The 72,089-nt window shown below is 44.8% G+C and overlaps 1 long non-coding RNA gene across 1 annotated transcript; it reads right to left on the bottom strand.

The window, feature by feature from the left end:
* Positions 1-43,490: 43,490 nt before the first annotated feature.
* On the bottom strand, positions 43,491-44,864 carry LOC147662128 (uncharacterized). Its single transcript, XR_015305971.1, has 3 exons — positions 44,735-44,864; positions 44,025-44,075; positions 43,491-43,791 (listed from the first exon to the last, which is right to left on the bottom strand). It is a non-coding gene; the product is annotated as an uncharacterized LOC147662128 (long non-coding RNA).
* Positions 44,865-72,089: the final 27,225 nt, after the last annotated feature.

Here is a 72,089-nt window from a genome sequence, read left to right as displayed (position 1 = left end):
AGGGCCCTCCAGGTAGGGAGGCAGTCCCTAGTGGTGGTATCCTCCTGGTGCCCAGCAGCAGCAGGCTCCCCTCTTCAGGTCAGGAACAGAGAACAACATTCATGGGGACACAGTCCCTTTTTATACAGTGAAATCCTTTGTCTGGGGCTGCAGGGTGAAGGTAAAACCAGATGCAACTGGTTTTGGAGCACTTTGTTGTGCTCAGCCACCCTTTCCATTTACTGGCCAGGCTAGGGACATTTTTTTTTTTTTTTAGTGTATCTTATATAGCGCACAGCTACCCCAACGGGGTGTCCCGGCACTTGCATTGGGAACCCGTCCTGGCTTTTCCCTGTGAGATAACCCGTACTGGGTATCCCCAAGGTGAAAGTCAGGCATCCCGCCGCGGGGGCCGTAGTGGAGATTAAGCAAGCTATTGCCCAGAGTTGCAGAGTGTGAACCCGTGATTCGAGTAGGCACCGAAGTGAGAATTATCGAGTCCATGGACACTTGGGCTCAGACCCTGCCGCGTTGGGAATTGAACCCTGGACCCGGGTCTGACCTCAGCTTCCGGGTATGCCTCCTCTAACCATTGAGCCACACTTCTTCTTAGACACACCACAGGGGGCGGAGCCGGCATTGTGTGGGGAAAGCCCAGCCCAGGTCCCAGGTGCACTCCTCCCCAGCCATCAACATGCAGATCTCCCATTCACCACTGGGGCAGACCCATCCTGACTCCTGGAGACAGGCTCACCAGCCAGCTCCAGCCAATCACAAGCCAGCACATTCACTGCACAGGCACACCAACTTCTAGAAGTGGCACTTCCACACTAGACACAATCATGCCGCACACATCATCGCGCAGCATTTAATCAAACGAGTCCGCACATCCCAAACTCGAGCTTGCACTCTGCACGCATCAGGAACTAACATGGACACATACATTCCCCATGCATTCCTATGGGAGGGTTGGCCAACCTCACTACACACACGCACTTTACCCTGGGACACATTGGGAAAGTGCGCCACAGCCAGAAATCACTAACGCCAAGTCACATTCATAAGCAAAAAGTTTAGGGGTGAACCTGCCAGAAGGGCCAAGTCAAACAACAACAACAAAAATATTTAAAAATATATAAATATGTTAAAAACTAAAATACAGATATATTTAATATTTAACAAAATTAAAAACATATTGTAATGTTAAATACATATGACAAAGACCTACAAATATTATATTAAATAAATTAAAACATAGTTTCCAAACAAATAAGTATTTCAAATTAGAAATTATCTAGAAACTAAAACATTAATTATTACATCAATGTAATTTTTTGATTTCCTACCCTATAACAGCTCATAATTCACAAACCACATCGAAATAAAAAAAATCACTTCCTTAAGCACCATAATTATTATTTTTTTTTTAAAACTATAATCCCCACAACCTACAACTAAAATTAAACTGTAAAAATGTAATTATACAATAAAAACTTGTTTTCAATTAAAAAACTAATAGTATTTAGCAACTAATTATAATGTTTTAGGAATTCATTTACTCCCCACACTTTACCCCTATAAAAGTAAAACCCACACATAAAATACACACATAAAATAAAATAAACAAATACCCTAATTATGTTTTAATTAATTATTTTTACTGATCAACTAATTATTAATTATTGAAACATAAATTACTTCCCACCCTTTACCTCTTTAAATCCCATAACCCGCATCTAAAATTAATTACACAATTTCCGTAATTCATTTTCAATCAATTTATTAATATAAATTAACAACTAATTATGAAAATTCATAAATTACTTCCCACCCTTTACTCCTATTGACCCCACAACCCACACCTAATACAAATGAAATAATTACCATAATTAATTACCAAATAATTAATTAACATCAATTAACAACTAATAACTAATTACAAATAATTTACTTCCCACCCATTACTCCTAAAAACCCCACAGCCCACACCTAAAACAAATTATACAATTACCATAAATAATTACCAATTAATTAATTAATTTTAATTAACAACGTAATAATAAGCAATTACAAACACATTATTTCTTTCAATGAACACTATAAAATCTAAAATAAATAAATATTAATTAATAAAAATAATCATTAATTTAATAGAATTAAATTACTTCTAACCCTATTCCCCTATAAACCCACAACCCGCTACGGAACTAAAAAATGCTAAATGTACATAAAATAAAACTACTAAAAATGTAACACATATATTAAATAACATAAGCAATACTTATACAAAAAAACATACATCACATACATTTAAAATAGAAACTAAAATACATAAATACATGCCTCACGCACTGCGCCGACAGCCTCGTACCTCTCAAAAAAAACCCTAGCGGGACCAGCAACAGGAAAACCCCATGGTTCACTGACGCCCTCAAAGTTTCCAAGAAATCCTGCGGAACCCTCGAAAAAACCTGGCGCCATGAACGAACCACAGAAAACATGATAGCCTTCAAGAGCACCTACCGTGAGCACCACCAGCTGATCCGCACCGCCAAAAGGACATCTTTCAAAGAACGAATAGACAACAACACCCACAACAGCAAGGAACTCTTGAACATCATCAAAGAGCTCTCCAACCCCAGCGCCAGCTCCAACGACATCACACCATCGCAAGAACTCTGCAACTCCCTCGCCACGTTCTTCTACTGAAAGATCGTGGACCTACACGACAGCTTCGGACCCCAGGCCCCACCTACTACCAACGAACCAACAGCCCCCTCCACCACCATCAGTTCCTAGACCCCCATCAGCTCGGAAGAGACCACATGCATCATGAACACCATCTACTACGGATCCCCCTCGGACCCCTGCCCCCACCACATCTTCAACAAAGCAGACACCATCATCGCACCCCATCTCCGGAAAATCATTAACAGCTCATTCGCATCTGCCATCTTTCCCGAAAGCTCGAAACAAGCAGAAATCAGCACCCTCCTGAAAAAACCCACGGCAGACCCCAATGACCTGAAGAACTTCCTCCCCATCGCTCTTCTTCCCTTCCCGGCCAGGGTCATCAAGAAGACCATCAACAAACAGCTGACCACTTTCCTCGAGGCAAACAAATCGCTCAACCCATCCCAGTCTGGATTCTGAGCCAACCACAGCATGGAAACCGCCCTCATAGCAGCCACTGAAGACATCAGGACCTTGATAGACAACGGAGAAACAGCCGCCCTCATCCTCCTGGACCTCTCGGCAGTCTTCGACACCGTGTGCCATCACACCCTTATCACACGCCTCCGCTCCACTGGAATCCTAGGAAAGACCCTGGACTGGGTCATCTCGTTCCTTTTCGACAGAACCCAGAGAGTCCGCCTCCCTCCCTTCCGCTCAGAAGCCACCAAGATCATCTGCGGAGTACCCCAAGGATTCTCACTCAGCCCTACCCTCTTCAATATCTACATGAGCACCCTCGCCGCCAATCGCACGCAAACACAACATCATCTCCTACGCCGACGACACCCAGCTCATACTCTCCCTCACCAAAGACCCTGCCACCGCCAGAACCAACCTACAGGAAAGAATGAAAGACGTCGCAGAATGGATGAGGCTCAGCCGCCTTAAGCTGAACTCACACAAAACGGAGGTCCTCATCCTCGGACAGTCCCCCTCCACCTGAGACGACTCCTGGTGGCCCACGGCGCTGGGCACCGCACCGACCCCCACGGACCACGCACGCAACTTGGGGTTCATCCTGGACTCCCACCTCACGATGACCAAGCAAGTCAATGCCGTCTCGTCATCATGCTTCAACACCCTTCGAATGCTACGTAAGATCTTCCGGTGGATCCCCACTGAAACCAGAAAGATGGTTACCCATACCCTCGTCACTAGCCGACTGGACTACGGAAACACCCTTTACGCAGGAACCACCACCAAGCTTAAGAAACAACTACAACGCATACAGAACGTCTCCGCACGCCTCATCTTCAACATTCCTCACCACAGCCACATATCTGCCCACCTGAAAAACCTGCACTGGCTACCTATCAACAAGAGGGTCACCTTCAGGCTCCTCACCCACGCACACAAAGCTTTTCACGACATGGGCCCCGAATACCTTAGCACTGCGTTTCCTCTGTAATTGAGGCGTATTAATTTTACCAGGCAATATAATCATGTTCTTAGTCCTGATGATGATCCTTACTAATCTGAGCAATGGATCGAAACATTGACTCTTTTAGGTAGACATACATGTAACCATTGTGTATCATTGTGTATGTTCTACTCTGGAGAGCACTACCTACACTGATTTAAAAAGTGTCGAGGTTGCTCACTTTCTTTGCCTGAAAATTCTCTCTTTGTATTTCCACATTTCCTCTCTGTCTACCACTGTGTTTCTTTCACTAGTACGGTACAGGACTGTGCCCTACTTCAAGTAACTGCTTTCTTTGTATTCAATTATATCGTGTGATTCCAGTTAAAATAAATTCCTGGTCCGGCTGGACAGGATAAATATATAGTAACCTATCGTGTTCTATATTTCATTGGTCTATATTCCCAAATTTGCTTAGGACCTTTGTTTTCTTCAAACGAGCGGCAGTGTCAGCTCCTCCCAGGAAAGGCGAGGTTGTTTACCGGCCCAAGTATGAGTGATGAGGCAAGCACAGTTTCTGGAAGAAAGCTTGTGTAAGAATAAGGGGTATCAACAAACAAATACAAGAGTTTGGGCAAGATTATTATTTTTGCAAAAGCAATTCTGCCAGACAGATGGCTATTTTGGACTTGAGCCAAGTTATCAATCTGCCATAGTTCAGGCGGTATACCTCTTATAGATCTCTACTGAGCCATATTCCCAAGTACTTTACTGCACCACCCGCCCAAGTTAGGGGGAAGTCCAGTGTGAGCGTTATAGTTGCTGGTGTCAGGGCAAGTAGTGTTGATTTGGCCCAGTTTACATGTATGCCCGACATGTCCCCAAACAGCAAGATCTTGCACCGGGTTAAGGTTCGATTCCGGGTCTCGTATATAGAGTGTGATGTAATCTACATAAATCGATGTTACCAGGCCTCTGTTCGAGAAACCCAGTCCCCTCGCTGTGTGATGTTGTCGCACCCAGGCCGCAAGAGGTTCCACCGCTATTGCTAACAGCAGGGGTGAAAGAGGACTTCCCTGCTCGGTGCCGCTGGAAAAAGGATTTGGGTCTGATATAAGGTCATTGATCTAGAGCCTGGCTGTGGGATGCGAGTATAGTAGTTGGATGAGATAAAAAAAACACTTAAGCCAATTCTAGATAGTATGGTGAAAAGGAACAGCTATTTCAAGGAGTCGAATGCCTTGGTGGCATCTAAAGAGGCCGCCAAGGTAGGTAGGTCTGGGTCAATTTGGTGTACTAATAAGAAAAAACGTGCGCAGATTGTGGGTGGTAGGACGCTGCGGTATAAACCCCAATTCATCCGGTCTGGCAATGGTAGGGAGGAGCGGTTGCCGTCTGTCCACAATCAGTTAAGTATGTTTGTGTCGATGTTTATAAGAGACAAAGGGCAGTAAGCTTCACACATAGTGGCTTGTTTGCTCGGTTTTAGAATTGTGATTATCAGTGTCTCGTGCAATGTAGGGGGGAGGGAGCCACAGTCAAGTGGTTTCTGGTAAACTGGAAATAAGCGGGGAGCCAGTTCTTCAGAATACGTTTATAAAAGGATGGCATCAATCCATCGAGACCAGGAGCCTTGTCACCTGGCAAACTTCTGATCACACAAATAATATTGTCTACTGAGAATGGTTCATCAAGGTATTCTCGATGAGTATCGCTCAGCCAGACTAGCTCTATGGAATCAAGATAGTTCTGCAGATCAGGGTTAGGGCCGGAGTGTGTGGCGGGGTGAAGAGTTGTATAGAACTGCTTCATTCTTCCCAGAGTGGCTGATTGACCCCGAATTGGATTAGAGTCCGCGTCTAGGAGTTCAGCTATATATGAGGAAGCATATTGAGGTTTGAACATGCTTGCCAAGGCATTGACTGGGCGGTCGCCCTCCGCATATCTACGGGCATGTGCATTTTTGCCCCGGAAGCGTGTCTCACGGATCGCTTCTTCTACATATTCGGATAATTTTTCTCTAATGGTAGCTAAATGTGCTGGAATTTCCATGTGGTAGTATAATAGTTCTTTCTGGTGTATCTCCCTTTTGAGTTTTTCCAAAATGGACCTCATAGATTTTAAGACCCTGCATTATTTAGCTATGCATGTCCCTCTTATGAGAGCCTTAAAACATTCCCACAGTGTGGTGGATGAGTCTACCCATTTTTCGTTGGTGACAAAATACATCAGGAGTTCCTCACACACTTCTTCCCGGAAAGCCGCATCTGATAAGGCGTAAAGCGGTAGGTGCCAGCTGAAGGCACGCAGTAGTGACAGCCGAACGGCTCAGACTTACAGCACTGGGGTGTGATCAGACAGGGAGCAGGGTAAGTGTTTAATGGCAGTGGTCCAGGCGCAAGCATTCTTGGACATAATCCAGTAATGTAGTCTAGACCATGCACCGCGAAAGGCAGTAATGCAGGTGGCTTTTCGAGTCTGGGGATGCCAAGAGCATCAGACATCCATAAGATTGTGTTCCTACATTATAGAAGTGAGTTTTGGCTTTGGGTGCAGTTCAAGGTTGCTTCCCACTTTGTCTAACCAAGGGCGTGGTGTGCAAGGTGCCTTTCATTAAGACATATCGTCCTTCAGGGTCCATATTTTAGCAGGACGTGTTCCAGCCAATGTTGTGCTTGATCAGGATTGCTGTACCCCTGACGTAATTTGAGTAAACAGCCGAGTGTACCTCCCCCCAATACACGTTGTGGAGTATGGGGTCGGTATTGTTATAAAGATGTGTTTCTTTCAGGAAACATATATCAACCTTGTGTCTCATCAGGTAGGCGTGGACTGGCCTGGCTTTCCTATGATCATTGAGGCTGCGTATGTTCCATGTGATGCATGTAACCATCCTCATTGAGTGTACGTAGTGTACGTAGTGATGAGGCAGGTGTGTCTCGGACTCCCCGCTAAGCGCGAGTCTGCATTCAAGCATACGGTATACGTACATGAGATGCAATGCGTGATGCGGGTAACTGTTAGGCTACCAGCTGCATGTGACAGAACACATGGGACTGACGGTCTAATGATGAGATCAAACTGAACGTTTAATTTGTGGAACCCCGTATCCAACCCCCCTCCCACACCAACCCCCCAATCAGGTTTGGATACCTCCTCTCCCCCCAACCTAAGATCCCCAGAAACAGGTTGCTGGTGACCTGCCCTGCTCATAAGGCATGGTGGCCGGGTGGAGCTATAGGCATAGGGGGTATATGCAGGATTAACAAGTCTGCTACTAGCACAAGTGCACAAAAAAACAGAAAAAAGAAACAAGCGACTTGCAGAGTTTATTGTAGGATTAGTACGGGCGGGATAGCATGGCGCACCACAGGCCCGGGTGGGCAGGTCGCCATCAGTCATTGTCACTAAGTCCTGTTTTCTAAGGCGTTTATTCTAGTTTCGTGAGAGTCAGCTTATCGTTTCACTGAGTCCAACCTGGATGTGAACCCGTCAAGTTTAGCGCCAATAGATTTTAGGTGTGTGCATACTTCTAGCATGAGGGATCGTAAATAAGTATGAGCGGAAAATCCGTTCCGCTCGCGGATTTTGCGAATTTTCGGTAAATTCGCGATCCGCGAACTCCCGCGAATTTACCGAGAATTCGCAAATCCGCGAGCGGCGGATTATTCCGGGGGCAAAAGTTGAAGCCTGGCCTGTTGTAACTATTTTACGATGGCGCAGGCAAGCTGCCAGCGCCATCCTAAAATAGTTACTAAGTTAGCTTCAACAGGAAGCTCTAATAGATAAAATAAAGCAGGTGCTCGATTTTATCTATTAGAGCTTCCTGTTGAAGCTAATTTAGTAAGTATTTTAGGATGGCGCTGGCAGCTTGCCGGCGCCATCCTAAAATATTTACAACATGCCCTTCCTGTGACTCATTCATCAGCCCAAAAACAATCGTGAGCGTCGTCGAGGCAGGTGTGCCTTCTTCACAAATCTACTGTGGAAAATCAGCTGTGATGCTGGATAGAGGCTTTTGCATCCGTGACTTTCACGAGCGCAATACCCGTGCTGTTTCTGTGACCAGGAGCTTATTTCTCTTCATCTGCTGAACTGATCTTTCTCTGACCTTTTATACACACAAGAAGCATGTGTGAACTCGCATGGTAGCCCTGCCCGTTTGGCCCCGCCCACACACTCGCGGTTTGCACCGTCTTCCCGCCATTCACCCACTATGATGGACAGCTCACTCAAGGGACCCCTGCGCCCTTCGGGGCGATTGCATAGTAACACACACATGGTCGCTCGAACTAGTTGATGCTCAAATTCAGTGACTCATTCATTAGCCCAAAAACAATCGTGAGCGTCGTCGACGCTGGACAGGTGTGCCTTCTTCCCAACTCTACCGTGGAAAATCAGCTGTGATGCTGGATAGGGGCTTTTTCATCCTTGACTTTTCACGAGCGCAATACCCGTGCTGTTTTCTGTGACCAGGAGCTTATTTCTCTTCATCTGCTGAACTGATCTTTCTCTGACCTTTTATACACACAAGAAGCATGTGCACTCGCATGGGAGCCCCGCTGTCGGCGCAGTGCGCATGGGAAATCCGCGGATTTTGCGGATCCACGTCCGCAAATCCGCAAAATCCGCGGATCGTGGATCCGCAAAATCCGCCCATGCTTAATCGTAAATCTTCCTTCCGTGGATCGCTGCTAGGTTGAGAGTCAAGGTCGAGCTCAGAGTTAGAGTCCATAGTTCGAGTATGGCGCTTGTTCTCAAACGTGATCTTGGGTTGCCATGGGTCGTTCTTCCCCATGTTGTGTGCCAACCGATTTGCCCACAGCGATGGCTCTTATCCCCAGTGCTGAGGGGTGCCTCTTCTACGTAGCATGAACGAACATGGGCTTCCCCAGCAGAGGTACAGGTGAGGCAGGTGACAATGTCAGAGTCCAAGAAGCATGTGGTGTGGCGGCTCACAAGCTTCAGTCTCAGCGTGGTATGGAAAGCAATACGAGAACCAAGAGTCACACCAGCGGGGCAACAATGGTGGTAGGCCACAGTGTCAAGTTCCTGGCAGACTATGATTCAGTTGCAAAACTGGCTTCAGTTTCAAGGGTAACTCAAGCAAGGCCTCAAGAGAGACAGACGCCAGCACTAGGACCCTGGTAGGGTGCACCACGGTGACATACAGGCCCCTGCCTGAGCGTGGGTAAAGGGGGCTAAGAACACTGCTGCATCGTGCACTCACCCCATGAACCAGCACTCGCCTCTGGCCCTACCAATACCCCGGAGCACCCCCAGATTCCTGGGGCCCACAGCACAGCGTACAGCGAACCTCACCCACAGCCTACAGGGAGGGGTGTCAGCCCACAGCCCCGAAGTGCCTAAAAGTAAGCCGTCCAGAGCCTGCAGGTCCCTATGAGTACTTACTGCAAGCCAGGTGGGTCCTCTGCCAGGTAACCAGGGCGATGCCAGATGGTGTCCCCGCCGCACCACCGCAGCTCCGTGTTGGCACACCAGGAGGGGAATCTGCTCCATGCAGCCCAGCCGCCACGCCACACTCCCGCGCTGGAGCAGTCTCAGTAAAGGAAGCCCAGCGTCCGTCCATGGGGCCGCGTCTGGGCAGGTCCAGATACCCTTTTGCACCACGTTTGGATTCACAGAGCTGCAGCAAAGGCGCAGGGCAGCTCCTCCGGTCTCAGCCACACAGCCTCTGCCGATCAGACTGCAGGGCGACCTGGATGACTCACCTCCCAGAGATGGCAGGGTTAGTCTCGTTAGTGCAGCACGGGAGCTCCGCGACCAAATCAGCAGCCACTCCATAAGCAAGTCCAGGCCGCCACCACAGCCCCGCACAGCTCTCCCGCCACCAGGCCCAGGTGCAGCACTCCCTCCTCTCAGGCCTCTTCTTAGGGCATTCAGTGTCCTCCGCAGTGGAAAGATGGCAGGTCACTGGCCGCGATCCGGGGACCTCCGACGGCGCAGTTCGTTGAACCAGAAGGGCCTGATTGAGTGGCAGGGCCGCAGAGCGCCCGCCCTCGCGGCGGGCTCATACGTCAACAGTTGCAGTCTGCGCCTCGGGCGGCCCGGGGCCTCCAAAGTGGGCTCGTTCAGTGCAACATCATGCGTGGAGTGCACCTCTGAGTGTGTGGTGACGATTTTCCCTAACACCAGGATACCGCAGGATAGAACGCCTGGCCGGCAGAGACCGCTTAACAAGCAGCCTTCTTGCTGCACAGCCAAACCACGCCCCAGTCGCCCAAGCTATTTTCCTTAACATTGTTTGGAAAAGTTTAACTATGTTAACCCTCTTTGTCTCATTGCCACCTCCCAGAAATTACCATGCCCCTCCTAGATGGCAAAGCATTGCCTAAAAGCTCCTTACCTGCTGTAAAGTTGGATTCCCTCTTCTGGAGGTAGGCAAGCTGCTGAAAGCGCGAGCCAAAATGCCTGGCTCAGTTCAGGTGCTTCTGCACCCTTAAGCCAAAAATGAACTGAGCTTTAATGTTGCATCTGCCTGCCAACCAAACTCTAATCTCATGTGCAAAGAATAAAGATAAATTAGTGACCTGAAATACAAGAGAGTAAGAAAGATATAGCCATGTAGAGGCTGAATTGCACAATGTGAAAGTACAAATTCTGGGATCAATCCCAGTTTCCCCACTTGACCAAACTGTGTGATCCTAGACATATATTTTATCTCATCAAGCCTCCTTTATCTTCATTCAAACATATGATAGTATATTCAAATCATAAGTTCAGGATGTGTGCTGTAGAATCACATCTTGTGTTAGATTTAATACACTATAATGTTCCTTCGTTGATGAAAATAAGATAGGCCATATACATAATGTACACATGAAAAGTGATTTGCTTTCTAGTTCACAAATGGCACTGTAGTCTCGGTGGGAGCACAAACTCCTTTCAATGCTGGGATATAAGCTTATCACCAAGGTGAAATACTTCCATATGATAAAACATACTCTTTTATTTTAATATTAATCTTTTCAAGGCTCAATTTATACGCAGGCATTTAAGGCCAAGCCAGACTTCTTGGTTCGGCTCTGACTGGGTTCTCCTTGTTAATTTGTAGGTTCGCCCACCTCTACCCCTCCCAGAGCCCCCCACATTAACCCCAGAGAAAACGCTCCCTAAAAAGCAAAATACAATCATGTTGAAACACTGTGGAAAAAGCAGATCTGCACTGGAGAGAGTCTGGCCTAACACTTGCTACAAGCGAACACTTGCACATATGCTTCATGGGCAGAGTGTGGTAATGCAGGGTTTGTGGGGCTTGCAACTATATATCTGCCATGCTGGACACTGCAGACAACACTCACTCGTTCAAGAACATGCACAGTGACATAGAAGCACATGTTCAAGCAGACAGGGCATTCTATACATGTGTTTTTTTTAAACGCTTTCATTCTCTGACATCCGCATTATTAAACCTTGATTCCTGCCTACCCTGCTACAGCGTCACTATCACCACCTTTCTTCTCAGTCAAGCTCCAAAGAAGGGCTGCCGTACTCTGCTATATCAACAGAAAGCCTACGCTTAGATTTCCCACAAGTGATGAGATATGTCTGTTCTTGTGCCTCAGTCTACCGAGGCACAGGATGGCTGCCAACAATTTCTGTTTTGAAGTGTTGACAGACAGTGGCAGCCAATCAGCATGCCTTCCCGATCAAGCTGCATGCTCATTGGCTGTCAACACTTCCAACCAGGAAGTGTTGGCATCCATCTTGTGCTCGGTAGACCGAGGCCCAAGAAAGCAGAAAAACAAACGTGTAGAACACAAAAAGGGGGCAGGGTAGACACACCCTGACCCCCTAGGCCTGCCCAGGTGGTCCCACAAGGACCCCCAAGGCCCTCAAGTTTTATTTGTAAACCCGGTCTGTTTTTTTTCAAATTACCCCCCGGAGGGACTAAATCGTGGGGGCATAGTGATAAAGAAGTGTGGGGGGTCCCCAATCCCCCCCACACTTCCCCGGGGACCGCCGCCCCCAGAGGCAAAGCAACGCAGCCCCCTGGCACACACTGGAGGTTCCTGGTGGGCTAGTTGGCCCCCAGGGACCCCAGTATGCAAGGGGAATTAGTTCCCCCTCTGCAAACGCGCCAGGGGGCTGCGTTGCAGAGAGGTGTAAAAAGGGGCATAGCCTCAATTACACCTCTCTGCAATGCAGCCCCCTGGCGCATACTGGAGGTTCCAGGTGGGCTAGTTGGCCCTCAGGGACCCCCAGTATGCAAGGGAAATTAGTTCCCCCTCTGCAAACACGCCCGGGGGCTGTGTTGCAGAGAGGTGTAAAAAAGGGTGTGGCCTCATTACACCTCTCTGCAATGCAGCCCCCTGGTACATACTGGAGGTTCCAGGTGGGCTAGTTGGCCCCCAGGGACCCCCAGTATGCAAGGGGAATTAGTTCCCTCTCTGCAAACGTGCCAGGGAGCTGCATTGCAGAGAGGTGTGAAAACATTTTTTTTCTATTTATATTAAAAATATGTACTGTGGATGTCTGTGACTGTTAATGCCAATGCTTTTCCGATTTTGATATTTCTTCTGTTTTTTACATGGAGGGTGGCGGGAGGGGACTGCAGATTCCTTACTCCTCTAGGGTCTTTTTGTAGATTAGTTTATGGGGCGACAGGCACACTGCTGGTTGGGGGGGCTTTTTAGTCTGCTGCAGGGGTGCAGGGTGGGGGGTGGTGGTGGGGAAGTTTGTTTGTTTATTCTTTCTTTTCTCTTTCTATCTCTTAGGCAATGGGTTGTTTATACTGACCAGTTTCACTTGTTGTTGAGGCTTGTTGGGGTTGGGTAGGGCCGGGGTCACGATGATGGGGGGTAGGAAACTACGAGTTCTCAGTTGGAATGTTAACGGGTTGGGTGACCGTATTAAGAGAGGAGTTGTGATTCAATTGATTAAACGTCATATGCCAGATGTCGTCCTCCTGCAGGAGACGCATCTGGTTGGAAATACGTGTAAAGCGCTTAATCATAAAGGGTACAAGATGGTGGCTCATTCGGGGTTCTCTTCGGGATCTCGGGGGGCGGGTGTTCTTGTTCGTGCCTCCCTTCCGCTTGAGGTCGACACCACTGTGATCGATGAGAGGGGGCGGTACGCCGCTGTGGCGGGTCGATGCGAAGGTCGTGCCCTGACATTACTTTCAGTTTACGCTCCCCCGGGCCTACAGTCTAGCATTTTCCAGGACCTTGGTGGCGCCATTTTGAATTTGCCTGCTGGATTGCTGATAGTGGGGGGTGATTTCAACTCGGTTTGCTCCGGCTCCTTCGACCGCCATCCGCCTAGAGACCTCCGTGGCTCTCAATTGTGGCTGCCATCTTTCCTCGATACGTTGGGGCTGGTAGATAGTTGGCGGCTTTTGCATCCTACACAATGTCATTACTCCTTCCACTCTGGCGCCCATGGTAGTCTTTCTAGGATCGACTACGTTCTTACATTGGCTGCTCACGCGCCTGCTGTTTCTGAGGCTCGTTTTCTGGCACGGGGTGTTTCTGATCATTCCCCGCTGTGGGTCTCTTTTGACTTTGACATTGTCATGTCGGACCGACCGGCAGTTATTAACCCGTGGTATTTCCGTAATCCCAAGACTCGTAATCTCCTAGCTAAGGCCATCGATCTCTATTTTACCGAAAACGAGGGATCGGTTGCGTCGGCCGCAACTTTATGGGAGGCGTTTAAGACAGTTTTGAGGGGCGAGGCTTTTGCTCTTATTGCGGAAGCCCGTAGAGTTAGGGATGCTGATTTAGTACGCATTGAGGAGGAGATCATGGAGCTTGACTCCCAGTTGGAGGCTGAGCCCGATCCCGCTCTCCTACATGACCTCTCCCTCAAACAGTCGGAGTACCGTGACCTTGCTACAAACGCTGCCCTTGCCTTAGCTAAAGAACAGCAGGGTCGGATATACGACGTCGGCGACAAGGCCGGGAAGTTGCTGGCCTGGCTGGACAGGAGGGAGATGGCTAGCCGTGTTGTACCCGAGATATTGGGGGAGGACGGAGTTGTCGTCACTGATCCAAGTGCCATTGCCGAGTCCTTCGCTGACTATTTTCGAGGTGTCTACACCTCTGTCTCGGACCGGTCTGTGACTGATTCGACAGTGTTTCTTTCGGCTGTCGATCTCCCGTGCCTGTCGGACGAGGAGCGCGGCGACCTGGACCGGGACGTCTCTGTGGATGAGGTCGCACTTGTGATCCGCTCACTGCGGTCGGGCAAGGCACCTGGTCCCAATGGTATCCCAGCTGAATTATATAAGATTAGGCCGGATGTGGTTTCCCCACACCTGCGTAACATGTTCTTGGAAGCGCGGGAGAATGGCCTACTTCCCCTTGACCAGAGGTTGGCCACTATTGTGGTCATCCATAAGGAAGGGAAGCCGAGAGATTTGTGTCGGTCATTCCGCCCCATTTCTCTCCTGAATGTTGAGCCTAAGATTCTCGCCAAGATACTCGCTAATCGCCTGGTTGGTGTTATCGGCGACTTAGTGCATCCGGACCAGTCGGGCTTTATTCCACACCGCAACACTGCCCTTAACTTGCGTAGACTACACGGCGCCCTGGCCAAGGCCCACACCCTTGAGGAGCCGGCAGTCCTTGCGTCCTTGGACGCCACGATGGCTTTTGACTCTCTCGAATGGAGTTACCTTTGGGCGGTGTTGGCGAAGCTCGATTTTGGCCCGGTGTTTGTGGGATGGGTGAAGCTTTTGTACCCTGACCCACTGGCTAACGTTGCCGTCAATGCAGTATCTCGGCGACTTTTGCCCTTCACAGGGGCACCAGGCAGGGTTGCCCCTTGTCGCCTCTTTTGTTTGCGCTCGCTCTTGAGCCACTCGCGGCCTTGTTACGGACACACCCGGATCTACATGGTATCAGCTGGGCCCCTGGCTTCGAGGACAGAGTCTCCCTTTACGCGGATGATATTCTGCTCTACCTCACTTCCCCCTGCAAGTCACTTATTGTGGCATGTGATGTACTTAGACTTTTTGGCCAGTATTCTGGCCTCGTTATTAACTGGGCCAAGTCTTCCCTCTATGTACTGAAAGGGGACACACCGCGCCTCCCTAGAGGCTGCGGCATCCAGGTAGCCAGCCAGGGCTTTAAATATTTAGGGATTTATATCTCTGGTAATGCGAAGGTGCGCTATGAACACAATCTGCTTCCCCCTCTTCTCCGCCTCCGGCGAGACGTGGAGGGTTGGCGCAAACTTCCGCTTTCCTTACTTGGGCGCGCGGCATTATTTAAGATGATGTCTTTGCCCAGGTTCTTGTACGCCCTGCAGAACACCCAAGATCCGGTTCCCGCCCGATACTTCCGGGAGATCGAAGGCCTTCAACGTGCCCTGCTCTGGGATGGCCGACCCCGCATCGCTATCACGAAGCTTACGATTCCGTGGTACGACGGGGGTATAGCGCTACCAGACGTGCGTAGATACTACTGGGCCTCCCAGTTGGCGGCCATCAATCACGGTTTCTATGGTCCGGAAAATAACCCTGGATACGCGATGGATAAGTGGCTCTTGGGTGGCGGCAATTATTACAGGGCGCTTTATTCGAGGTCTCTGGACAGGCGGATGTCGGGCCCAACGAGAATGGCGGTCCATATTTGGAGGGCGATCACCAAGGCTCAGGGCTGGCAAGGCAGGCTGACTAGATTCACCCCATTGTACGATTCAGACATTTTGGGCAAGTTATGGCACACCAAAGGTTTTGATAAGTGGGACCTCAGAGGTATTTCCAGGGTAGATGATATGTTATCGAGAGGTGAGATCAAGACCTTCTCCCAGCTGCAGGCTGAATATCAGCTGGGTACCTCAGAGTCTTTCCGGTACGCCCAGTTGCGACACGCACTGCTTTCTGCTAAACCAGGTGAGGGGACGATTCCAGAAAGCTCCCCGTTGGAAGACAGGGTGCTGGACGGCCATCTCACTGTCTTATAAGAAACTTATCAATGTTCGCACTGACCTCCTCCTGGGTGTGCGGGACCAGTGGGTGCGTGACGGATTGGAAATCGACGATGAGGATTGGCAGAGTGCAGTTTCTTCCCCTAAGGAGGTCGCCATCTCTTCCCGTCTCAGGCTGGTGCAGCACAAAATCCTGCATAGGGTGTACGTGACTGGCCCCCGGCTTGTGCATATGGGCTTCTCGGTCGATGGGCTTTGTCGCCATGGCTGCGGTGCCCTTGCCACTTTTATGCACATTCTCTGGGAATGCCCCGCCATAGCCTCCTACTGGAGACGAGTGCACCTGATTATGGATGAACTGACTGGGGTGGTAGCGAATGCGGAAGCTAGGAGATGCCTCCTCAACATTTGGGGACCGACGGACCACAATGTGGCTCAGACGCAGTGGGTGACCCTTGGCAACATGGTGGCTAAACGCGATATCGCTCAGAAGTGGGGGGCTTCGGTAGCTCCCATGATGGTGCAATGGAAAGCCAACATGGATTGGTGTATGTTCAGGGAAAAGACGGTCTATGTTGCCAGGGGTAAGCCCAAGAAGTGGTTTAAGGTGTGGGGGGCCTGGAATGCCTATAGGGGAGACATTTGTGTACCCCCGGAACCTGTCTCATTAGAGGAACATCTGTCGCCATAGTCTGTGACACCAACTGTGACACGTTGAAAAACTTTATCCTGTTTTCTCTTCTCCCCCCCCTTATCCTGATCTATTCTCCTGTTTCCGTGCTTGTGTTCCCACTGCTCCCCCCCTACCCCACTGCCAACGCTTCACTCGTTTTTTCTACCCCATTGCCTCTCTCTCTGCGCCTTTCTGGCGCCTTTTTCTTCTTCTCTCTCTATGTTCCTTTATGAAACAAAAACAATAAAATCAACCTTCATTGTACTGTGACATTGATTCTTGCACTATCGCTCTCCTGTTTATATATGCTGCCTTGCCCCCGGGATGTCAGGCTGAATAGCTGTGTGCACTTTTTCAAATAAAGGTTTTAAAATTTAAAAAAAAATAAAAAAAAATATGCACTGTAATTTAAAAAATAAAATATCTAAAAATAAATAATTTAAAATAATGTAGTAAATCAGTATAAAAAATATTAATACATTTAAAAATTATCATTTACAAAACCATTGAAATTCACTGAAAAAACCATAGGTTTCAGCCACGTTATAGTTAGGAATTACCATTTAAAAAACCTTTGAAATTCACTGAAAAAACCATAGGTTTCACACCAGTTATAGTTAGCTGGTCATTTTACTCATACAAAACCTTTGAAATTCCCCCGTTATAGTTAGTTCAGCTAACTATAACTCGCGCCCCCGCAATCCACTGCTGATGATGTCACATATTACATCACTCATGACATGGTCAGTGACATCACTCATGACATCACTGATGACATATCAAATGACATCACAATTTGTTGCCGGAGATGTGGGCCTCCGTGCCACCAATGTACTTACCGGGGGAGGGTAAACACCCATTATTCCTCAACTTTCTTTCCGCATACCATCACTCTGCATACTTTCATTACGAAAGTACCATGACTCCGCAATGCCATTATAACCCATGGCATTACATTTTATATGCTTTTACCACACATACATTTACAACGAAATTCATTGTAAATGCATGAATGGTAAAAGCATGTTTTTTTAATGTTTGGATAAGGTAAGTATGGGTGTAGGGGTATATGTTTTAGGGTACTGAGGTATATGTTTTGGGTTGTTTGGGTATTTTAAGGGTTCAGCTATAGTTTTGCGTTATGGGGTACAGGGGTAGTTTTAGGGTTTAGGGTTTAGGGATAGGTTTGGGTTTTGGGGTACAGGGGTATTTTTAGGGTTCAGGGCTAGGTTTGGGTTTTGGGGTATAGGGGTATTTTTAGGGTTCAGGGGTAGGTTTTGGGTTTTGGGATACAGGGGTATTTTAAGGGTTCAGGGCTAGGTTTGGGTTTTGGGGTACAGGGGTATTTTGAGGGTTCTGGGCTAGGTTTGGGTTTTGGGGTACAAGGTTATTTTAGGGTTCAGGGGTAGGGTTGGGTTTTGGGGTACATTGGTATTTTTAGGGTTCAGGGCTAGGTTTTGCGGTACAGGTGTATTTTTAGGGTTCAGGGGTAGGTTTGGGTTTTGAGGTACAGGGGTATTTATAGGGTTCAGGGCTAGGTTTGGGTTTTTGGGGTACAGGGTATATTTATAGGGTTAAGATGGGTTAGTGTTTAAGGGTTTTCGGGTATTTTAAGGCGTACAGGTGGGTTATGATTATGGGGTGCAGGTGTATTTAAAGGGAGTAGAGTGGGATTAGCACACAATATGAGACATGGCATGAAGGGCGGAACGTACCACACGCCCCCAGCATTTGTCACGCCCCCAGCACACGCCCACAGCACAACCCAGACATGCCCACAAGGGACTACTTTGTTGGCACTGTTCTTTTACCTTTTAAATGTATATGGTGGGCGTCTATATAGCCTATGTCCTTCTGCTGCAACTGGCCTTTCCAACGCTGTATTGGGTGTTGTATTTGGTGCTGTGGTTCCTGAGATTACCCGCCTCAAAGGTTTGGGCTCTCTCTTTATTATATTAGTATGGATATATATACATCACTCTCACTCTTCCACAAGAAAGAAATTGATCCGCACACGTCGTGATGAGTTTTAAAGGTTTAATTAAACCGCTCCTTGTTCTTTCCTTTCCTAATGCATTTCAGCCCACCTCAGGCCTTTGTCAGAGGAGAAGGAGCACGGCTGATACATCGCGTTGCTGTGATTGCACTGACAGCGCCCTTGTTGCTCATTTAAAGTTAATAATTAACCCTCCATATATATATATATATATATCCAAGAATACTGGCCCTGCACCTCAGGCTCGTATCTGGCGAACAGAAACCGCGGCGAGTCCCAAGTTCAGGCAAAAGTTGTTTTATTTCACCACAGCACAACAGTCTGACGCGTTTCAGGCGGATGCCCTTGCTCACAGATAGTCTAGCTAATGTGTGCCATTTTTTTTAAATGCAATAGTGAACACCATGTGATCATAGGCATTGAAAACATACTACTTAACATGTCCATGGTTATCCAATTCGTAATGGAAGGGCACTGGGTAATATTGCTAACCCATCAAATAATCCATATACTGAATAAATTCAGATGGAGAGACAATTATCCCTACTGACAATTTCATAAGAAAAATATATCTGCATTAATGCAGGATATTAACGAGGTAGTCTGAATTGTATTTGTGCAAAAAATGCAGATGTAAACATATAACAAGCGTGCAATATATATATATTGCAAATGTAAACATATTGACTGTGCAAATATACGCATTTGATAATATTATATCGATTTGGTTAAAAATCAATAAATAATATAGAAAAATTATCAAAATTAAATAAAATATTAAAAATTGAGCAGTTAATATGTAAATGTAAACATCATAATTGTGCAAAACACTCAAAATGGTATAAATACTAAAACAGACTACAGCAATAAATATAAATATCTAATTACTATGAATAGAAGAAGACAGTAGGGACATCAATATTGATGGCCACCCTTCTTTGAATCATAAACGACTATATTGAAGTGTATGTTAAAAATTATATGTGTATTGTAAGAAAAAAAAACCAGGTGAATTCCATGGTGCAGTAGAGTATTAAAATCAATTTCTGCATCTATATGGAAAATATATACAGTTAAAAATGGCCAAGAAACAGTAAATCATCAAATGAGCGTGGGAGGCGGCCATAGTTAGACTAATGTTAATAGGAACCAGACTAGGATAGGATGTAGACAGATGGAAAAATAGCTACATGGTCTATAGGAAATGATATAAATCCTCTGTTGTATTAAGGCCGTTAGGCACTTTGCTGTCCAACTCGAGAGTCATTTTTGATTCGAGTTGCCTTAGCATCTTATCTCTATCGCCACCCCTGCGTGGTTTGGGGACAGCAGCCAATACATAGTAATTGAGACACTCAAGGTTGTTATTATGTATCATCTTGAAGTGTCTTGCGACAGGATAGGAGCTGTCGTTGTTGACTATGGCTCGGAGATGCTGCAAGATTCTGACATGCACCTGAAGCCTGGTACTCCCAACATACCTCAGGCTGCAGGTGCATGTCAGAACATAAACAGCATACTCCGTCTTGCAATTAAAGATGCCCTTAATTGGTAACAGAGTTGGACTGAACGGAGTGGCATATTTGGTAGTATTGATGCCAAACTTGCACGCCCTACAACTAGAACATCTAGTAAACCAAGGCTGGGGTTGTAACCAAGATTCTGTTTTCATGAGTTCAGGGAATGAATTAGAGACATGTGTGCGCATGGAGGGGCCCTTCCGAAAGGTGATGTTAGGTCCGCACGTTAGTTGGGGTGCTAGGACACCATCGGTCATAAGTATGGGCCAACTTTTTGCTAAAAGGGCTCTGATGCGTCGTTCCTGACAGTTGTATGTTGTCACAAACTTCAGACTTGGGTCATCTTTGAAATTAGTAGTTTCCGGAGTGGGGACCTCTGAGGGGCTCAACAGGGATTCCCTGGATCTTTCCTTCAACTTGTGAAAGGAAGTTAAAGCTAGAAAAGGTTCTAAACGATGATTAGCTGAAAGAATACCCTTCTATGTCTCAGATATAGACATATGTGAGATAAGCACTCTACAACAACCTAATAAACAAAAAATATACTTATTTTGATTAGTTTATTTAAATTATTTTTTCTTTTTTTTGACTTATACAAAGTTCATATATAAATAAATAGAACAATGATACAATAGTGCATTTGAAAATCAAAAATTCATAACATGTGGATAAATTCATACACCATCAAAAGATATATATAATTCATTCGATAGACGAAAACGTTGACTCAGGCAGTGCGGCAGATGTCTTACAACGCGCGTTTCGGCATACATGCCTTCATCAGGTAGCCATCCACTACTCTATAAAACACATAACATCAATGTAAGTGATACAGAACGAGTGCCTCTCTGACGTAACAATTTGATAAGTGCAGGTATTCACTAGAAGAAAAAACACTATTATATATATATATATATATATATATATATATATATATATATATATATATATATATATATATATATATATATATATATATATATATATACACACTTGCACAATAGGTAACCCGATGCATTACACTATAAAGTTAACATAGCCTTCAAGGGGATGATATATAGCTTCACACAGTAAATAGTTAGAAAAATATAGTGGGAAGGACAACATTTTTTTTACAAAAATATATACATTTATGTACACATATCTTAGAAAAATACAAAAATACATTCTTATCTACATATATTTACACCAAATTCTAAAATGTCCTGTATGGAGTGACTAGTTCAATCATTTTAATTGTTATAACCCATTGCTATGACTTTTATTGGACAGTTCGCTGCTATCATTTAGAAGTGTATATGGAATAAATATTCTCACCACAATAGAGATGACAGACTAAGATATACTGTGGTTTCAGCTCAGGTGGCATTTCATGATGAATGTGATAGAGCTCTGTGCAGATGCATGAAGATTTTATCTGTAAATGAGAAGACGCCTATTTTTAGAAGTGACCAGAAAAAGGTCTGGATGGATAATCAGCAGCTTTGGTCCGCTACTAATCTAACCTTTACCTATAGATGGTAGAAGCCTGTTTTTAGAAGTGACCAGAAAAAGGTCTGGATAAATAATCAGCCGCTATGGTCTGCTACTAATCTAACCCTTACCTGTAGCTGGTAAATGCCCCTTTTTAGAAGTGACCAGAAAAAAGTCTAGATAAATAATCAGTAGCTATGGTCCGCTACTAATCTGACCTTTATCTGTAGATGGTAAACCAGTACGGGAGGAAGCATCTATATATATTTTTTTCGGAAAAAAGCAAGAGATGTCTATTTGATACCTGGCATAACTTTGTGTTATACTGGTCCATATTTTTATAAACAACATTGGTCTGTGTAACCGTTTTCTCTCACTTTATTTGAAAGATATGAAACCACTTTCTGTCTCAACATAGATAGTAAACTACAGCCTTTATATAATCATTGATGGGGCTGGGGTCATGATTTTGCGCTGGATAAAATTAAAGTGGGTCATTTATTAATGAGATCGATATCGAAGTATCTGTTCTTATATTTGTTTTAAAGAGCAAGCAGCAGGCCCATATATGTGCAGTATAGGTGAAAATATAGGACACTCCTCCTATGTAAAATACAATAAACATACAGGGAAAGTATTGAAAGTACCGTAATGTTGGTTCACTATAATGGCGTGAAATACTAAAACCATGTAAAACCGCGTGTATTACTTACTGGTGGGAGTTCTAGATGGATGGTGAAGCAAGATTCCAAGGTTCGTACAGAGGAGAGAGAACGGGTGATTTAAAGTGGTCGAAATTCATAATCTAAAAATTGCAATTGAGCAAAAATTTGCTAATTATACTCGAAAGTTCAAAATTTGCAAACATTCGTGACAAGAATTTTCAATTCTATTAAGGACTAGGAGGCGAGGATTATGCTTAGTCTCATTTCTTTATTGAAATGCTCAGCAGCCAAGTAAAAAACCACATTACCCAGAAACACTTGGGTAATAACCATAGAGTCTTGTTAGTATAAATAGGTGTACAGACAATCCCACTTCCTCTTTCTTTGGTGAGGAGAGTCCAGGAAAACAGCAAACAATCCAAAAGTCAATGCAACAGCCAAGAACAGTCCATTGAAGGCAACGAAGGGAGACATCCCAAAACAGCCGAAGGCAGAAAACCAGGAGACTTCTTTAGAGAAGAAAACAGGCGCTCCTACGAGGAACTGGAGGCGCATCACTTGGGATCAGAACCTGAATAAGATACAAAGCCGTAATAGCCATCCCAAACATCATACATAACTCGAAGTAAGGGTGGGAAAAGAAGACAATGCAAAACATACTGTTGTAACAAAGTAATGCAAATCAATTGTCAGTAATACAATGTATAATCTATGGGTGGGATAATCCTCGCCTCCTAGTCCTTAATAGAATTGAAAATTCTTGTCACGAATGTTTGCAAATTTTGAATTCTATTGCAGGACAGGAGGCTCCGATTATGCTTGTTCAAAGCTCATCCAACACCACAGATGCAACCGTAGGCACAGGCTTAAAGTAAAAAGTCTTAAACACTGAATCTGTTGACCAATCAGCAGCTTTCATAAGGTCCCCCAATGTGACCCCCAGTGAAAAAGCCTTAGAGGCCATGGCACCACGAGCAGAATGAGCTCCAAAAACAGAAACATCAATCCCTGCCTCTCCCATAAGCCACCGTACCCAGCGAGCCAACGTAGCTGTAGTAACAGGGCGGAAAGGCTTCAGCAATGCAATTAACAGTTGACCCTGCATATCAGAACGAATAAGAGAAGTACTCACCTCATAAGCTTTTAGGCATTGGACCACACAAAGGTTGGGACGCGCCGGAAAAGAAGGGTAAGAGATAATCTCAGTATCAGTCTTGGTGCGCCGGGAAAGGCGAAATGTAACCCCTTCAGGAGTAAAACTCAGACCAGCAAGATCCAATGCGTGAATGTCAGAAATCCGTTTGCAAGAAAGCAAACATAACAACATGGTAAGCTTGGCCGAAAGTTGTTTGCGTGAAAGCAAGGAATTAACCGGCCAGGCCTCTAAAAACCGCAAAACAACCGAAACGTCCCATAAGGCCACATATTTGGGACGCGGAGGAACAGCCATACGAACGCCCTTAAGGACCTTGGACACTAAAGGATGTTCTCCTACAGGCTTACCGTCAATCGGAACATGACCTGCCGAAATAGCAGAGCGGAAATTATTGATAGTACGGTACGCCAGACCCGAAGCCGAATACAGTGAGGCCAGAAAATTGACAATTAAAGAAACATCTGCAGATGTTGGATCAGCTTGCCGTTGAGCACACCAGTCACTGCAACGGTTCCAGGAACCTCTGTAACGCTTGTGGGTATTTGGTGCCCAGGCGTTGCTGAGGAGTCTGGTAGCGTCCGAAGAAAGGCCTGACACAGCCCACCGTTCCCCGAAATTCGCCACGCCAGGAGAAGAAGAGAGCCTGACTGAACTAGGGGATGCGGATTCTGAAGCGGATCTAACAGGAGATTCCGCTTCTGAGGCAGAAGAAACGGCAATGCGCAAGTCATTTCCAATACAACAGGGAACCAAGGCTGAGCTCGCCACAGAGGAGTGATCAGAATCAGCTCCGCCTGAAAACGTTTCACATATGCCAGAACCCTGGGGATCATCATAAACGGGGGAAACGCATAACACAGGGAGGTCGGCCACGGTTGAAGGAATGCATCCGTCGCCAGAGCCTCCGGGTCCGGTCTCCAGCTGAAGAACCGGGGAAGTTGTGCATTGAGCCGGGACGCAAAGAGGTCGATCTGACAAGGGCCCCAGGTCCGTAGAAGTTGTCGAAATACCCGCGGATGGAGTCTCCAGTCGCTGAAATCCCTCAGGTACCTGGAATTCCAATCCGCCACCACATTGCGACAACCCGGAAGGTATTCCGCAATAACTGTGATCCCGTTGTGCAGACAGTAATGCCAAAACTCCTTGGTTATTTCCGCCAACAACCTCGAACGAGTCCCTCCAAGCTTGTTGATATAACGGACCGCTGATACATTGGCCATTCGGAGAAGTATACAGCAGCGGGACTGAAGATGAGACAGACATTTGATCGCGAAAGATCCCGCCAGCAACTCCAGACAATTGATGTGGAGACAGCGTTCCTGGGGGGACCAACGCCCCCCTGTTGTGACCGGACTGCAGCGAGCTCCCCAGCCCCATTGACTGGCATCCGACTCGATCACAATCTCCGGAGAGGATCCGAAGAGGGCCCTGCCGTTCCAGGCCTCCATGTGATTCAACCACCACGTCATCTCCGACTTCGCCTCCTCCGACAGAGGGATGCGATCGGAATAGCGAAGGCCTCTCTGAAGATGCTGGATCTTCAAACGTTGCAACGCACGGTAATGCAGTGGGGCCGGAAATATCGGCTGTAGAGAAGACGCTAAAAGCCCTACAACTCGAGCTAATGATCTCAACGACACCGTCGGACTCGAGACAACAGACTTCAATTCCCGTTTGATGTAACGAACTTTCTGACGAGGTAGCAGAAGTTGACAAGAAAGGGAATTGATTTGAAATCCCAAGAAATCTATTACTCGAGTAGGTTGAAGTACAGACTTGGGAACATTCACCAAAAACCCCAGAGACTGGAGCAGGTCTACAGTCCACGTCAGGTGAGACATCAGCTTTATCGGACAATCCGCTAACAGGAGGATGTCGTCCAAATAAATGATCAAGCGAACTCCTCGACTGCGGAGAGATTCCACGACCGGACGTAACAGTTTCGTGAAGCACCATGGTGCTGACGAAAGGCCGAATGGAAGAACCTGATATTGATACCACATCCCCAGCCTCTGGAATTGAAGAAAGCGGCAATGGGGCGAAAAAATCGGAACCGAGAGGTATGCATCCTTGAGGTCTAGACGGACCATCCAATCCCGTTCCCTCAGGAGATCCCTCAACAGATGGATCCCCTCCATCTTGAAGTGGCGGTAAACCACTCCCGCATTGAAGTCCTTCAGGTTGAGGACCAACCTCGCACCCCCTCCCTTCTTCTCCACAAGGAAGATTGAGCTGACAAAGCCCTGAGGGTGGCGCACCGTCGGCACAATCGCCCCTTTGGCTTCCAGAGACCTGAGTTCCTCTGTGATGAACTCTCGACTTTGGTTTGAGAAATGGAGAGGAAAAGGAAGACGGGACTGACGCACAGGATGATAAAATTCCAGTTTGAAACCCTGAACTGTCTCCAGCACCCATGCATCGCTGGTGATTGATCGCCAGTTCTCTAGGAAAAGGCGAATCCTGCCCCCCAGAACAACACTGCATGCAGGAAGAATGCTCACCTGAAGTGGCGGAGTCGTGGTAGCCGCCAGCGGATCCACCAGCACGTCCTTTTTTGAACTGGCCACGTCCTTTTCTTGAGGGGTAGAAGTTTGAACGAGGGGTATAACCCGAGTCCTGCTGACTTCCTCTCTGGGACTGGTACCCCTTCTGGGAGGACTGTTGCTGACCACGGCCGGAGGAACGTCCTCTACTTCTCCCGGCCCTGTTGAAAACCGGACGAAGGGTCCGGCGGAGAGACGCTTGAGCCTTATCCAGACCGCTGAATGTATTTACAAAGTTGGTCAGCTCCTTCAAAAATGGTTGCCCAAAAAGAAGTCCCTGAGCCGCAGGACCCGACTCAGAAGTAGCCAATTCTTGCAACTTAGGATCCAGCTTCAGCAAAATGGACCTGCGCCTCTCAGCAGAGAGCGCACAGTTGGCATTACCCAACTGGCAAATGGTGCGTTGAGCCCAATTAATCAGCTCATCCGGATCCACCATCTGGTTAGTACTTTTAGCCAGGAAACCAAGGTCCAACATTTTGGTAAGGGGACCCAGGAGATCTAACACCTTGTCCTGGCAAGCCCGCCAGGACCTATCCAGACCCTTTTTGGGGTCTTTCGCAAACTTGCGGAGGTACGTTGTCATAGTTGGATCAATCTCAGGAGTCTCCACCAGATGATCAGCCAAGTCTGGTCGCGGGCACTCAGATCGGAGACGGGCACGTACCTCCTTTTCAAAGGGTTGGCGTATGTGCTGCTGGACGTACTCCATCACAGCCTGGGAAGGAAGCCAAGCCGTGGACTGGGGGTGGATAATATCCTCCGGCTCAAAAGTCAGGACTGGCGGATGCGAAGACGCATCAACAAAATGCTCCTTGCATTTCTTTTTCTTGGGAGGGGGAGGAGCGGGGTCCGAGGAAGACGATGACTGCAGGTCATCGCTCTCACCTTCCTCAACAACAACGTCTGATTTGGCAGAGGATAAGGACAGCGACAATTTTTTGAAGACAGAAGAATGTGGGTTGGCAGGAGAAGACGACGACTTCTTAGCCGCAGGGACCCAACCCTGCTGTGCAGCATATTTAGTCAAGTGCCTTTTGAGAGGCGTGATAGCACGCACTAGTGCTCTATTCATTGAGTGTTGGACTCCCCGGTCCAAAGCTTCCACCAAATGTTGCTCCATGGAGTCCGGAGCCTCCTCATCAAACTCTTCCTCATCCTCATAAAAATATTCACTCATGATTCACAATAGATGTGAAAAGATATGCCCACAAATGAGGAATGCAAGTATAAACAAGCCAAAGGCTCAATTAAGGGGGGTGAAAAAACCCTCACAGCAAGCCAAAGCTGTAGAGACTACAGGTGAAAATATGTAGAGAGTGGAGGGAAGGCTTACTGTCACCAAAAAAACGCCACCCTAGGCAAAGCCTATGCACAATTTTACAACCAGCGTCCTATTTTAGACACCGGCGTCGACAGGGTCAATCCTGGAGGCTTGTGGGCGTGTACGCCGCAGGGGACGACCTTCTGAGAAGCTCCGGTGAGGAAACAACACGGAGCGCCGGAAATACCAAAACGCGCATGCGCGTTAAACCGGCCGCCTGAACAGGAAGGAGAGCAGCTCGCGCGAGCAGCGCGAGGCAGCCCTGACCCCTATAAACCACTCCACAATAATGAAAGAACCCAGGCACAAAGCGCCCGACTTCAGGTTGGAGATGCCTCGCACCCAACCGCGCCGCCACCGAAACGCAACGCGAACGGAATGGCGAAGGCAAGCGCAAGCAGCGCGATACACGCGGAAAACAAAGCGGCAGATATGCTAAACAGTCGCCGCTTAAGCAATACAAAGTGCAAGGCAAATAACAACAATAAGGTAAGAAGCACTTAACTGGCTGCGGAGCAGCAAAGAAAGAGGAAGTGGGATTGTCTGTACACCTATTTATACTAACAAGACTCTATGGTTATTACCCAAGTGTTTCTGGGTAATGTGGTTTTTTACTTGGCTGCTGAGCATTTCAATAAAGAAATGAGACTAAGCATAATCGGAGCCTCCTGTCCTGCAATAGAATTGAATGTTGCTACCTACTCCGCTGTTTTCAGTACAAAAGGTTGTTACCTGAATCGTGAACGATTTAATCTTGACTGATTTATAGTGGCCGCCAAATGTTACATATTGCGAATGGAGGCTGCCGTTGTTGTCTGCTTGGTTGGTGTTTCACTGTAAGAGACCAGGAGTCATCGATTAATACTCCAATCTACATATAGTATTATGGAGAAGATACGTTGAAAAGTCCGAATCGGAAAGCACCGCTTTATAGAGTTATTTACCTTGGATGTTCCAAAAACGAAGCAGACGACCTTCCGTGTGGGAAATGCTGGCTCTAAATGGGCTCTGCAGAAAACGATGTGAACCGAGCACCGTAACAACCTGCTCTTTATGAATTGGCAGGAAGTGCTTGAGGACCAATGAAAGGGTCAGTAATAAATTTAAAAAACTGAAGGAAAATGTTGTTCGCGTGTAGCTAGGAAGCGTAGCAACCGCCCTAGATAATCTAACCGCGTGATCGAGCGGGCTGAAAACCGCTTGTGAAACCACATATATACTGCTTGATGCAAAATCGGAACGGCTCCCGTCAGACGTGCCGAATTGACGGCACAAACACATAGCGCTGGAGGCTGATGTTACCAGATAACGGCTCCCGTCCAAAGTGCTAAAAAATTTGTACGAACACATGCCTCTGTGGATTTTAAGTACCTGGTAGTATATGGGTAATAAACGGAAAATAAAATGAACTGTTCTTTCCTTCAACTTATCAGTAGCCCTTTTCAGCACTCTGTCACTATATCCCCTGTCTTTGAATCTCTTGAGGGCTTGAGTAGTGCAAACTGCATATTCTTCCTCTGTACTACAAATCCTTTTTAGTTGGAGCAAATCCCCGTAGGGGATGTTGTCAATGACATGGCGAGGGTGTGCGCTGCTGGCGTGGAGAACTGAGTTTCCCGCCGTTTTTTTTCTGAATAGGGTGGTTGCAATTTTTCCATTTTTAACAAATACTCTGACATCCAAGAAATTTACAGTTTGTTTGCTCATTTTACATGTAAATTTCAGATTTTCTTGGTTAATATTGAGCTGTCCAATAAAATCGATAGCACTGGTTTCATCAACCCTCCAAATCATAAATACATCGTCGATAAACCATATCCACTGTACTATGGGCTAGATGTAGGTAATTCCCATTTACAGACTCATAAATACCGAATTTTACCGAATCGGTATTTAAGAGTCTGTAAATGGGAAGGGGGCAGATTTAGGTAATTCCGAATTTAGGAATACCAAATCTGTAAGATTCGGTATTTACCGATTTGGTAAATACCGAATCGGTATTGCCCATTGATTCCTATGGGCCTTGAAGCCCATAGGAATCAATGGGAAAAACCGATTTGGTATTTACCGAATCGGTAAATACCGAATCCTGCAAGGGTGCAGGGGATGTCACTTTGACACCCTCTAGCACCCCAAGTACATTCTTTTGTGACATGTGGCACACATACATGCCCTAAGGGCATGTCTCTCAAGTCAAGTCAAGTCAAAGAATTTATATAGCGCACTACATACCCAGAGGGTCTCAAGGCGCTTAGGGAGGGGAGGAGGATTACTTGTCAAATATCCACGTTTTAAGTTGCTTTCTGAATGCTAGGTGGTTTTGGGTGAGGCGAAGGTAAGTGGGGAGTGAGTTCCATGTTTTAGCTGCCAGGTATGAGAAGGATCTGCCTCCCATGGTGGTCTTGTTGATGCGAGGTACAGTGGCGAGGGCTTGGCTGGAGGAACGTAGTTGGCGGGAGGGTGTGTAGAAGGACAGTCGTGAGTTGAGGCATTCTGGTCCGATGTCGTAGAGTGATTTGTGTGCGTGGGTTAGCAGTCGGAAAGTGATCCTCTCATTGACGGGTAGCCAGTGGAGGTCTTTCAGGTGACCAGAGATGTGTTCGTTACGCGGGATGTCTAATATGATCCTGGCTGAGGCGTTTTGGATTCGTTGGAGTTTCTTCTGGAGTTTAGCGGTAGTACCTGCGTAGAGGGTGTTTCCGTAGTCCAGTCGGCTCGTGACCAGAGCATGGGTGACTGTTTTTCTGGTTTCGGTGGGGATCCAGCGAAATGTTTTTTTGAGCATGCGAAGAATGTTGAAGCAGGATGAGGATACAGCGCTGACTTGTCTGTTCATTGAAAGTAAAGAATCCAGGATAACGCCTAGGTTCCGTGCGTGGTCTGTCGGGATGGGTGCTTTTCCAAGGGCTTCCGGCCACCAGGAGTCGTCCCATGCAGAGGGGGATGTACCCAAGATGAGGACTTCTGTTTTATCTGAGTTCAGTTTCAGACGGCTGTGTTTCATCCATTCGGCAACTTCTTTCATTCCTTCGTGTAGGTTGGTTTTGGCGGTGCTGGGGTCATTGGTGAGGGAAAGGATCAGTTGAGTGTCATCCGCGTAGGAGATGATGTTGAGATTGTGTTGGCGAGCGATGGGTGGGGCTGAGTGAGGATCCTTGTGGTACGCCACAGATGACTTCAGTGGCCTCGGACTTGAATGGTGGAAGGCGGACTCTCTGGGTTCTTCCGGTGAGGAACGAGGTGATCCATTCAAGTGCTTTTCCTTGTATTCCGATGTTTCTGAGGCGTTGTAAAAGGGTGCTGTGGCAGACTGTGTCGAAGGCTGCAGAGAGATCGAGTAGGATGAGGGCGACTGTGTCTCCATTGTCCAGTAGAGATCGGATGTTGTCTGTTGCTGCGATGAGGGCGGTCTCAGTGCTGTGTTTTGCTCGGAAGCCAAATTGTGAGGAGTCGAGGGATTTGTTGGCTTCGAGGAAAGCGGCGAGCTGGTTGTTGACAGCTTTCTCGATGACTTTGGCCGGGAAAGGAAGGAGCGATATGGGGCGGTAATTTTTGAGTTCGGTGGGATCCGCTGTGGGTTTTTTCAGAAGGGCGGTGAGTTCAGCGTGTTTCCAGCTTTCCGGGAAGGTGGCGTAGTTGACGTCTCGGAGGTGCGGTGCTATGACGGAGTCTGCTTTGTTGAAGATGTGGTGAGGACATGGGTCTGTGGGGGATCCTGAGTGGATGGAGTTCATCAGGCGGATGGTGTCCTCGGTGGAGATTGGGTTCCAGTCGTTAAGGATGTTCAAGGGGGGAGAATGTTCAGCATATGGTTGGGTGGGTTGGTCTCCGGGTTGGTTGTCGAAGCTGTTGTGGATGTCTGCAATTTTGTTGTGGAAGAATAAAGCCAGGGAGTCGCAGAGGGCTTGAGAGGGGGTGATGTCGTTGGAGTTGGCCGAGGGGTTGGTAAATTCCTTGACGATGTTGATGCTGTTGTGGGCGTTGTTGTCTAGTCGATCCTTGAATGCTGTTTTCTTAGCCTTTCGGATTAGTTGGTGGTGTGTGCGGGTGGCGTTTTTGAAGGCGTCCTTGGTGCTAGTGGTTGGGTCTTTTTTCCAGGCCTTTTCAAGGGAGCGGCAGAGTTTCTTGGACTTCTTAAGATCATCGTTGAACCATGAGGCCTTCTTGCTGCCAGGTTTGCTTTGACGTTTTTTCAGTGGTGCTAGGATGTCGGCGGTGTTGAATAACCATAGGGTGAAGTTGGCGGCGGCTTGGTCTGGGTTAGAAGAGTGGGCTGGGGTGTTTAGAAGGAGCGATGAGGAGATCTGGTCGATGGTGATTTTGTTCCAGTTTCTTTGCAGAGTTGGTTGGAGGTGGTTGGTGGGTTTCGGCTTGTTGTAGGTGAAGTGAACGCAGCTGTGGTCAGTCCAGAGGAGATCTGTAGTGTGGCTGAAGGAGACATGATTGCTGGAGGTGAAGATGGGGTCGAGTGTGTGACCTGCGATGTGGGTGGGGGAAGTGACCAGTTGTTTAAGTCCGAGGTTGGCGAGGTTGTCCAAGAGGGTGGTGGTGTTGCGGTCGTTGTTCTTTTCAAGGTGAAAGTTGAGGTCTCCCAGAAGGATGTAATCTTTGGAGGGGAGCGCGTGTGGAGTGATGAAGTCCGTGATGTCTTCACTGAATTTTGCGCGGGGTCCTGGTGGTCTGTAGAGGAGGGTGCCTCTGAGTGTGGTCTTGGGGTCGATGTGGATCTGGAAGTGAAGGTGTTCAGAGTTGGCGAGGTTGACGTCAGAGCTGGTTGAGATGTGGATTGATTTTTTGTGGACGATCGCGATTCCTCCTCCTGTGTGGCTGGTACGGTCCTTGCGTGTGATCTTATAATCTTCAGGGATGGCAATGGTGATGTCTGGGGCGGAGGAGGCGTTCATCCATGTTTCTGTTAGGAAGGCGACGTCTGGAGAGATGGTGTCTAGTAGATTCCATAGGTCAATGGCGTGTCTGTGGAACGATCGGGTGTTGAGAAGGATGCATTGTAGGTGGTTGGGGTCGGGAAGCTGTGGTGTGGTCGTAGCGGAGATGTTGTCAGTGCCGATGAATTTGCAGGAGTAGCAAGAGAAAGGTCCATGGGTATGTCCAGGAGCGGCTTGGACGCAGTTGGGGGCGCGACCGGGGTTAAGGGCTAGGAGGGTGGCGGCATCGTAGGTAATGCGGGAGGGCTGGGAAGCGCGAGGGGCAGGGGGTCTGGCGCTGGGCGCGGTCCAGGCGCGGACGGGCGTAGACGGGCTTACCTTTGGCGCACCTTCGGCGTGGACGTAGCGCGTGGACGCTGCGCGTGGGGGCATTGGCCATAAATGGATGGTGGAGGGGGCGGAGCGTGGGAGGGTGAGCTGGGAGGCGTTAGCGAAGGGGGAGGGAAGGGCTGCAGGAACAACAAAATGGAGGGCTTCCAAACAAACAACACGACGCAATGCGAAGCCAAAGTGAATGCACAATAGCAGATGCGATCTGTGAAAACGGCGGCGCTATGCACACAGGTAATAAACAATATAAGAAATCCTGAGATTAATAATTGCAGTGACAGCACAATACGCCTAAAACAAACACTGTAGAACTGCTAAGAACTACGCATATGCGGAGCGCTACGCTGGGGACTGGGCGCTTAAGCACGAGTGGGAAATGCCGATAAGGAAGATATTGCCAGTGTCAGAAAGTCAGCGCTACGATACCCCAATGGCGCTTGTAAGTTGGGAGGTGATCAAGGAGCAACCGCTTCACTGGGAGTTCAGCTGGTCACAGGGGCACCTCAGCTGAGTGCTTCCAAGTGCTTCGTGGGTGGGAGGGTGAGCTGGGAGGCGTTAGCGAAGGGGGAGGGACGGGCTGCAGGAACAACAAAATGGAGGGCTTCCAAACAAACAACACAACGCAATGCGAGGCCAAAGTGAATGCACAATAGCTGATGCGATCTGTGAAAACGGCGGCGCTATGCACACAGGTAATAAACAATATAAGAAATCCTGAGATTAATAATTGCAGTGACAGCACAATACGCCTAAAACAAACACTGTAGAACTGCTAAGAACTACGCATATGCGGAGCGCTACGCTGGGGACTGGGCGCTTAAGCACGAGTGGGAAATGCCGATAAGGAAGATATTGCCAGTGTCAGAAAGTCAGCGCTACGATACCCAAATGGCGCTTGTAAGTCGGGAGGTGATCAAGGAGCAACCGCTTCACTGGGAGTTCAGCTGGTCACAGGGGCACCTCAGCCGAGTGCTTCCAAGTGCTATGTGCCATGTGACACACCTGTGTCACATGGCACAGGTGTGCATGCACAGATGTGCATGTACACCTGAATTCGGTATTTTACCACACAATAGGATTGTGTGGTAAAATACCGACTCTTAAGGGCCTGTGGCACTCTTAGGTGTGTCAGCTACATATGGATTTACCGATTTATCGGTATATTTACCGAATCAGGAAAATTACCGAATCGGTAGGCCCCCTACATCTGAAAAGCCTAATACCGGTCGGAAACGGCCGAAATCGTCCGTTTCCAACCGGTATTAGGCCTCCTACATCTGGCCCTATGTGTTTAGAGTAAGTGTCATGATGTTTTCCCATGAGGACCTGATTCTCCCACCAGCCTATGTGCAAGCACGCATAGCTGGGAGAGAAGCAGGCCCCCATAGCCACACCCCTTTTCTGCAGATGAATCTCTTTTCCAAAGACAAAGTAGTTATTATATAAACTCCATGTGACAAGCTCTGTAATCATCTTGTTATGATTGTAACAATTTAAGGGTTGAGTCCCTAGGAAAAATTCAAGTGCCCTCAGTCCTGTGCTGTGTTCAATACTAGTATATAAGGACTCAATGTCCAGGGCAATAAATACAGAGTCCGATGTCCAAGGAGTATTCTTTATCTTGCGCAGAAAGTCTCCCGTATCCTTCACGTAGGTGGGCAAATCTTTTACCAAATTCTGCAAAAAATAATCTACATAAATAGCGATGTGTTCCGCCATACTGTCAATTGCCGATATAATCAGTCTTCCTGGAACTGGTAGAATTTCCTTGTGGATTTTAGGGATTAAATATATATAAATATAAATATAAATATATATATATGGGAAACATCCTTTTCAACGTAACTGGTACAACGCGGTACCGTTACGATGCAGCTTTAACAATGAAAGTCGTTACAACGACTTTCGCTGGAGGGCGCTCTAGGATAGGGGATACTTTAATTTACTATCCAACACCTTCCCTACTATCCACGGAGACTGGTGTTGGAATAGTAAATTAAACTATTCACTATCAGCGCCCCCCAACGCAAGTCGTTGTAACGACTTGCGTTGTTAAAACTGCGTCGTAAAGGGACGCGTTGTAACGGTACGCGTTGTACCGCCATACATCCATATATATGAATTCCCTGCTCTCCCAAACCGTCCGGTCGGCATATGAAAGAGGAGCACTCACAGGATCTTGACTCAACGTGCAATTCTTATTGTGCTCGGACTTCCCCCCCCCTCCCCCCCCCCGCACTGCCAGATGCATTTTGGCACTCTGCCTTTCTCGTTGTCAGGGTAAACAAGTAACAAACACCATTTTAAAGTGCAATAATGCGTGACGTGGATTAAAATCATTGACATAAAAGACGGCTAGATCGTATTTAAACTTAATGTAAATTTCATGGCGCCTAACTTTGAACTTGCTCCAGATAGTTACATGTCAATTAATAACAGGTACTCCGGTTTTTAAACATAAATGTTAAATCGGTTTATGGTTAAAAAATACCATAAGTAAGCAATTCCTCTGAATGTTAAGCTTATTTAAATATATAAACTGCCTGTGGTAGTTAATATAAACCCCATTGTAATGATTATTTTTTCATTAACCAAATGCAACCTCTTTAGATTCAGGGAGTACTAACAGGTTACCACAATTGTTTCCTGAATGGGCAAACCTGTTAAACGGAATTCGCGAATAAATTGGAGGTCCAATTTTTATGGATAAACATCCTATCGGGACATGGATATCTTCACAAGGTGTATTAATACTAATAGGGAAGTCAAAAAGAAGAAAAAGGAACAACATGGCAAATACAGATTAATCTAATGCTGGTAATTCATTCTAAGTGAGCCCATAGTTCCTCATCATTGGTAAGACCTAGAGGAGCCTTGGTTTGCAGGTCTATGATGTGTTTTGATTCTAGAGCTCTGAATGATCTTGTCCCATCTCTACGTCTTTCATTCTTGGGGACTTGGTCGATACAGAAGAACTTTAGTAGATCACAAATACTGTTATGCATTTTCTCAAAATAACAGGCCACGGAATAGGTGGCATCTTTCGTTGAAACCGTGCGCATGTGTTCCCGTATGCGTGTTTTTGCTGGATGGATAGCACTACGCACATAGCTTTTGGGGCACTGGCATTCCAACATACACAGTAAATTCAGAATTACAATTGAGAAGTCGGTTAATGTTTCTTGTTTTTCTCATTTCCATGCCACTTTCTAAGGTATTGTATTCTATTGCTTTGTGGCTGTATTTACAAGCATTGCATTTTAAGCAAGGAAAAAAGACTCTCAGCTTTTGAATTTGGTGTACAATTGACCTAAAATGACTGTGCACTAAATGGTCGCCCATAGATTTGCTGCGCCTGTAGGTTATCAGTAGATACGTGGGAACTACTCTTTTAAGAATATTGTCAGTTCGGAGAATATGCCAATTCTTCTTAAATATTTGGACCACTTCTGAGAACTAAGCATTGTAGCGGGTAATCATTCTTGCTTGAGTGACAACTGGTTCAGTTACTGGATTAGAGGTCTTTGGTATCAAGAGTTGAAGTCTATCTATTTTTGCCATTTTGGCATGTGCTTGATGGAGGATGTTAGGGGTATACCCTCTGTTTTTGAACCTGTTAAAGGCATCTTCTTTGGCTCTTTCATACTCTCTTGATGTTGTGCAGTTCCTCTTTAACCGGAAGAGTTCCCCATTGGGTATGTTGTTAACCATACTCCTCGGGTGGAAACTCCTAGCATAGAGGACAGCATTTCCCGCTGTCAGTTTTCTATACAAGCGGGTGAGAATTCTAGATTCCTCAATATAGACTTCTAAATCTAGGCATCTAGAATAGCAGACACTGGTATTACTAATGTTACCACTACATTTTAAATTCAGACTATTACAATTAAGGAAGGCTACATATTCTTCAGCAGCAAGATGGCTGCCCTTCCATACGATAAACAGGTCATCGATGTAGCGGGCCTATAATACGATGTGATCCATCCATCATTTGGGTACGTCTCTCCAGGCCACAAAAAGATTTGTATAGCTGGGGAAGAAGCCCATGCCCATCTCCGTTCTGCATTGATGTTTGCAAAGTTGGCCCGAAAAAATGATATATATATATATATATATATATATATATATATATATATATATATATATACACACACACACACAAAAACACACATACATATATACATACATAATTACACACACATATATGATTTTGTGTCCTCGTGCTGCAAAATTCCATTGACCATAGTGATAGAAATTTGAGTTTCACAAGGAGCACACCTGTGCATAAAGTTAAGGGGGCTACTATGTGATTTTGTGCTCTTGAGAACAAAGGTAGATTTGTAGTTTTTGGGAATTACTTTTATGCTGGTAAATGCCATGTAGCTCCCCGCAGTAATAAAGTATTATGTAAGCAACGTAAAAAAATGATGCTGTGATTATGGATATGTAGCAAGGTGAAGTAATACCTTTTAGTCATTTTTTGTGTCTTTGGAGAACTTGCAGATTTGGGAGAGAAGTTATGGTAAGCTGACCTATGTCTTTATTTACTGATGCACACATCTCACATGCCCACCAACTGTTTTAGAATAGCAAATCTGCCTTCTACTTAGGACAGTGTATTAGAAGGACGGTTATAGCCAGTAACAGAGACGGCGGCTCAATAGATGCTGCTGTCCAGGCCCCAACTCAGGTTAAGGAGGACAGCTCTGAGGCATAATCAAAGACTGAGACACCAGATACTGAGACAGCATCTGAGGGAGAGGAAAATGGAGCAGAATCTGGAAGTGACATTTCAGTCAGCTGAGTTCCATCCAACAACTCATCTTTCACTGATTCTGAGGGACACGATGATGGGAGACATGCAGTCCCTTCGCAAGCACAGTCTGTGTAATGGGGCAGCTGTAGCTGGTTAGACCAACCCTGACGGCAGGCATGTGTAGTGGTAAGCACAGACAGAGTGCTCTTTTGGCAGCCCCAAAATGAAGTTTAACCCCAAATTCCACCTTTCATTGGTGACGCTGTATGTAAAGTTGATATGGCCAATCTTTTGCCTATTGACTATGTCCATCTCTTTTTTGGATGTTAACTTTTTGAGCAAATTGTGATCCATACAAATTTGTATGCCAAACAATTTCTGAGGGGGCATGGAGGCACTCTAGGGCCTTATTCTAGGGCACACCAGTGGACTACCAATTCGTTTGAGGACTTGAAGATATGTTTGGGCCTTACACTAGCGCAGAAACAAACCTTGCAGTCCTACTGGTCCACTCACATGGTTTGGTAACTCCTATCTTTACGCCTACATAACCAGAGATTGTTTTTTGCTACTGCAGCACATGCTGCATTTCAATGGCAATTCATCCTCACTTCCCCGGGACCATCCAGACAATGACAGGTTGTGCAAAATTTGGCCTGCTGTGGATCATCTGTCTGCCAGCTTTCCAAAGATTTATACTCTTGGAAAAAATATAGACATTGATAAGCCCTTGATCCTGTTTAAAGGGAGGCTGCTGTTCAGGCAGTATATTGTGAGCAAAAGAGCTTGCTATGATTGCAAGCTGTACATGCAGGGTGAGAGCTCTACCTTATTTGTACAGCTTGAGAGTGTACACAGGGTAAGAGTCCGCTCTAAACCCTGCAGATTGCCCTCCCACACTAGGAGTCACAGGAAAGATTGTATGAGAGGTTGTCCAGCCACTTCTTCACAACGGATATTACCTTTATGTGGACAATTTCTGTAAGGGAGTAGAGCTATTCAGTGAGCTGTAGCATTGTTGCCGCAAATGATACCCCCAGGAGCTTTTTTGTAAGAAGCTCCAGAAATCTCTGAGCTCTGCATTGCGTTCCAACGAACTGTTGCAGTCAAGTTTTCGGATAGGGGTGATGTGTACGTGCTCACTACAATTCATGATGAGAGCACTTCCCCCATCATGGTTTCGGGTCAGATGGGCGTGGTTCAGAAGCCTGTTGAATACTTGATTAGAACAAGTACATGGGCAGAGTGGATAAGAACAACCAGGTTCTTTAGTCATACAATGAGAGTTGTAAAACTTGCACTTGTTACAAGAAACTGTTTACCCATCTGATCCAGAAATCAACATACAATGTGTATGTTGTATACCATCAGACAACTAAAGGCAGACTCATGCCTTTCATTGACTTTCAATTGCCAGTCATTGAAATCCTTATACTACAGAAGCAGCAGCCTCCACTTCCTATGTTCTGGAGGATGTGGCAAGACTGCAGGAGAGATACTATGCTGATTGCATTCTGGAAATACCTAGAAAAAGGCTTGATTAGATTGTTGTTTTAAAGTCTGCTTTAAGCATGGAAAGAGGCAGGAAAGTTGTGTTTACTGTCCCCAGTGCCCATCCTAGCCAGCCCTGTGTTTTCCTACCTGCTTTATGTTGTATCTTTCAAAAGCGAAATATTGGGAAATTGACTGAGGTGGAACTGCTATTAGGTAAACCTCTCCATGGCTGTACCTTCCATTGGCCACTAATTTGCTAGGCAAGCATCTGCAAAATTTTAGTTCCACTAGTTGAGGAAATCATGGACTTCCTTATGGCCTGCTTGACACCTTTATCCGCCAGCAGAATGTGGTAGGTGGTCTGTTCGCCGATTAACAAGTGGTTTATGGTCCCAAAACTAGAACAACTCAACTCTTCACACCAAAGAGTGTGTGTGCCGCACCTATCAACTGGTCATGGGCCAACCCGTCCCAATTATATGTTGGATGATGAGCTGTTAGCGCTTGTGGTGTGCACTGCCACTGCCCCTGTTGTTCCCAAGAGGCAATCATTTAGTAATAAACAACAAAAATTCCACCCACTGTTGGTTGCACCACCATATGTCAATAACACAAGTATTAATGGAATCAATGAAAAGTGTCCATCAGTAGTTATTTGCTTTTTTAAATCTTCTTTATTCAATTTTCATCGGGCAGCCAACGCGTTTCGTTCATAAGAACTTCGTCAGGGCTGTAAAAACATTTTAAAAGATTTTATATAGTACTATATACAAGCATTAATCCTCCAATCATAATATTCACAATAGTAAGACAGAGGCAAATTTCCTTTGCACGCGATTCTCTAATCCTCTAAAACTCTCTATTACATATTTACAAACTATACAATAAATACATCAAAAAAATACTCACTGTCTGTACAGTGAGAGATTAATTCCTTGTGTATACTTGATATTTATCCACTTTAGGGCTATACTAGCATCCACTTTCGTTTGTCCTCATATTCACAGTTTTAGTTGAAGTTTACAACATCTAACAATACCATAAAGTCAGGGAAGGAGCTAAATTTCTACCAGCATTGTCATTAGAAAAAACATTTTGTTATATAGACCAATACAATCCAGATTATTCAACTGGATTTCATGTTTCTTTGTCTTTCCAGAACAACGAGTATCATCCCATTACATTATTCAACATGGTCCTTTTATAAAAAAGACGAGCCATTGATTGACTTCAGGTTTCAGATTCTATAATTTTTGTTTCAATTTATTCCAAGTAATAATTTGCACCTTTTGCAATTGTTTTGAGCCTATTTTCCACAAGATGTCATCTGATAATGTCTCTAATACCACATTTCTTATTGTCACTCCGACATTTATTAGCATGTATAAATCAACTCTTATTACCATACTACCTGGCATCATATACATGTTTTAATGCCTAGTTTCATCCCCAACAGAATCAAGAGGGAACCAATACAATCAGTTCTATTACTTAAATACTCCATACTGCTGCCAATGCAAGTTGTTTTTTATATTTACAAGCTATGTTACTGCTAACAGCAAGTAATTTTAAGTGTCAGAGCGCCACTGACCTAAAGAGAGGCCAAAGTACATGGTCTAAATTTTTTTTAAAAAATAAATTGTATAAGTTCCGCAAGACAGCATCTTACCGTGCTGACTGTGTCCAGTAAGCACAGACTTCACATCTTGTCCGTCTTTGTTCAATATCCAATTGTATGTAAACGGCTACTGTGCCTGTATAGTAAAAACAACAATATTTGTCTCCTGGTCTGTAGAGATTACATGCTTAACCCCAGATTTTACAAGCAGTGACCCCGTTGTGGAGATAAGCCCTCCGCCTGCCCATCATCAAAATCATAATTTCGATCTTATCCAGCTGCGATTTTTGATGCATCACCTTATTCGTGTAAGCTATATTTTTTGTCCATTGTGGCTGATTAGCGTTGCCATTGTTGACAGTTATCTAGACTTTCCCAGTCATTTACTAGCTCTGTGCCATACATATTAGTCAGGGCCAGGTCAAAAAACCATAGAGTGAGTCCTTGTGCCCGTTTGTTTTATATAAATCTCTATGTGTGATACATGAAGGTCCTTATTTGATTTGTCAAATATAAAATCTAAATGTTATGGGTTGCGTTTTGTATGTTCCTATTGTTTATTAATCGAGGCACTTTTTCGCCCGCAAAAAAATTACTGGAACATACTGCTGCGTTAGCGACAGGTTGTACATTCCTGACCGGGAAACAACCCCAAACCGACTTCTGTTAGTCGGCGTCCTGCGTTTTTACACGACCTGGTTATTCAAAACTAAAGATTCAAGATAGTTATTTTCGGGCCTCTTAAAAGTTTAGAACTTGTTAGGATAATAGATACAATTTAGCACACAAACTATAAGATATACCCTCACTCTATCGCTACAGATTGCAATTCGGGTCCATCTCTAATATCCCCCGTTCTCAGATCATAAGGGTAACCCCGTACTCACCAGAAAGAGCAGCGTGCTGCTTTGGAGACGAAAAAATCTATTCGGAAGTTCACGAGGGACGCCCAAAATGCGCCACTTTTTATTTCCACAAGTAACGTGCAACGTGTTTTCACGTTACGCGTGTCCCAAGGGAATGTCTCCAAATTACGGCCCTAGCAAAAGCCTTACTGTGAACAGTAACAAAAAAGCAGCAATAAAGCACTCGTCTTTTTGAAAACTGTTTGTACTTTGGTCCTCTCGAACTTGCTAGTAACATTAGCAATGGCGTTAAGGTCAAACCTATTTTAACCAAAGAGGCTGGTTCCGATATCCAAGAAGATCCCAATCAATAAGAAAAGTGTATCTCTACTCGGATGGTACACATATTTTACTTTATCATCTGTTCCCCCTAAATTCTGTCTCGAGTGGGTTCCATTTACCACGCAGGGTTCATTTTAACATGATAGAACCATATGTGCAGTTTTAATCTCAAAATAACAATTTAATAGTACCTGTTGTGATGTGCACATTGTTCTTTTTATATAAGCACAAAACAACTTTATGCTAATATGAAAAGAACAATGTGCACATCACAACAGGTACTATTAAATTGTTATTTTGAGATTAAAACTGCACATATGGTTCTATCATGTTAAAATGAACCCTGCGTGGTAAATGGAACCCACTCGAGACAGAATTACCCTGGTCAAAAAGGAAGATCATCCTGGAGTGATTCTGAAGTCATTGGATGACTTCTCCTGCAATTATCTGGGGACGTCATCCCAAACCATCCTGAAGTCTGCCCACAGGGGCGAAAATTTAAATGGGATGACTCTTACTGTAATCACAAAAACTATTCTAGGATGGTGTTCTGATGACTCTTACTGTAATCACAAAAACTATTCTAGGATGGTGTTCTGATGACTCTTACTGTAATCACAAAAACTATTCTAGGATGGTGTTCTGATGACTTCCACTGGCAGGGAGTGATTACCTTTTACAACTCCACGAATACTAACTGACAACTTTAGGATGAGTGTGAATTACTCCAGGATGGGCTCCAGACAATTTAAGGAGGATTGTGGATTATTCCTGGATGATCCTATTACCGCTTTAGGATGGAAGTGGATTACTCTGGAATGATCCAATGATAATTTCAGGATGAGTGTGGATTACTCCAGGATGATTTAATGATAACTCAAAAATTAGCATAGATTATTTAGGAATACACTTTAAAAATTCCATGTTACAAGCACATTAGCCGATTGCCAGTATTCCTTTGCAGAGTCCCACTATTACTTTAGGAATATGGATTTGCTGGTAGGGAAATATTTAGAGGATCACCTCCTCAATGTACCTTCCTGTCAAAAACAGGGCTCTTGGGTGCAATATGCCTTCTTTATACAATACCATGAATTATTTGCAATGCCATGAGTTCTAAAGTAAGGCATATATTTACAAAAGTGTCACTTAACGCAGCATAACACCCAAATTTGCTGCGTTGCATCACAGGGAGAGAGCAGGAAAGTGCCATGTCTAACCCTCTCCCTTGCACCACTGCACCATTAGGCTGTCGAGCACCATGCACACGCATTTGCACTATGGTGCAAAGGTGTCTGCGAGAGTCTAGCTTAGGTTCTTTACTGGAAGGGCCCCCTTGCAGTACAAAAAATACTATTCCTAGAAAAACCTGAAAACTTTTCCCATGTGGATGAGTGTTGTTACAAATACCAATTTGCTCTGGTTTATAAATGCTGGAAAGATTGTGTGTCAAGTCCGCATTATAAAACTTAAGCAAACCAAAAACAATACTTCCATAAATCCGCGCCCAATTATAACATCAATATTCGCCTACTCAGGAAAGATTATTTTTTAAACTCTACTGTGAGATGGGGGCACTGTACAAAATAAATCTTAGATTCCTTTTGGCTCGCTTTGTGCTGTAGCAATACCACATGCATACAAAAGTAGTGGCTTCAACAATGTTATACTTTGCATTCAGATAAGATTAACAACTTTTGCAGCTACTCCCATACTCCTGACTCACTGGGACTTGCCTTACTTTGAGCTACAGAGCATTATATGAAGCTGTTTAATGTGGTGACCAGTGTCAAAAGACTGAAAAAAGTAGGTTAAATGAAAAAGCATCAATGGGGGTTGTGTTAACATGTAATTTTATTGATATAAAACACACCTTTGGCCCCATAGGAGCCAGGATACTGAACAAGAGAACATATAGAAAGTCCAGGACACTGTTCAAGAGGGGAAGAAATGCCAGAATACTACAAAAAGAACAAAAAGGCTTAATGAAAGGCAGCAACTTCAATGTTTATTTTTAGATTCCGAGTTTTCTTTAGTCCTCTTCCAGTATTGCAAATCTTTATAGCCAGCTTCCTTCTAATAGTGCTGTTGTCCAGTGATGGCCAGCCTTCATCCCAGCACATAGACTTCATAGAGTCTGGAGGAAAAAGAAATAAAAATACATCAGAATCATGTTAACACCACTATTTTAGATTTTTAATAGGACTGGGCTGCCTTTAAAATGTTCCAATCCTTTTATTTCATATAGTGTGCCCAATGAGATATGGTTACAGGGGTTCATAAGTTTAACATTAAGGTTACTTGGTCAAAGAGGTAATGGGGAGAGCAAGGCATTGATTAAGAGGTAGACAGGAGGTAAAGAAGACTCACCTGTCCAAGTGAAGAAACCGCCGCTGTTGCCCAGACGCTGTCACGCTTCCTCTGCAAACAGAAAACAATCAATACCAGATTTCAATTACAAAACCATCATGGAGGCAGCCGTGTTGAGCCTGAACTCTACTTACAGTATTCTTATTTGGAGAACAGTCTAAAAAATTACCATACTAACCAGAAATCCAAATAGGAGCTTACAACCAAATGCTAGGAACAGGGCACCCGATCTAATTATTGGGAGAGCGGCAATTAAATTCCAACTTAAGGCTATGCACCAGATTTGCATGCCATTTGTAGCGCAAATTCTCATTGAGTTACGACCCCTCCCCAATTGCTCTTTTGCAGACAGCTGTTAGTTAAGAGAGAAGAGTCCTTGTACAATAATATGATCTAGGACCACATATGCAAACATTGGGCCCAATTCACAGAACTAACTAAAGACAAAATCCTAAACTTATTACCATTTTGGTATTCACAGAAGGCACTTACTCATTTCGGTATTCACAGAAGTTAGGACTCCTAACTTTAGGACTCATAAATGTCTTCTGTGAATTCCGAATGGTGGGGGGACGGATTTGTAATGCAAAGCAGAAGGGGAATCGAAACGGGCAGAAGCAGCGAATGAAGAAAAGCATCAATAAAGATACATACAAAAGTTCTTACACAAAGGCTATAAGGAAGGCAAGCCCTAGTACACTTTACTTTACCAGTGCTCCTGAGTTTTCATAAGAAGTGAAGCATCGGCAGTGGGAACACGACAGGAGGCAGCAAAGAAGTTCAATGCTGGAATAAACCAATTGTAGGCAGGAATAAAGCGGTTGTATTGATTACAGAAGGTCTTGCTTGCAGCAACGCTTGCGAGCTGCCAAAGCTCAACCTAAAAATGCATATTTGTTAACCATACGGAATAAAACAAACACTTTAGAAAAACATATACAAATGATTTACATTATGTAGAAATATATTGCAGGATTTCACAAAACCATCGAAGATAACCATTGAGTCAATTTTGCTTGGGTTTGCCACAGCAGGTAAATAGAGGAAGTACGCAAAATGGGGAGATGAATGGTAAGGGTATTTGAAGCACAGAAAGGGAGAAAAGGTGAGGCTAAAGAAGACCGGATGTATTAAAAAGGACTACAGGCAGAAAAGTCAGAGCTGAGCAGAAGGGGAGAGAAGCGTTGAAGGGAGGGGGAGAAGGGAGGCTGAAGAGGAGACTAAGACTGAAGAATGCTGGCAGGAAACAACTGAGTGGAAGGGAAGGAGCAAGAGGAATGAGAAAGACGTACCCGGTGAAGAGGAATAAGGTATAAGAGGCAAAATTAAGGACATTGTAGGGTTAAGAAGGTCTAACTTGTGAAGTTTGGGGAATTAAGTATAATAACCTTTTTTTTTTTTGGTAGGATGAGCTGAGCTGCTGAATAAAAACAAATGGATTTTCCTGCAGCCTTTCATTGGTGCTCAGCATATGAAGCATGCTGTTATGTTATGTTATGTTATGTTAGGTGAAACTTCTTAAGCGCACTAACACCAGAGGTTTCTTGGCGCTAACTGACAGAACAAAAACAGACTCCCAAGGCAGAAACTTAACCGGTGCTGGAGAACAGAAAAGTTTTTAAAAGCTTCCTGAATTGGAGTAAGGAACCATTAGATTTAATGACTATTGGAAGAGAATTCCAAAATTTAGGTGCGAGGTGGGCGAAGCGACGGCCCCCAACCTTGCTGGTTTTGACTTTCGGTGTGACAAGTAGGTGATGATGAGCTGACCGAAGGTTACGTGCAGGTTGGTACGGAGTGATCAGTGAGTTAAGAAAGGCAGGACTGGTGCAGTGGAGGGATTTGAACGTAAGACAGCCCAACTTAAAGGCCGCCCTCCGTTCTACTGGCAGCCAGTGGAGCTTATGGAGCAAGGGCTTCGCAGACTGCCATTTTGGGACTTTGAAAATAAGACGGGCTGCCTGGTTCTGCACAACCTGGAGACGGCCCACAAGAGAACATGGGAGTCCGTGATAAAGAGAATTAGAAAAGCCCAGGCGGGAAAGAACCAGGGACATGACAACCTGGGCCAGTGCCGCATGTGGTAGTAGGTGCCTGATCTTCTGGATCTTTCGGAGCTGGAACATACATGAAGAGATCGTGGCACCTACTTGGGCTTTAAGCGAGAGCTCGGCATCGATTGTCACTCCAAGGCTCTTCACCGTCTTGGCCGGAGCAGGAGGGGGGCCGAGCTCAATGGGCCAAAACTGCGGACCCCAGTAAGCAGCACTAGAACCAGGGAGAAGGAGCTCAGTCTTCCCAGGATTAAGTTTTAGTTGGTTGTGATTCATCCACTGCTGAATGTGGGTCATAATTGAGTGAAAATTATTGACAGCTTGTGGGGAGTGAAGCGGGAGGACGATCTGCAGATCGTCCGCATTGTTGAAAACTGTAGCGTCCCAGCTTTGGAGTGAGTGAATGAGGGGGCGGAGGTACAAATTAAATAATAAAGGGGAAAGAGAGGAACCTTGGGGGACACCACAAGTGATGGGGGTTTTGGACGCAGTGAATGATCCCAAACGAACGGCTTGGGTTCTACCGGTGAGAAATGACTCCACCCACCCAAGAGCGAGGCCCTGGATGCCAGCCTGTTCGACACGGTGGAGAAGGATGTTGTGATCCACCGTGTCGAACGCGGCAGATAGATCCAGAAGTACCAGGGCCTGAGGGCTTCCCGCATCAGCATTCCTCCTCAGGGTATCCAGAACAGCCAGGATTACAGCTTCCGTGGAGTGGGCCGGTCTAAAGCCCGCCTGATTGGGTTCAAGGAAGTGTGAACTCTCGATGAAATTAGAGAGACATCTGGTGACATGAGTTTCGATAAGTTTAGACAGGTAGGGCAACAGAGATATTGGGCGATGCTGTCGGGAGATTAGTTCCTAGAACCTTGTAATTTGTTTACATGGTGGGAGCAGGGATACGCAGGCCTACTCTGTAGCTCCAGGGGTGGGTCTCTTAGGAGCTGTAAGGGAATAGGTTTCCGTGTATACGTCTGTTCCCATCTTCATTTGTAAAAAGGCCTCGGCTAAATAAAGTCAGAAAATGCTCCCTCAGGCCTGCTTTTCCTAGTTTTATTATCGGCGGAAGGAGCGGCGCATCTAGAGTGAACATCGTAATTTAGCAGGCTAGCCTGGCGGACCTCTTAGGCACCGAGTTAGTGTGTGAAATAACTAGCTCTGATTGTTTGCGTTTGAAGCCGTCTTTAAGGACCTGATGGCCACATTCAAAACAAATGGCCCTTTGTAGCTTGGTTTATTACGGATACTGCTTTCTTCTATGTTTATTAAGTGGGGTGTAACCTGCTCATTCAGTTCAGTAACATGGCTCGAGGATCACGTGGTAGTGCCACGTGCCCTTTTCATGTGGTAATTTTCTGTGCATCAATTCGGCCAGGCTCTACCTTACAAAATGTGTAGCAGGAAGGCATAGTATTAGCCCAAAATTAGTAATTGCAGTTAAGATGCAAACTGCATGAATGGGAACGAAATTGACTAATGGCTGCAAATACAGTAAACACCAAAGCATGGTCTGATTTCATATGGTTGTAACGCATTAAAGGCAAACTTCTTGATGTGGGTCGTAGCCAGATAGAAAAGCACCTACAATACACAGTGGCGAAAGTTTAAGAGTGTGGACAGATTATATTAAAACATATATATATATATATATATTATCATTTAAAGTGCAATTGAAAACAAGCATTGTGCTGCGCTTCACTTAAAAAAAAAAAAGAACATATGCGCGTGAAAGGGATTCCGACGAGGAGGGAGTGGGAGAATGAAAGGGGTAGGGGAGGGGATTCACGCACGGGCTGTAAGGCTGTAAGGCGGATTAGGGAGATGCTCGTGCTGATGTCGCTCCAGCAGCGCCCATTTCCTGCTTGAATGGATGCACCAAGGTCACAGGGCTCCCAGCAGCTTCCTGTGTTACACCCGGGACATGCACGCAATTGCCAGCTTGTTTTTTCCTGCGAGCATACAACTTGACCAGCCATAGCTGGTTCTACTCGGGCATGCACTGTGACACCATGATTCCCAGCCAGGAAAACAGGCAAGATAAGCCTGTTAATGAGGGGAAAGAGAAGGTCTGATGCTCCGATGCGAGGCACAGCAAATGGTGGTGTGTGACATGGCTGGTAAGCAATTAGGGGGGAGAAGTGAGGCCAGCGGTGGGTGCAGCAGGGGGCGGAGCGGATCGCTTTGAAGCAGCTCACGGCCTGGCGACCGTGAGGGGGTGGGCTGCCCATATGGAGAGGGAGGCTGGGCTGGCCGGGCTCGTTCACGAGAGGCTTGTGGTCACGTGATTCTCCCGCTTTTCACATGCACTGTGAAGAAACTGCAGTCGAAACTGCAGTGGTTTGACTAGTGGATCCAGCACTTGAATTCTCGCCATTTTCCAATGGAAAAGGCGAGACCTAAAAAGCTGAACTTGCGTTGTTTGAGCGGATATATATCTGGATAATTACCTGGGATGTCCCATGACCAGCATCGAAGGCATTAGAAATGTGTCAAGAATCGTATTAGTGAAAATCTAATGGAGATAGTAAGATGCAGGAGTATTTCTTGGCAGATTGTATAGTGCTCTAGTATTAGAGTTTAAGTATTTGTCAAGGGTGGGGTAGAAGGCATAAGTAGAATAGTCTAGGTTTGTAAAGAGATGGCAATATATAGGACCATATTACACAGCTGTTATGTAGTTTTACATTGCATGTTTATTCTGGGGTAGTTAATAAAAAAAACGTTGCTTCAAAGTGCACCTAAACATGAGAACTGGTTGGAATTAGATTATTTAGGTTTTATCTTTAATAAACAATGTGTTCATTAGAAAAATAAAAATGGCGAGGGTCAGTGGATTTATGCTAGTCTGCTTGCAGCGCTGATGGCAGGATTATAGATTTACTGCAATTGCCATTTCATTTAGATATTTCACCAGAAAATGTTGTTACTAGCTCTAATAGATAATTAGCCAAACAATATGCATTATTAAGAATTTAGATAACGTTGCAGCAGAGTGCTTTGGGGGTTCTTGTTACGATTATGAAATCAGTATTTCACAGGCAACTGTAAAAAACAAATTGCATATTTTAAGGTACCCTACAATATATTGGTTGTTATACCACAGCTTTTTGTTCAATAGAAAAGAAAAAAAAACACCAAAACCTGATTGATTTTATATGTTTGCTGAAAAAACAAAAAGGTTAAAGTAACCTTATAGTTAGGTGAAATGTTCAGTAACATTACGTTGAAACAAAAAAAAAACAGAAATTTGCCAGTCATAGTTCTCAAGTAACTATAACTCACTTCCCCACCATGCACAGCTTTCTTATCAATAATTTAACTGAAAATGTCGCAGTGATCTTATCAATGATGGTATAGAAGATGTAATGAGTGATATAATATGTGGTGAAGTTAACAATGCCTGGCGAGGGCACAAGTTATAGTTACCTGAGATAACTAACTGGCTTATTTCAGTTTTTAGCATTGAAAACGTTATGTTGTTATTGAACATTTCACTAAACTATAATGGTACTTTGGCTTTTTTTCCAGTGAATTTCTATTTTATTTTTTTAAACCGGAAGTAATATTTTGTTACAATGCGTAAAGCCAGCCCTCCTCCCGCACGTCAGGACTTGTGGCCAACCCACACGGAGGCAACCCCTCCTCTCCACCAGCAGCCAACCTCACACAGCGCACAACCTTTCCAACATTACATACTGGATTGTGTTGTTGTCCATGGGCAGCGTATGTGGACATAGAATGCTGGCTGTGCAGATATATACATATAATGGTGTGCATGCTGTTGCAGATGGTGTAGACCATTAATGCTTGGTGTATCAACATATGGGAGCATACTTGTGGTTCTGCAGACTTAACACTTGGTGTGCAGTTGTAAGTTACGTTGAGTGGGGTTGAATGAGTGATATGGTGAGTTTGTTGGCAGAAGAGGTCACCTAATAAAGAGGTGTAACATGATGTTAAAGAGGCACCTTAACTCAAGATTGCCATAGCTTGTCAATTTTGTATCAGTGGTTAACATATTAGATATTTTAACTCCCCATCAACTTTCTTATGGAATTTTATTTTCTCTCTATGTTAGCTTATGATGGTGGTTCTGTGGATGTATTATAGCGAACATGAGGTTAATTGTGTGGACATCTGGTGTTGCTTGTATGATGATGGTTGTTGTATAATGTTGTGTGGACATAGGTCGATAAATGGGTGCATAGTGTATTTTTGTTGATGTATGATGGTGATTGTGCTGGTACATGATGGCATTTATGTGGATGTACCCTGGTGGGAGTGTGCAGTATCTAGTTGGTTTTATTGGCAAATGACAGGGGATGGCTGGACATAATGACGGTTTGGTGGAAGTGTGACAGAAGTAGTTCAGATTAATGATGGCAGTTGTGTGCACTTGTGATGGGTGTTTTGGCATACACCAGTGGTTGGGTGTGTATATGGTCACAACAGAAGGCCTCAGCAATCAGCATTTTCATGGAGGGCCTGGCTTCTCAGCACCAAGCCAGCACTCTAATATTAAAAAAATCACTGCGAAAAAACAGGAGCCTCGTTGAGTACACACTAGCACAAGCATGCTGCCTGTGATGTCGGAGTATTCTGTGTTGGAATACTGGGGGCATCACTGGGAATCTGGAGTGTTGAGGGTGGAATGTATGGGGAGGTTGGAGAGACGGTTGAGGAGTCGGGGATTTGAAGAAGTAGATGTTGTTTTCCCCTGACTGCAGAGTTGCCAATAAAGTGCTTAAAGATGATAACTGACTGAGACCAATCTCTACAATTTTGGCGACGGAGGATTGGGCAACTCTGTGTGGACCCACTGAGGAAGAAGGAACAGTACAGTGGCAGGAAGAAAAGGAAAACGATCTTTGACACTTGCAGGAAGAAAAGGAAAACGATCCTTGAAATGGACTGAGATGAGGTGAGCGGTATGGCGGAGTGAAGGAAAGAAAAGTAATTGACGGATTTGAGATAAAGGAAGAAGAAAGTATCGTGTACCGTTCAGGTGCGTGTTGCGCGTGTCAGCTGGGAGGCGCGTGCGGCGAGTGAAGCTCCGAGTAGCGCGTGGTGTCAGAAGAGGAGCGCGCAGCCGGTGGAACTCTGTGAGGCATGTCGGCGCCCGGCAGCAGCGTCTGAACGATTGTGACGCGCGAAGAGAGGCGCGTGAAGAGCAGCTCAGGAGGCAACGGGGTCACGCGCAAGCGAGTAGAAGCGCTAATTGGCTAGCGTGTGACATCATCACGTCGGCGGCCATTTTGGTAAAACCGAGTTGTTCGTTTTTGAAGGGAAAAACAACGGAAGCAGCAATTAAGTACAATAAATGGCCATTAATGGATTTCTGGGCGGTGGAATTGTACTATTGTTAAAAAAAAAAGAGAAAAGAAAAGGAGAAAGGATTAAAAGTGGAGTTTATTGAAGGTGGACTCTTGGGCAGAGAAACGGCAATTAAGTTGAATAAATGCCCATTAGTGTACTTTTGGGAACTTCGTGACTGTAAAAGAAAGAAGTGGAGCAAAATAAAGTGAAAGTAGTTTTGCATTAAAAGGAAAATGTGTGCAGCACAGACATTCGCTTTGACACCGCCTATACCATTTTTAACAGAGCCTGGTGAACCAAAAATAAGATGGCAAGAGTGGAAGGTATACTTTAAAAATTACATGTTCACCATAAAAAATGAGGAAATGACACCGGAAATTAAGAAGGGAATACTATTGCATTCCTTGGGACCGTAAGGCATTAGACAATATGAGAGGATGCAGAAAAAAGAGAGAAGTGATGAAGAAACAGATGTATATGAAAATGCTTTGGATGACTTAGAGAGGTACTATGCGCCAACAGTATGTGTGGCAATTGATAGATACAAGTTTTTCAGAAGAAAGCAAGAACAGGATGAGAAAAGTGATGACTATTTAGGAGTTCTGAAAATAATGGCGGAGAAATGCCGATTTGGACAGATTGAGGAAGAGTTAATAAGAGATCAGATTATTATGCTAACAAATAATAAGAGAGTTCAAGAAAGATTATGAACAATGGGAGATGGAACACTCAACAAAGTGTTAGCCGTGGTAAGGAAAGCTGAAGTATCGGTCAGATGTGCGAAAGCAGCCTTAGATGATGAGAAGGGAAAAGAAAAGGAGGAGGTGTGTGTTGTAAGGAAAACGACAAGGACGAGCAGTGTTGGTGCAGATAAGAGAGACGAATTCAATGAGAGGAAGTCGGAGAAGAAGTACTTTCAAGGCGCGAAGGATGAATACAAGAGAGAAGATGGATCCAATTTGGCATGCTATAGATGTGGAAGTTATGCACATTTGGCGAACAGTCAAGCATGCAGAGCAAGAGATCAGAAGTGTACAGTTTGTGGATTGGTTGGTCACTTTGCTAGAGTTTGTTATAGAAGGGAGAAGTCTACAAGAATAAAATATGTAACAGAGGCAGAAGACGTGGGGAAGAAGAAGGATGAAGAAGACGATTCGGATGATGACGTTTTCATTGTAAAGGATTTTATCTTGGAAGTGAAGAGTAATGGAAGGAGCAAACCAAAGTGTGAAATTGTGGTGGCAGGAGTGACCGTGACATTGGTGGCTGATTCAGGATCACCTTATACTATTGTCAATTTGGATATGTGGAAGGAAAAGTTTGAGAAAGAAATTGGCTTGGATTTAATGGAAAGTGACATCAATCCGAGAGGATTCACTGGGAAGAAAATTCCTATTCTTGGGTGTAGAGATTTTTTTTGTGTTTAAAGGGAGAGTGGCAGAAGGAAGGATGTATGTGGCAGAGTATGGGCCAAGTGTCTTAGGATGGAAAGATCAAGCCAGTTTGAACATAATTCTCAATCCCAATGCTAAAGAGCAGGTTATGGTACTGGAAGAAGATGATGAGTTTGGAAAAAAAATCAAAGGAGAGTACAGTGATGTAGTTTCAGATAAAATTGGTGTACTTAAGGAGTTCAAGCTTGGGATAAAGTTGAAAGAAGAGTCAGAAGATGATGATGATATCTTTATAATAAGTGATTTTATAATGGATGTAAAAAGTAAGGGTGGCAGCAAACCAAAATGGGAGATGGATGTTGTAGGAGTAAGGGTGATGTTGGTGGCAGATTCGGGGTCACCTCACACTATGGTGAATATGGATATGTGGAAAGGGAAATTTGAGAGGAAAATTGGTGGGAAGTTAATGAGGAGTGACATTAATCAAAGGAGTTATACTGGTGAGGGAATTTCTGTTGTGGGGTATAGAGATGTGAGATTTGAGTTTAAGGGAAGAGTGGTGAAGGGGAGGATGTATGTTAAAGAGCAAGGTCCTTGTGCTTTAGGTTGGAAGGATCTAGCAAGTTTTGATATGATATTAAATTCAAACACAAGAGTACAAGTTTGGGTTTTGGATGTGATGTAAGGGATGAGATGAGGAATGAGGTTACAAGTGAGCTTAGTGATGCAAGTGATGAGGTGAGGAATGAGGTTACGTGTGAGTTTAGTGATGTTTTTTCGGGAAAGTTTGGTGCACTGGAAGAATTTAGACACAAAATTGAGTTGGAGGAAAATGCTGTGGCAGTGAGTTTTAAAGTGAGAGATGTTCTGTTTGCAGTAAAGAGTGAGTTGGAGGTGGAGTTAAGGAGATCAGAAATGTGTGGTATGGTTGAAAGGATAGAGTCTTTGATGTGTATGTCTCGGGTTGTTGTGGCAAGGACATCCTTCTTGGATTTGAGTGAGTATTACTCCATGGTTGTCAGGAACTTTTCGGAGGAGTCATGTGATGTAAGACAACTATTGATACAGAGAAGTAGATTTGGGGGAAGTGACAAGTGTAGGGAGAGTTTTGGTGTTCTTAAAAAGGAGGTGTGCAGTGCTACATCGTTCAAGGAGGTTGATCTGGATTTAAGAAGTGTTTTGATAGTGGATGCCAGCGGGAAAGGTGAAGTTTGGACTCAAGAAGAGGGGAATGGGAAGGAGGTCGTAATTGGTTTAGCTTCTAAGAGTTTAACACCTGTAGAGGAGATTTTTGAGGATGGGTTAAGTGGCTAGGGAGTAAGTGTGTTGGAAGTAGAAGAAGGGGAGGATGTTGGTGGTGGTGATTGTGGAGTTTTGTCTGGTCAACAGGATGTTGTTTCCAATATGTTTAATTATCTGGAGGTTTTATTCTGAAATAGTTTGGGAGTTTTGTCTGGTCAACAGGATGTTGTTTCCAATATGTTAATTATCTGGAGGTTTTATTCTGAAATAGTTTGGGCAGGGAATGTGGTTGAGTTTTATGAAAAAATGGAAATGTTTTAATGTGTTATGCGAAATGGGAATGTTGTTTATATATGTTTATTTTATGAGAAATGGAAATGTTTTTAATATGTTATGCAAATGGAAATGTGTTGTTTATTTTATGAGAAATGGAAATGTTTAATGTGTTATGCTAAATGGGAATGAAATGTTTTTAATATGTTATGCAAATGGAAATGTTTTTTAATATGTTATGCAAATGGAAATGTGTTTTTTTTTTGTTTTGTTTTCTTTTGTTTTGTTTTCTTTTTATTTTCCTTAAGGGGGAAGATGTGTGATGTCGGAGTATTCTGTGTTGGAATACTGGGGGCATCACTGGGAATCTGGAGTGTTGAGGGTGGAATGTACGGGGAGGTTGGAGAGACGGTTGAGGAGTCGGGGATTTGAAGAAGTGGATGTTGTTTTCCCCTGACTGCAGAGTTGCCAATAAAGTGCTTAAAGATGATAACTGACTGAGACCAATCTCTACACTGCCATAAAGGTGTTATTAAAAGTGTTTAACGAAAGCCACAGCATGAAAAACAGTTCTCCTTAAAAGAAGGGGCCAGCGAGTATTGAAGACAGCTGGAGTATGCTGTGACCGCGGTTGGTTTGCTCTATCCCTTACGCTGTAAGCAAAAGTTAATTTGCCCAAAATATCTGCAGAACCATACATCTCTTCTTTTTTAAGACGTCACTGCTTGAAACTAAGCTTTTATGTGACCATTTTGCATGTACTCAATCCCCCTTACCAAAACTGAAAGGAAACGGGTATTTTATCTCTGACCCCAATAAAGATCATCCCAAAATCTGAATCCAAACACATAGAAAAGCGGAAACAGCTCTTGCCTGCACAAACGTGCAGATTACTTACGCCACATCCTGCTGGAGGCACTACTGGACTTGTGAGACTACAACAAAGTAATGCCTTTTAAAACACCAAAATACATTACGCGCTATATAGCTTTGGACACCTGGTAATACAACCCATTCGTGGAGAGGATGTGGCCTAACGGCCAGAGCTGTGTATTTGGAGCTGGTGAACCAGGTTCCTGTAATTATGGGCAAATCACTTGTCTTCCGATGCCTACCAACCAATGAATGTGTGTCTGTAACATGATTTTAAAGCGCCCTGATACTTTCGGGACGAGTTCGGGCTAAAAACTACCCGCAAAAAAAGGCAATCCCAGAACTGAGCCCCGCAATCAATACCTGATGCCTGCTAGATAAACAATCTCCAATAATTTCGGTTGCAGAATCTTCCCGCAGCAGTCCGGACAACCAAGCTGTAGAAACCAAAAAGCAATCGCCATCGCTCAACTCCCAAAAATCTCGACGGCTCTCACTTTCCCTCGCCATCACAACGTTCACCAAACATGGCTGTCCAAGTGCAGAACTTCCGGCGTGACCGGAAGTGGGTAGTAAAAGAAATCTGACCAGTCCCTATTCTAGTCCGATTGCACTTTTACAGACAAGCGCGTGTGAAAGGATGAGCAATTCTACATCTGAAACGGTAGGAAATATGGATTTGAGAATTTAGCCTTGTCTGAAGTGCTTGTTTGAGCTGCATCTCTGGCACCAACAAGCTTCACACGGCCTCTTTCTTCTTCTGCTTCTCCGTATTGCATTATGGGACATGTAGTTTCAGCTCTAGTACCACTTAACCAATACATATGCATGAAAAACGGCAGGGGAAAAGGTCAGATGGAAATAACATAAGTATTTATTTTATTACTTCTTGTGAAGTCATCAGATGCTCATTTTCAAGTCATTCTCGAATCATCAGGCTCAAGTTTCTAAACTCTGCTGATGACTGCAAGAGCTTGACTTCTAAAGCAGTTGGATGATCATCCAATGACTCTGGGATGGCTTCTACAGTAATCCTGTTTGACCTGGGTAAGGGGGAACAGATGATAAAGTAAAATATGTGTACAATCCGAGTAGAGATACACTTTTCTTATTAATTGGGATCTTTAAAAATGGGTCCCCGTTTAATAATTTGTTACATTTTTGCACTTAACAAATGGCTCTTCCTGGATATCGGAACCAGCCTCTTTGGTTAAAATAGGTTTGACCTTAACGCCGTTGCTAATGTTACTAGCAAGTTCGAGAGGACCAAAGTACAAACAGTTTTCAAAAAGACGAGTGCTTTATTGCTCCTTTTTTGTTACAGTTCACAGTAAGGCTATTGCTAGGGCCGTAATTTGGAGACATTCCCTTGGGACTCACCTAACGTGAAAACACGCTGCACGTTACTTGTGGAAATAAAAAGCGGCGCATTTTGGGCGTCCCTCGTGAACTTCCGGATAGATTTTTTTGTCTCTGGTGAGTACGGGGTTACCCTTATGATCTGAGAACAGGGGATACTAGAGAATGACCCGAATTGCTATCTGTAGCGATAGAGTGAGGGTATGTCTTATAGTTTGTGTGCTAAATTGTATCGATTATCGTAACAGGCTCTAGACTTTTAAGAGGCCCGAAAACAGCTATCTTGAATCTTTAGTTTTGAATAACGAGATCGTGTAAAAACGCAGGACGCCGACTAACAGAAGTCGGTTTGGGGTTGTTTCCGGGTCAGGAATGTACAACCTGTCGCTAACGCGGCAATATGTGGTTTTTAGACTAGGAGAAGGGCAAATTCCAGTCTATTTGTGCGGGAGAAAAAGTGCCTCGATTAATAAACAATAGGCACATACAAAACGCAACCCAGAACATTTAGATTTTATATTTGACAAATCAAATAAGGACCTCAATGTATCACACATAGAGATTTATATATAACGAACGGGGACAAGGACTCGCTCTATGGTTTTTTGACATGGCCCTGACTAATATGTATGGCACGGAGCTAGTAAATGAATGGGAAAGTCTAGATAACTGTCAACAATGGCAACGCTAATGTGCCACAATGGTCAAAAAATATATCTTACAAGAATAAGGTGATGCATCAAAAATCGCAGCTGGATAAGATCAAAAATATGATTTCGATGATGGGCAGGCGGATGGCTCATCTCCACAACGGGGTCACTGCTTGTAAAATCTGGGGTTAAGCATGTAATCTCTACAGACCGGGAGACAAATATTGTTATTTTTACTACACAGGCACAGAAGCCGTTCACATACAATTGGATATTGAACAAACACGGACAAGATGTGAAGTCTGCTCTTATTGGACACAGTCAGCACGGTAAGATGCTGTCTTGCAGAACTTACACAATTCTTTTTTTAGACCATGTACTTTGGCCTCTTTTTAGGTCAGTGGCGCTCTGACACTCATAATTACTTGCTGTTAGCAGTAACATAACTTGTATATATATGAAAAACAACTCGCATTGGAAACAGCAGTATGGAGTATTTAACTAATAGAACTGATTGTATTCGTTCCCTCTTGATTGTGTTGGGGATGAAACTAGGCTTTAAAACAGTATACGATGCCAGGTAGTATGGTAATAAGAGTTGATTTATACATGTCAATAAATGTCGGATTGACAATAAGAAATGTGGTATTAGAGACATTATCAGATGACATCTTGTGGAAAATAGGCCCAATACAATTGCAAAAGTTGCAAATTATTACTTGGAATAAATTGAAACAAATATTATAGAATCTGAAATCTGGAGTCAATCAATGGCTCGTCTTTTTTATAAAAGGACCATGTTGATTAATGTAATGGGATGATACTCGTTGTTCTGGATAGACAAAGAAATATGAGATCCAATTGAATAATATGGATTGTATTGGTCTATATAACAAAATGTTTTTTCTAATGACAATGCTGGTAGAAATTTAGCTCCTTCCCTTACTTTATGGTATTGTTAGATGTTGTAAACTGCAACTAAAACTGTGAATATGAGGACAAACGAAAGTGGATGCTAGTATAGCCTTAAAGTGGATAAATATCGGATATACACAAGGAATTAATGTCTCACTGTACAAACAGTGAGTATTGTTTTGATGTATTTATTGTATAGTTTGTAAATATGTAATAGAGAGTTTTAGAGGTTTAGAGAATCGTGTGCAAAGGAAATTTGCCTCTGTCTTACTATTGTGAATATTATGATTGGAGGATTAATGCTTGTATAGTACTATATAAAATCTTTTTAAATGTTTTTACAGCCCTGACGAAGTTCTTATGAACAAAACGCGTTGGCTGCCCGATGAAAATTGAATAAAGAAGATTTCAAAAAGCAAATAACTACTGGTGGACACTTTTCATTGATTCCATTAATACTTCTGTTATTGACATATGGTGGTGCAACCCACAGTGGGTGGAAGTTTATGGTCCCCCCAATGCACATAAATGGAGGATGGAACATATGCCGTATTCTAAAAGAGTACCATGTGTGACAAAATTTTACAATCTTGACTAGATGTTAGGGGGTCGTGGCTTGACGCACGGCAAGATGGCTGCATTCTAACGCGGCTCTGCCGGCCACCGGCATCATCCATGATTAATCCTGCTTTATCTGAGCCATCGGAGTTGCCAGAGCTGTGACGCCTACTGCACAGGCACAGTGCGACATATTGGCGGCACTCACGGATGAATCGCTTGCCGAGAAGGCAAGAACAAGACGACTGTCTCCGGGCTGCACTTGCGGCAAAATGGCAGCCTCCTAAACCACATTGAGGTGCACCGAGGCCCGGGGATCGGGTCCCGGCTGTGATATCTGGACCTAGCCCGATTTCTGGCACCAGCGAATCGTACCAGCACCGGCTGCACCAACAGCCGCTCTCCTGTGCTGGCAAGCTAGTCGCAGCATGCTCAGAGGACATACTGTCTGAGAGCCCTGCAGTCATGAGGAGTGGAGAGCGGGGGGCCAAAGTGCTGCGACCGCCCGAGCCCTGGGTGACTTGTGCAGCCAGCGGGGAGTCGACCAGAGAGAACTTGGGGCTGCAAACACCAACTGTGCTGTGGCACGGAGAGAAAAGGCATGAGAAACAGGGCCCGCTGTTGGGAGACGGCAGCGGAAAGACCATTGACGTGTTGATCATCGACACGTTGAGTGCCTCCCGATGACTGCGCGTTGAGCTGCTTCGGACATGCCAGGGCGGAGAGGACCCCGATGGGCCTAGACTCTACATGTGGCAGCTGGAAGGTGCGTGGAACCAACGAAACCGTGTTGGCTGGGGTCTGATGCGACGAGGCGGACTGCGGGGGTGAGTACCAGCTGAGAAAGTCTGATTACCGTGATCCCTGTGCTAGGCTGTTCGGCTGGCCTCGGTGGGATTGTGCTACAGATAAAGGGACACAGAGCTGTGTGTATGAACTGAGCATTCCGGGGCAGTCGAGACGCTAGCGTGAGTTGAGCTGCTGAGATCACCAACTACATGATGCGCAGACTATCGTGAAGTGAGCGGTGTGTGGCGACGCAGACCGGATGTTTCATTTGCCACGCTTTGGGAACTCACTGTATATGTGCCAGGTCCAGGGTGATTCTAAATGCTGAGACAAACTGCTGGCCCTGCTGCCGTGCCATGGCCGAATCCCAGGTTGCTGGGGGACTGCTGATGGAATAGGCTCCCTGGACAGCCGGGCTGTTCGCTCCCACTGTTTACACCGGGGCTGGCACTGCATGACCTGAAGAGAGCCTGCCTGACCTTGTCAACCCACTCCTGTTGACAGGACACACAACCAGAAAAACACACCAGTGCACACCTATATATCTCCTAAATATTCAGCGCATGGGGGCCCCACAGAGAAGTTTGGCATATTGAATGACATGTTGGAGCCACTGGGGGTGCAGCTGTGGATGCTACTCCGTCCCACTCTCTGCTGTACTGTCGAACAGGGAGGAACTGTGATAACGTGGCAGCCATCTGTGTCCTGTCCATACAGTCCTAGATACACAGTCCAGAGTTCACGTACCCTGGTCACCATAGGTAAGCCAGACAAGCATCAACCACGCCTTACTTTCGAACTCGGCAAATCAGGCAAATCCCACCAAACCGCTGCCTCCGAATCAGAACTAGACAGTGCTGCTCTGGACCGGACCCCTCTGGAGAAAACTCTTGCTGCTATCCAAACTAGCCTGCAATCCATAAATGATAACATGGCGCCCCTTAATGGATGCATGGATAGCCTATCAGCCTAACTAGACGGACAGAGGGTGCAAATCAGTGAAGGGGAACAAAGCATCTCGAACGCGGAAGATGGCCTGCAGAAAGTTGAAACAAAAACGACCGACATGGAAAAACTTCTTGTGGTTATTCAAGCCAAAAATGAAGACCTTGAAGTGCACTCACGGCGCACCAACATACGCATTCTTGGCCTTCCATAGTCAACAAATGTGGGGCATCTGGAAACCTATGTGGAAAACCTGCTGCGTGACATGTGTGGAGACGACAACAACCTCTCTGGCATGTTCATCGTAGAATGGGCTCATCAATCCCTGCCTGTGTGTCCCCCACCGGGGTCTTCACCCGGCCGTATATCACCTGCCTATTAACTACAGAGATATAAATGCTGTACTCCGCATCTCCAGACAAAAGGGCACTGTCAACTATCAAGGCAACACCCTATCCTTCTACCCAGACTTCACGCCAGCGATGCAAGCAGCTAGGAAGGAATTTGAACCAGCAAAAAAGATCTGATGGCTGAAAACATTCAATATGCCATGCTCTGTCCAGCACGTCTCCCTATAGGCACCAAAGACATGTCCAAGATCTTTGCCAATTCTAAGCAAGCCATGGAATTCGCCAAATCTCTCCGTCGCAAAAAGAAGACGTCTCCCGATGTATCGTGTGCTGAGGGCTGCAGATCATAGTCATCTAGAAGCAGGACACTTCTCCTTGACGGCGCCATCAGAGACTTCGGCTTCAATGTTGCACCACACGCTCATACTTTGAGACTCTATGGCGATGGACATCCCGGCTGCGCTGCCGACCTGCGGCAACGGACTAGGACAGGTTGCGGCCCTTATATCCTTTTTGAGCGTTGTTCTTGATGCTACTGTAAATATTTGTATACACCGTGTGGCAGCATGATCAGCATATTTAATTATGTAAGAAACAGTTCTACTGCTACCCGAAGCACACTTTTATAAATCGGTGGCCACCTCCCTTGTCCACCAGGGAGTTGAATGTGTTGTGATGTCCCACCAAATGGGTATACCCCACTTTGTTATGGTTTTGATTCTCTATTTGTTGGGGCACTTCTTGGGAAATGGGGATGGCTTTGGCATTTTGGGGTAGCTAAAGTGGGAGGGGGATCACATTATGTTGTTATCAGTTCTGTTAAATGTGATTGTATTGATACACATACAGAGGCCACATTCTCTATGTACAGCGACTGTCAGCCGACCAATTTAATGTTGGCAAAAACATATGCTAGCAGTAATGGGTGAGGGTTGCAGATGTTTGACGTGGAATGTCCGTGGGCTGAACACCCCCCAAAAAAATCCATCAAGTCTTCGCATATCTAGACTGTCACCCTGTCCAAGTGGATCTCTGGAGGAGTCACATCTGGCCAAAGACTCTGAAACCAGGATTGCAACTAAATGGGCAGGATTCAAGCTAGCATCATCATACTTCTCCCACGCCAGGGGTGTTCTTCTCTAAATCAGAAAAGGCATTGCATTTACACCAATCAAAACCCACATAGATAATGGGGGGTGCTGCGCCATAGTTCATGGCAAACTTGATAATTCACTAATTAGGCTTATGAATATATATGGGCCTATAGCAGATGAACCTGAAATATTTCAACGCATGTATGGAGTGTTGAGAGACTGGCTGGACGCAGCTATTTTGTGGGGATGGGATCTCACACAATTAGACCCTAATTTAGATAAATCTAGCCAGCAAGGTATCTGCATACCAAAAGATACTCGGAGTATCAATGACGCACTGCTGGAATTTAAACTGGTGGAATTCTGGAGTCTCTGAAAGGGAGGGTACACATGTTGCACCAGCGCATAACAGTTGGTCTAGATTAGACTATTGGCTCATAAGCGAAGAGGTAGCGGAATTGGTTACTGACATCACCACACTTCCACGCATTCTCTCTGAACATAACCCTGTACAACTGTCATTTAACATTCCGAGCACAGTGCACCACCCGTTCACATGGCGTTTTTGTTCAGAGGCTTTACTTGATCCCATTTACAATGATACCGTTCGAAAAGCCGTAGTACAATATTTTGAGATCAATACTGGCACAGGTGATAGTGCCGCCATTTTATGGGAGGCATTTAAAGTTACAATACAAGGGGTTTGCATCAGTACCACAGCCGGAATACTAAGGGATATCAGAGGTCAACTAACTAAGATTGAGACCACGTTATCGGTTCTGGAGACTGCATATGTAGTGAAACCAAGCCAAGTAATGCTCTCCAGGATCCCTCAACTGGTTCTTGAATATGACTCACTAGCAGAATCTGAGGTTCGCTATCTTTCGTGAAGACTGATAGCCAGGGCAGACGGAGAGGGCGGAAGACCAAGTCGGAATCTGGCTGCAAAACTCAAAACCTGAACCATACATCATCACATAGACAAAAACACTGATCTTCAAGGGGTAGAGCACTATTCCTCTCTAGAGTTATTGGACCAATTCCTTAATTACTAAGCTGCAATGTACAAATCACAAGTGACCAAATCGAAACTAGACATAGCAGAGTATTTGGCAGACATTGCCTGTGCATGGCTAGTGGATGGTCATCCTGACTACCTGAATCAACCTATTGATGACTCAGATATCAAGGTGGTCTGTGACTGCTTTAAAGCAGAAATGAATTATAATTTATCCTACGTGTGTAGCTTGGTATGTCAAACACTGGTAATAAATACCAAAATAAACGCAACAACATACCTTGCTAAACAAGATAGCATAGTTCAAAAACATTCAGTCAGTGTCAGCCAAAAGAAAGCCAGAGATTATTCAGGTTCAGTATATTTAATATCATATACTTGAAAATTAATTAGATACAAAGGTTGCTCAAGGAAAAAGGGGGAGAGGAAAATGTATTTATTTATTTATAGCATTTTTTATTTATTTATAAGGATGCAAACATGCAGCATTAAGTGAAGGTGATGGGATGAGGAACAGACCCTATGTGGGTACCTGAATGTGGCAGAAGGCATCTCTCGAGGCGTGAGGTGCCCGGCTCCGGTTATTAACAAGGTCTGGACAGATTTACTCGGATGTCCAACCACTATAATTAATCCATTGTTTACCACTGAGGACTTCACAAGGTGGGCCTCAGAAGTGGAATTAACTCACCACTTTCGGAATACCCTGACGGAGCCATCACTGATACTACAGCGTGTTACCTGGGATGCCCTTCTGGCACCAGCATTAGGTTGCCCCGTCCCCTTCGTCTTGAGGAAGACTCGCAGAGGAGGTTTAAGTCACCCTCTAAGCACAAGCCAAGTCGAAACGTCGACGCACCCCACCCACATAGGGTCTGTACTTCATCCCATTACCTTCACTTAATGTTGCATGTTTGGATCCTTATAAACTATATAAAAATGCTATAAATAAATTGTTTAGGACAGGCCTGTTGTACTGGTCTCCTTACCAGTCTATTGCCAAAGTATATAAATGTACTATCTCTAAATATTTGTAACTACTTACCTTTTCTACCCTTTCACCAGCACATCCAAATTTTCCTCCCCCCCTTTTTCCTTGAGCAACCTTTGTATCTAATTAATTTTGATATGTTTCAAGTACATGAAATTAAATATACTGAACCTGAATAATCTCTGGCTTTCTTTTGGCTGACACTGACTGTATGTTTTTGAACTATGCTATCTTGGTTAGCAAGGTATGTTGTTGCGTTTATTTTGGTATTTAGCATCAGTGTTTTACTTGATAAGCTACACACGTAGGATAAATTATAATTCATTTCTGCTTTAAAGCAGTCACGGATCACCTATATCATTACTGCATTGCACCTTGGTCCATTGGCGAATATTGGGTTACCCCATTATTCTGCAATGACTCAGATATCAAAGCAGCAAAGCGCGACTTACCCAATAAAAAGGCTCTGGGACTGGATGGCCTTACGGCCGAATTCTATTAAAAAATTTGCAGACATAGTCGCACCACACTTATTAGAAATGTACGCTGAGGCACACAAATCAGGTATTCTTCCACCGTCACTTCGGCAGGCATTAATCATTACTCTGCTAAAAAAAGGACAAACCATCCGACAGATGCGAATCGTATAGGCCTCTATCCCTGATAAACCTACATGCCAAGATACTTGCAAAAATCCTAGCTACTAAACTCCAACCTTTGATGCCATCATTGGTCCTTTGGACCAATCTGGCTTCATCCCAGAAACGTTCACTTCCCACAATCTTAGAACCATCTTTGAAATGATGCACGTCCTTGACGCCAACCTATAAGCAGCGGCGGTGATGCTGGACGTGCATCATGATGCTGGGCGTGGCCAAACATTAGACTCCATAGAATGGTGCTACAGGTTCAATATCCTACAGAGGATGGGGTTCCCACCGATATATTTGGGATGGGTGCGTCTGCTGTATAAAGACCCGTCAGCACGGGTGCCAGTGGGGGAACAAGTGCTGCAACATATACACAAAATGTCTGGGATAGAATTGAAATGTACACTGTTGATATGCTTACTGTGTTATATTCCACATGTGAAAGGGACCCTGGGTAAATTTATACGAATCGCACTTCTAATGGCTGAATGACGGTTTGCTGTCACATGGGAGGGCGTGCAGGCACTAAAGATTTCCCACTGGATTACAGACATAGTATATTGCAAAAAAATTAAATTGGAGCTGTACGCAGAGGAGTTACCAATATCATCCAAACCCAAGGACATTTGGGAACCATTACATCAATTTCTTGAACAACAAGTCCCAGGCAGCTCGCTGGACATGGCAGTTTGACACTGTGTATAGCCTCAAGACTCCTTCATGACGCCAACTATGGTTGCTGATTGGCTAGATGTAGCCGATGGGTCTCTGTATTGATTGATCACATGTTGTTTATGTTGGTTTTGTTGATGAGCTACCTTGTACGGTAGCAATGTGGCTTCTCTCTGCCTTGAAAATGCAAAAAAAAGAGTTAAAAAAAATCTTGACTGGATGTTGAAGGGCTTTTTAGGGAACCTACGTATACGAACTTAATACCCAACATTTCAACTTGCTTTGAAAGTGTGCAAACTAAATTAGTAACTTTTATCATAACCATTGTTATCTGAAAGAGGATACAGGACACAATGGACCAGATGTACAACAGTGTTTTTGCGGTCGCAAAGGGGATTTCAGCCCCTTTGCGACCGCAAAATAGGTCAGGGCAATTTACCAACCCTATTCTTCGAGTCGCTAATCACTTAGCGACTCGCAAAATAAGGTTAGTGACTCGCTATTAGGAATGGGCATGCCAAGGGCGTCCCCAGCAGGCCTCCATCCCTGGGAGTGCCAGCCATTCCCAATGGGGTCAAATTGCGACAGCCTCATTAATATCCATGAAACATGCAATTTGGGACCCCATTGGGAATCGCAAACAGTATCTGAGATTGTCAGTGTTGTTGCATTTGGCCCAATATCGTGTACGATTGTTTTCACATTTCTAGTATAAGGTGTGAAAACAATCATCACACAAGATATTATATCCTGTACCCTTTTTCAATAACATTGGGTATGATGCAAGTTAGTAATTGAGTCTTCACACTTTCAGACCAAAAGTAGAAATGCCGGTGAATGAGTCTCATGGGACATTTGTCTGGCTTATTACTTTAAGAAAATTAGGGAGTATTCCTCAGCATGCTTGCCTTAGTTTCAACTGTAGATATGTTTACTCAGTTTTAGGAATGAGCCCTTGTAAAGCCTACTTGGATACCCCCAACTTGCATCTACAAACTGGAAGGAGCTAGATTTTGCTCCTTCCAGTGAAGGCGCATGAAAGACACATTTTCTTGAGCTTCAAGTAGGTAGGGACGGAAGGCATTAGAATAGGTTTACTTGGCAAGTATACAGGATTAGACAGGACTCTGATGAGGACAGAGACATGAACGGGTAAGGAAAGCTTAGGGTAGGTACCATCAATGAGGCTCCCCTACGGATTCAAACCCATTGGTTTCACACTCGTCCCGATACCAAGTTACTCTCTCATTCAACTAACCAGATGAGTTCAAACCATACAGAATGCAACAGGCAGCCTTCTCAGTCAATATCCCAACACGCACACAGGCACCTGAAACAGCTTCACTGATTCCCAATCCACAGCTCTTTTCAAACTCCTGAAACACACATTTAAAGTCTTACAAAGCACTGGGCCAGCATACCTCAATACCACCTTCGATTTCAGAAACCTGCTAGAAACCTTTTCTCAGCATAGCCAGCACCAGAGTGAGGAAAGAGAATTCTCCTAATTGTCTACAAAGGGTGGAAAGACCTGCCTCTACACATATGCACTATCCCTGAATTTAGTTCATTCCACACAAAGCTGAACACTCAGCTCTTCGACTAGGTGGCTCAATGGATCACCCAACTGCTCTTGCATAGGTGACAGGACACCGTCTCGGGTGATGGTGAATTTTACAAAAAATGCATACCATTACAGAAAACTCAGCACCCAATGCTACAAGTATGGGTAAAATGTTTGATGTGCTTGTCATGTTCATCCTCTATCAGAACTTAGTAGATGTTCAGTTTGCTGTATGATAAATGCATTACAGTCACAGCACTGCACATAACGGTGGATGGGACATATGCTACGTTCTCACGAACTACCCTGTGTGTCAGAAACTATAGTTCATGACATTCTCTTTAGGGAACTTCAGCAGTATTACCCAGCATGTTTGCCCTAGTTTCAAAGGTAGAGCAGCTCACTCAGGTCATGGAATGACAACTTGGAGGCCCATTCGGACACTCCCAACTTGCATCCACAAGCTGGAAGGAGTTGAATTTACCACAGTGAGTGTGCTAAAGACACATGTAAAACATGACTTCCTGGTCCTCATATAGCTGCAATGGGAGCCATTAGTACAGGTTCACTAGGCTTGCATTTGTTAATGTTCAGAAAGAAGGAGGCGGTTACTTGACAGGTGGTAAAATGCAGTCAAACTGATTCTGTCCTGTGGCATATGAATGTGATGGACACTTGCATGGCGACAGTATGTTGATGTGAGTGCACTGATCTGCTGGATTGGGCCTGTGGCAGGTGGTATGAAAGTCTTGTGTGTGGTGCGTGAATGGCGTGTGAAAGGACCATAAAGTGGTTTGTGCCTTGACATGGGTTTATGACTCACCTTCAAAAGTGTTGATTTCAATATTCAGATACTTTGATAACTATTTGTGCTTTAAAGCCAACATTTCTGGAGGTTCTAATACCATTCAGTGTAAGTGGTGGATTGTACCAAATTTCTTTTTCTCATTATGGGTAGCTGTGGATTTTGGAATCTAGCTCAGCTGGCACCTATGCAAACCTGCACATTTTTGAAAAGTAGTCAACTAGGGGAGCCCAGGGGAGCATGACTTTCATGGCTCTCACCAGGAAATCTTACCTAGTAGTCCTTGAAAATGTCAAACTTTGGTAAGAAACACACATTTTTATGACAGTTTTATGACTGAAAGACTGTAGTACTTTCCATCACAGTAATGCATTTTTTTAGTCAAAGTTTGAGGTGTGCAAGGGATTCTGGATAAACAATCCTGGTAAGAGCAAAGCAAGTCAGCCCATACTGGATACCCTTAACTGTCTAGTTAAAAAAAAATTAACAGGCTGGATACGTTTACCTAGGTGCCAGCTGAGCTAGGGTCCAAAATCTACAGCTACCCACTTTGGAAAAAAGGGTAGGTTTTCATAGAAATTTGAGAGACATTCATGTTGTGTTTTGGGACGTGTCCTGTAACGGGCACTAACACTACCCACACAAGTGAGGTGTCATTTTTATTGGGAGACTTGGGTAAATGCCAGTGGATGGAAGTTTGTGGCTCCCCACAGATTCCAGAGATTTCCATAAGAGAAATGTGAGGTAAATGTGTTATTTTAGTCATAAAATGAGGATTGCAAGTAATTCTGAGTAAAAACATCCTACTGGGCATCTCACAAGTCATTCCACCCTGGATACCCCAAGTGTCTAGTTTTCAAAAATGCACAGGTTGCTAGGTTTTCATACTACTAGTGTCCAAAATCTAGAGTTACCCACATTGGAAAAAAGGGTCCGCTTTTCAGTGGGAAAATCTGATGCATTCATGCATTTGTTGCGAATACTTGTCGGAGAATAGAATAGTAGAGCATTTGCTATTACCAATTGGATTTTGCTACATTTGTCCCTTTTAAATGTAAACCAGTGTATAAGAAAGAAGACATTTTGAAAAATACCATCTAAATCATATGGTAGTACAGGTACCCACAAATTCAGAGATTTACAAATAACCACTGCTTCTAAACTCTATATCTTGTGTCCATTTCATATATACATGGGTTTCCTAGATACCCATTTTTCACTCTGCCTATTTTGCTAAATGAATTGGTCTATACTCAGTACTCAATGAAAAATCATTGTACGGTGCAGCTCCGTTGTTGGTTATGGGTCCCTTGGGTTCTTTGAGAACCTCCCAAACCCTATCTATTAAGCCAGGGCATAGCTTGTGGAGTTTCACTCAGTGGAATTCTGCGGAGTTGCTGGAAAACTCTGCGAGATTGCGCGGAGTTTCGTGAGCGTGCAGAGTTTGTGAGGGCTGTGGCTTGTGGCCTTAGAAGACAAGCTTCCCTGAACAGTGAACGTCCTGCATCTCCTTGTTAGCCCGACAATCCTTGTTCGGATAGTGTCTGTGTGTGCACTGACTGAGTGCACACTGCGCACACACCAAGGGTGGCTCCTCGCTGACATGCTGCGAAACACTACTCCCTTGGAAGTTATGTCAGCCTCTAGAGTCTGCCTCTTACCTGTGCTCTCCTGCCTCAGATCACAAGACACATGCACTCCTATGCCGGGCTGCACGCTACCCACCACAACGCTTCATCACCATCGCCGGCTCCCTTATCTGATCACAGCCTACCGTTGTCATCTTTATGGAAGTACTGTAGAGTGGAGATCTCGCGAGAGGTAAAGCGGAAGTTGGTGATGCCTCATTTGGGACACCAAGGACATGGGACAGCTCCGGTTTGCACCCACATCAGACTTTCACTGATCTTACAGGTAAGACACAAGGGCAATAGAGACTGAGTATCGTATCAGCAGTTTTTAATTTGAGTAGATGCCAGTGGGACATAGCAGAGTTTTGCGATGATCTCCATGCTCAATGCGTAGTGCGGAGTGGGTCGAGCTCCGAAAACTCGGCTAGCTGAGCAGAGTCCACGGCCCACCAGAAGGATGTAGTGGATGTAATGGAATCTTGCTTTTTAGAATTGGCCATCATGACAAAAACGTACAGATGAAATTGGTGTCACATGTTGCAGTTTTTTCTTATGTGAAATCAATGACTAGCCTATTTGTGAATTAGCATAGACTCAATACTGTAAGACAGGATACAAACCCTTTTGTTTGTTCATGAAGCCCTCGCCCACCAAACTGGTTGGTGGTATGCTTCATCATCGGGCCCACCCAGTGACACCGAGTGTGTCCCGGGTGTGCTTCGATGCCTGAATACAGCGGAGCAGGTATGTTTCTGAGTGTGCAGTGCAGTGACGTGAAGGTGAAAGTTTAAAAGCTATACCAGGATCCCAGTACCCGAGGGTAAATTATATTTTAATAACTGGATCACTGTTAGCATTAAAAAAAAAAGGCTGATGGATGTTATAGGAGTGTTAATTAGGGTCTCCTACATCCAGGTGTGATCTATGTGTTTCAGCCAGGCCTTTATGATTAAAACTGGCTTTCCTCAGGGCCAAAGTGTGTAGGTGCAGATTACTTAATTTAGCACTCGCTAAGGTGCTTTACATGTGTGAGGGGGATTCCCTCTTAGAGCATTACTGGACATACAACAAGTATGACAAAACACACAGACAGGGAGAGTCTTAGTATGGTAACATATTCACAAAATAGTTTAATTGCCAATATCTATTGTGCTGTGTAGATGAAAAATAAGCGGCAAATGGTGTAGCCATATTGGTGGTATGACTAAGGTGAAAGTTATCATATATACATGAAGTTTTGTGGTGGGCTAAACATCGTAAGCGCATCAACACAAAAAACTGTGGTAGGTGCATGAATGGAAGATTATCCTCACTTTGGCTTGTTGCCAAATTGACCCCATAGAGTAGTCCGGCAGAGGAGTGGACCCTGGGAAGAAAAAGGGGGCCTCAGGTGGTTAGGGACCTGTGGAGAGAGAGCTTACCCGGCTCGTAGCTGAAGCGCATTTTTTTCTTACACATTTTCAATATTCTTTATTTCAACAGTTATTTTTCTTGGGAAAACCTTGACAGATCTACAAATAAGACCCCATGCTGAATTTGGAATGTTGTTTACTTTTCAGAAATCTTTAGCTTTCCATATCATCCAGGGCTTTCACACTGGTTTCTACCACAAACTGGAAGTTAGCTGAGAGCACAAAAATAGGAAAAATGGGCTACCTCTTTGAAAAATGGCAAAATTGTGTTACAAAATCATGTTCTTTGATTCACCCCTGTATGTTCCTGAAAGCTGGGAAGATGATGACTTTAGTACAGCAAACAGTTCATGGATGCCATTTTTAGGGAAAAAACAGACACTTTTATCTGGTGTACTTTTTCCCTATTTTTCTCAAAATGGTGCTATATTTTGCCTAATTTCTCAGTCCCCTCCAGGAGAATCCTCAAACCCTGGGTACCTTTAGAATCCCCAGGGTGTTGGAAGAAAAGGACGCATAATTGCCATGGATACCTTATGTGGAAATAAAGTTATTAAGCCCTAACTACCCCAAATAGTGAAAAAGGGTTCAACATTGGAGGGTGACGGGGGAGGGGCGGAGGGGGTGAAGGCCCAGCAGCTAAGGGGTTAAAAAAAACTGAATTTATGGGTGAGCTGTGCCTCTTTCTTGAGCTTTAGGGCTGATGTCCGGTTTTTTTTTATTTGCTGAACATTTGAGATCAGGGGCCCGATGTAGGTGGCCAATACCGGTCGGAAACGGCCGAATTCGGCCGTTTCCGACCGGTATTTGGCCATTTAAGATGTAGGGGACCTTTTTTTCTCCGATTCGGTATTTTACTGATTCGGTAAAATTACCAAATCGGAAAAATACCGAATCGGTAAGTTTACCGATTTAAAAAAATCGGGATGTAGGTGGGACTACTTTCAGTCCCACAGGCCCTTCAGATTCGGTATTTTAACACCCAATCCAATTGGGTGTTAAAATACCGAATCCAGGTGTGCATGCACATGTGTGCATGCACACCTATGCCATGTGACAGACAGACATGCCCTCAGGGCATGTCTGTGTGCCACATGGCACACAAGCCAGTATTGGGGGTGCTAGAGGGTGTCAAAGTGACACCCCCTGCACCCTTGCAGAAATCGGTAATTACCGAATGGGTAAATACCGATTCGGTAATGCACATTGATTCCTATGGGCTTCAAGGCCCATAGGAATCAATGGGGGATACCGATTCGGTATTTACAGAATCGGTAAATACCAAGTCTTACCGATTCGGTATTTACCGATTCTGAAATACCCACATCTCCCCCCTCCAATTTACCACTTCTTAAATACCGAATCGGTATGATTCGGTATTTAAGAAGTGGTAAATTGGAGTTTACCTACATCGGGCCCTGAGTCAATTTGACCGATTTTTGCTCTTTGTTGCATTATTTCTGTAGTCTAGGGCCTTTATGGCAGCTAAATTCGTGTACTTTTATTG

This window comes from Lissotriton vulgaris, unplaced genomic scaffold (genome assembly GCF_964263255.1).
Source record: "Lissotriton vulgaris unplaced genomic scaffold, aLisVul1.2 SCAFFOLD_1250, whole genome shotgun sequence".
Classification (NCBI taxonomy): Eukaryota; Metazoa; Chordata; class Amphibia; order Caudata; family Salamandridae; genus Lissotriton; species Lissotriton vulgaris.
This window is presented reverse-complemented; position numbering and strand designations above follow the sequence as displayed.